At 48.6% G+C, this 72,089-nt stretch overlaps 1 non-coding gene across 1 annotated transcript; it reads right to left on the bottom strand.

Annotated features, from left to right (window-relative positions):
• Window positions 1–43,551: 43,551 nt before the first annotated feature.
• trnah-gug (transfer RNA histidin (anticodon GUG)) lies at window positions 43,552–43,623 on the bottom strand. The gene has a single exon. It is a non-coding gene; the product is annotated as a tRNA-His (tRNA).
• Window positions 43,624–72,089: the final 28,466 nt, after the last annotated feature.

Here is a 72,089-nt window from a genome sequence, read left to right as displayed (position 1 = left end):
CGAACCTGTTGTTATTATTCCCTCCTTCCAACCTGCTTCATTCGTTCTAACGTTCCTTCGCTAATAGCGCCCTTTTGGGGCAATTATCAATGGTTTCATGGTCATCATTAGACTTTTTACTCCAGATTTCTGTTTAATTCAAATTCCACCATCTGGCCTGGTGATTTACCCTACGTCTCTGGATCACTCGTCCAACGAATATCACAACGCCACTGCCAAAACAAACATGCATAGTTGGGAAGATTCGGAGCTACCTGTGGCGACACATTGGATTTATAGTCCATCGACATAACCACTCGGCTACGACTCCAGACAAACTCAAAAGCGCTCTTGTCTGTGGGAATTTCACAATAAAGGAATTGCACCCTTTCAGGTAAGTTGTGGATTGTTCGGTAAATAGTGAAAGCATATCTATAACAAGCAACCACCGGCAACACTCAGCAGGTCAGGCATCACAAGTTGTTTCACCTACCTGAAGGTATTATTTGTAACGGCCCCTTCGAATACCTTTAGTATTTTAAGACTTCCATTTCAAGCCAGTTCACCTGAAAACAGAATCAAATCTAAAAGAGAACCAAAGGCTTGTCATCACAATTCTCCCGTTCGACTGTGTGGATTTTCTGCTTCACATTTCTGGTAAATTAAATGAAGATCTTGGTGATCAATTCGATTAAGCCATGGCTTCCAGTTTGGGAACGTACGTACTGCTTTCTTTGGCGTGCAGTCGTCCACACATTTGCTGCTGTCGTCTGTGACAGTGGTGGCATACTCGTTTGGAGTGATCGCTGAGTTCTTAAATATGGACCTGTCCACTGTCCCCCAGCAGTGACGAAGTAGCTCTTCTGTTTCCTCGGACCAGCACTGCACGACCTTCTTACCCGGTTTCTCCCGCTTATCTTTCTCCTTGTCTGCTGGAAGAAGGAGCACCGTCTTGATCGGAAGGACAAAACACAGAAACACGAACCAAACATAGCATTGAGCCATTTTGGTTCATTGTTCTTTGAAACCATCGAAGGGCAAAGTTCACGAATGACCAGAGAAATGCGAGGCATGATTTCCGTCGTTGGGTAACTGCCCCAGAAGCCTTTGTTGTAATTAACTACCGGACAAGTTTTTCTCACCACATATAAGGAAGTCTTCTTGGCTTCCAGGAAATCCGAACATATGATGACATAAATTGAGATGAGATTGCGGAAGCCAGATGCCGGAGCTCGGGGATAGCTTATTTACTGAGGTGGGGCGCGTCTGCAGTGCGCAGAATCAGAGAGCTTCCACACTTATTGTTCCAATACTTTGCTTTGGGGTTCCTGTCCCCTCATTCCACAAGCCGGCCTTCAACTGCACCCCGTCCCTTCACCCCGCCAACGCGGCAAGGCGTCCCCACACCGCCCATCCCCAAGCTATTCGAGCTTTCGTTTGTTTCCCCAAAATGGTCATTCGAAGAAGGTATCCATTCTTTCCTTGGCTCCTTTTTCTGGGCGGCATTCGTTCGTGACAATCCTGCCCGGATGCAACATGAATATTAATTTGAATCAATGACAAAAATGTATTTCCCATATAACTGGAAATAATTTATTATAGATACGCAAGTTATTCGGTTCAAAGTAACTTGTTTTCCGTATCGGAAGAATGTAGTCACAGGAGTAAATCGGCGCATGCAATGAAGGGGGGGAGGGGGGAGGGGGGAGGGGGGAGGGAGGGGAGGGGGAGGGAGGGGGGAGGGGAGGGGGAGGGGGGAGGGAGGGGGAGGGAGGGAGGGGGAGGGAGGGAGGGGGGAGGGAGGGGGAGGGGGAGGGAGGGGGGAGAAGGAGGGGAGGAGGGGGAGGGGGAGGGGAGGGGGAGGGGAGGGAGGGGAGGGGGGAGAGGGGGAGGGGGAGGAGGGGAGGGGGGAGGGGGGAGAGGGGGGAGAGGGGAGGAGGGGGAGGGGAGGGGAGGGGGAGGGGCAGGGGAGGGAGGGAGGGAGGGAGGGGGAGGGGGAGGGAGGGGGGAGGGAGGGAGGGAGGGGGAGGGGGAGGGGGAGGGGGAGGGGGGAGGGGAGGGGGAGGGAGGGGGAGGGGGAGGGGGAGGGGAGGGGGAGGGGAGGGGGGAGGGGAGGGGGAGATGGATGGGGGGAGGGGAGATGTTTGTGGAGGGGGAGGGGGAAGGGGAGGGGGAGGGGGGAGTGGGGAGGGAGGGAGGGGGAGGGAAGGGGTGAGGGGGGAGGGGGGTGAGGGGGAGGGGGGAGGGAGGGGGGGAGGGGGAGGAGGGGGGAGGGGGAGAGGAGGGGAAGGGGGCGGGGGGAGGGGGAGGGGGAGGGGGGAGAGGGGAGGAGGGGAGGGGGAGAGGGGAGGGGAGGAGGGAGGGGCAGGGGAGGGAGGGAGGGAGGGGGAGAGGGAGGGGAGGGGAGGGGGCGGGGCAGGGGGAGGGAGGGAGGGGGGAGGGAGGGGGAGGGTGGAAGGGGAAGGGGGGAGGGGGAGGGGAGGGGGAGGGGAAGGGGAGGGGGGGAGGGGGAGGGGGAGGGGAGGGGGAGGGGAGGGGGAGGGGGAGGGGGAGGGGAGGGGAGGGGGAGATGGATGGGGGAGATGAATGGGGAGGGGGACGGGGAGGGAGAGGGGAGGTGGGAGTGGGGAGGGGAGGGGGGAGGGGGAGGGGAGGGGGAGGGGGGAGGGAGGGATGGGGGAGGGGGAGGGGGGAGGGGGAGGGGGAGGGGGGAGGTGGAGGGGGAGGGGAGGGTGGAGGGGGGAGGGGAGGGGGAGGGGGAAGGTGGAGGGGGAGATGGATGGAGGGAGGGGGAGGGGGGAGGGAGGGGAGAGGAGGGAGGGGGGAGAGGGGGAGGAGGGGGGAGGTGGGGGGAGGGGAGGGGGTGAAGGGGGGAGGGGAGGGGAGATGGATGGAGGAAGGGGGAGGGGGGAGGGAGGGGGAGCCAGGGGGGGAGGGGGGAGGGAGGGGGAGGGGAGGGGGGTGGGGGAGGGGAGGGGGGAGGGGAGGGGGAGATGGATGGAGGGAGAGGGGGAAGGGGGAGGGGGAGGTGGAGGGGGGAAGGGGGTGAGGGGGGAGGTGGGAAGGGGGAGAGTGGGAGGGCGGAGGACGTGTGAAGTTTGAAGAGTCTTCAGCTTCACGAGACTTGGAGCACATGGAAGCCACTCTTCGCCGCCGTTCAATGAGATCATGTCTGACTCCTCTCACGCATTTATAATAATCTTAATCGTCACAAGTAGGCTTATATTAACACTGCAATGAAGTTACTGTGACAATTCCCTCGTCACCATATTCCGGCGCCTGTTCGGCACAGAGGGAGAATGCCCAAATTACTGATCAGCATGTCTTTCGGGACTTCTGGGAGGAAACCACAGCACCCGCAGGAAACCCGCGCAGACACGTGGACAACATGGAAACTCGACACAGACAGTGACCCAAGCCAGGAATTGAACCAGGGACGCTGGAGCTGTGAAGTAAAGTGCTTCCCACTATGCTACTGTGCTGCCCTAAACCAATTACTGTTGAGGTCCCATCGAGATTTGAACTCGGATCGCTTGATTCAAAGCCCAGAGTGCTAATCATTACACCATATCACAACCCTTGTTTTCCTTACTAATTAAACATCTGTTTGTCTGAGCCCTGAACACACTTGAGGACTCAGCCTCCAAAACTCCCTGCGGTTCACTACCTTCTGACAGAATAAACTCCTCCTCATCTCGGTTTTAAAAGGGCGACTCCTTACTCTGATCCCAGACCATCCTACAACAGGAAATACCTTGTCAGCATCTAACCTGCCAAGCGTGGGAATCATATATATATGAAGAAGACCGCCTCTCATTCTTCGAAACTCCAGTGAGTACAGGCAACCTGTTCTTTTAAGAAAATCCCTCCATACCAGGTATCAACCTAGCGAACATTCTCTGGTCTGCCTCCAATGCCAGTATATTTCTACTTATATATGGTGACCATACCTGTTTACAGTGTTCCAGGTGTGGTCTAGCTTGTGTCTTGTATAGTTTTATTAAGACTTCATTGTCTTTATACTCCATTACCTTCGAAATAACGGTCAACGTTATATTTGCCTACATTGGTATGAAGAATTTTGAGAATCCTGTACACTAACATTAGCAGACCCAGAAAATGATTTGTGATGCCGTCAGCATCCTTTGAAAGGATAAAACAAGTCATTGCATTAGAGTTTTGAAGAGATGCATGATACCTCCTTCGATACATCCTCCAAATTTCATTACTCTGACAGCGGATACAAAACCGCCAGAAAGACATAAATAGCTAATTCAATGGCGTTAGGAGTCGGGTTGGTAGCCGATCCCAAGAAAATCAATTTGTGGAATGTCTAAGATATGTTTTTTTGGAGCAGCTCGTGTTAGAACCAATTAGGGAACAAGTAATTCTGGATTTGATGATGTGTAATGAGGCAGACCTAATTAGGGAACTGAAGGTGAACGGAACCCTTAGCGGACACTGACCACAACATGATAGATGTTACCCTGCAGGTTGGGCGGGTGAAGGTAGAATCAGATGTAACGGCATTACAATTGAATAAAGGCAATTACGAAGATTTGAGGGAGGAGCTGGCGATAGTTGATTGGAAAGGGAGCCTACCAGTGAACACAGTGAAACAGCAAAGGCAGGGTTTTATGGCAGTTTCCAGGAGGCACAACAGAAATTCATCCCATGTAGGAGGAAACATGCTAAGAGGAGGACAACGTATCCATGACTGACGAAAGAGGTTAAGGACAGCATAAAACCGAAAGATCAAAGACACAAGGTGACGAGGTTAGTGGAAAGCCAGAGGACTGCCAAGACCTTAAAAGCATTGAAACGACAACCTGAAAAACAATAAGGTGTCGGGGGGGGGGGGGGGGGGGGGGGGGCGGGAGGGGGGCGTGAGAAGCTGATATATGAGTGTAAGCTAGCTATTAATATAAAAGAAGATAGCACGACTTTATTTTCAATATATAAAGGGTAAAAGAGAAGCAAGAATAGACGTTGGACCAAAGGAAACAAAGAAATGGCAAGGGAACTGAATAGTTACTTTGTATCAGTCTTCACGGTGTAAGACACCAATGCAATATCAGAACTTCAGGAGAATCAGGGGGCAGAGTTGTGTGTAGTCACCATCACATAGAAGAAGGTTCTGGTGAAACGCAGAGGTCTGAAGGTGGATAAATCACCTGGACTGGATGCACTACACCCCATGGCTGTAAAGAGATGGCTGAGCAGATTGTGGAGGCATTGGTGCTAGTTTTGAGGAATCACTGGAGGCAGGGACGGTCCCACAGCATTGGAAAATGGCTAATGTAACAGTCCCATTTAAGAAGGGGGGGGTGTCAGAAGACGGGAAATTATTGCCCCGTTAGCCTGACCAAGGTCATTGATAAGATTTTAGAGTGTTGTTGAGGGTGAGATTACCGAGTACTTGGCAGCGCATGATAAAATAGGAATGTGTCATCACATCTTGATCAAGGGGAGGTCATGTCTGACTAGCCTGCTAGATTTCTTTGAGGAGATATCAAGGAAGCTAGACAACGGGGAACCAGTGGACGTGATCGATTTTGATTTCCAGAAAGCCTTTGACAAGGTGAGTTATAGGACGCTGTTAAATAAGCTAAACGCCCATGGTGTTAAAGGTAAGATACTGGCATTGATAGACGATTGGCTGACTGGCAGAAGGCAGAGAGAAGGGATAAAGGGGTATTTTTCAGAATGGCAGCAGGAGACTAGTGATGTACCTCAGGGTTCGGTGTTGGGACCACAACATTTCACAATATACATTAACGATCTGCAAGAAGGAACTGAGGGCAGTGTTGCAAAGTTTCAGATTGTACAAATATATGAAGAAAGACTGGTAGTATTGAGGAAACGGGGTGGGGGGGGGGGGGGTTGCGGAAAGACTTGGACAGGGTAGCAGAGTGGGCAAAGGCATCGCACGCGGAATACAATGTGGGAAAGTGCGAGCTTAAGCACTTTGGTGGGAAGATTGGGGCAATAGACTGTTGTCTAAATGGAAAAAACCTTACGAATTCCAAATATTACCGAATATGATGAAATATTATTGGACGGCGAATATTGCTTTGGTTAGGGAATGGGTTGTGGGGGATGGATAGAGATGACATCGTGTTTAAGGGCTTTGTTGTTGGTGCCCTTACTGTTCTGATCTGCTAAGTACTCCGTAGTGGTGCGAGCCCCAATGGTTTAGGGGCAGTAGTGGCAGCATCTGGGGCTGGAGGACGCCTCAGTGTGGGAACCAATCTGTAATAAACGTAGGTTTGCACCGGTGGGGCTGGGTGTAAGGTTTTGGGGTGTAAGGTTTTGCAGCAGGCGGGAACTTAGCGCTTTGGCAATTTGTTTATAGTGTTTAATTTGCAGAGTTGGAGGACTTGAAGGAAGAGTATTAGTTGCCCAGCGGGAATGGCTTTAGGTATGTGCAGGTTCGGGACTCTGGAAGGAGAGAGATTCTGTCCTTTCCTGGTGTTGCATGAACAGGAGGATGAAATAGGGGTGGGGAAAGTGTTAGATGTTGATAAGGAGTTGATGGCGTGGGAGAGAGCCCTGGTAGCGGATATTACGAGGAAATAGGCGGAGGAGTTGGGACGTGGGTAAAGGCTTCCTGGAGGATAAACGCATCCTCGTTCAAAGTGGTACATCAGGCTCATGTGAGGGCGGCGAGGAGGAATAGGTTATTTGTGTGGGTAGAGTACACATGTGGGAGGTATGTGGGTGGGCGCACGAATCGTGCCCACATGTTCTGGGTGTGTGCAAGACTGTGGGCGTTATGTCAGGGGTTATCGTACATGATGTCTGAGGTGCTGGGTGTGGAGGTGGTGATTTTTGGGATGTCGGAATACCCGGGGGGGCCAGGGGATGAGAGTGGCCGATGGATTTTGCTCGGGTGGCAGGACTCGGAGCCAACAAAAGCGGGCATGTGGGCGAGAGACCTGTAGAATTCATGAGGCTGGAGAAGGTGAAGTTCGACTTGGGTCGTTCGGCATATGGGTTCACCCGGAGTTGGAAGCCTTATATTGATTTATTTAAGGTTTGAGAGGTCACCAAAGGAGGGGGTTGAGGGTGCGGTTTTAAAATGCAGAAGGCGGGGTGTGAGGAGGGGCTGGCATCAGGGAAGCAGAGAAGGGTTGTTGTTGCTTGTTTACTTAATTGTTTCGTTGTTCTTCTGCTTCTGTTCGTATTTATGAAAATGCTTTGAATAAAAATATTTATTACAAAAAGGTTAACGTGCAGGTTCAGTCGGCAGTTAGGAAGGCAAATGCAATCTTAGCATTCATGTGGAGAGGGCTGGAGTACAAGACCAGGGATGTACTTCTGAGGCCAAATAAGGCTCTCGTCGGACCCCATTTGGAGTATTGTAAGCAGTTTTGGGCCCATTATCTAAGGAAGGATGTGCTGGCCTTGGAAAGGGTGCAGAGGAGGATCACAAGAATGATCCCTGGAATGAAGAGCTTGTCGTATGAGGAATGGTTTAGGGCTCTGGGTCTGTGTCGTTGGAGTTGAGAAGGATGAGGGAGAATCTTATTAAAACTTACAGGATAGAGTGGACGAGGAGAGGATGTTTCCACTTGTAGGAAAAGCCAAAAGCAGAGGACACAATCTCAGACTAAAAGGACGATCCTTTAAAACAGAGATGTGGAGGAATGTCTTCATCCAGAAAGTGGTGAATCTGTGGAACTCTTTGTCTCAGAAGACTGTGGAGGTCAAATTACTGAATGTCTTTAAGACAGAGATATATAGGTTCTTGAACAGGGGTAATGGGGAGAAGGCAGGAGATTGGGAAACATATCAGCCATGATTAAATGGCGGAGCAGGCTCGATGGGCCAAATGGCCTAAATTTGCTCCTATGTCTTATGGTTTTAAGGGACTGTTGGTTGAAACAAAGTATGCTGTACGAATGCAAATTAATGGGCAGTTAAAGGAATATACTGACGGTATTCAAGTAATGCTAAATATCATATTGCACGACTGGAAGAAATCAACCATGCAAGGAAAGCAAACAACTCAGGAGGCAAATTTTGTATAATCCTTTAATCCAGGGCTGATGGAATGTATGAATAACGAATTCCTGTTGGAATTTTATAGAAGTGCGATATGAACACAAATGATGTTGAACGTAGTCATGGAGTTACCTGGACAAATAAATACTCACTACAGGTCGGGTAACTAAAGCTCCCTGGATTCGTTACCGTGTGATACGGATAACCGACAATGGGAGATTCTGTAAAATCGATCATTTCACTCGATTATTTAGGATTAATATTACGATGTTTGCAAGCTGATTGTGGCTGTAAAGCTCCCAATAATTGTATCTCTCAAAAAATGTGTGTGCGTGTCTGTGTGTACGTGTGTCATTATTCAAAGTATTTGGGCGTATCTGTCTTGTGCACACCTATATTTGAAGAGAAAGAAGTAAGCAAATAGGCAGACATAAAAAAGTTCATCTATTATGTATACTCAGAGCGAATGTTCAGGTAGGGTTGAAATGCTGAGATCCCTGCACTCGTTCCTTTTAAGAAAGATTTCTCTGTTCCAAGCCAGCAAGACACCAAGGAAAAAGTATTATTTACTTTAAACTGCAGAAGGTACTCCCGAATTTCCTGCCCTAAATATAGTGTTTAGATCAATTTTGTCGGCTTTTAACCGGCTGCCTTCCGTCGTCGACAATCACTGGATGCTGCGTGTCCTGAGTTTTGTTTGAACTTTATTGTCACGTCATGTCAGGTGCCCAGGTTATTATCAGGTTCCCATAGCATATCGTTCGTGGCAAAATTCAACATTTTACATGTCATACCATAGAGTTCACAGAGGTTTCCAACATGGAAAGAACCCTCGGCCCAACTTGTCCATACCGCCCAGAATTTACCACTACGCTAGTCCCAATTTCCCGCATTTGGCCCTATCACTCTATCCTCATCTTAACCATATAACTGTCGAAATGCTTTTTAAAATACAAAATTGTACCCGCCTCTACTACTGCCCCTGGCAGCTCGTTCCAGACACTCATCACCCTCTGTGTGAAACAAATGCCCTTTTGGACCGTTTTGTATCTCTCCTCTCTCGCCTTAAACCTATACCCTCTAGTTTTACACTGCCCTGCCTTTGGGAAAAGACGTTGACGAGTGACCTTATCTATTCCCCTCTTTATTTTATAGAACACGATAAGATCACCCCTAAGCCTCCTATGCTCCAGGGACAAAAGTCCCAGTGTATCCAGCCTCTCCTTATAACTCAAACCATCAAGTCCCGTTAGCGTCTTCGTAAATATTTTCTGCGATCTTTCTAGTTTAATAATGTCGTTTTTGTAATACCGTGACCAGGGGTCTAAAAATATTTCCTTCATTTCCATCACCCCCCACTCCTCCCATACCCAAAACCTTGCGTCCATCCTCCCTGGCTCAAACCCATGGCTCTCTTGAATCAGCATCAACTTCGACCCCGCCCGCACCCTCAAGTGATGCCGAAATTGCCTCCATATTTTCAGCGAGGCCACTACCAGCCGATTCCATAAGTACTTCTCTGGAGCAAACGGGAGCAGTGCCGTTGGCAGCGCCCTCAACCCCCACCCCTCACAAGAGCCTACCTCCATCCTCCCTGCTCGAAACCGGCATCCTCTCAGCAATAATTGTACAACAGGTTCAGAAGGGCCAGGCCCCCTGACCATCTCCCCTGAAGCACAGCCCTCCTAATTCTTGCACCCTACCCTGTCTACACAAACAACGAAACCAACCTATCCACCACATAAAAAATATTTCGGTAAAAAGACTGCTAGGCACTGAAATAAAAATTAAAACCACGGCAAGATGTTCATCCTAACTTCCTGCCCCCGGCTTGCCAATGAGAGGGGAGGTCGATCCCACCTCAGCAAATCAACCTTGACTCGATCCATCAGAGTGGCGAAGTTCAAAGACGTCCAAAGCCATCTGCACTACCAGATACCTAAAGTGGGCTGCGGCCACCCGAAACGCCCCCCCCCCACTCCCCCCCCCCCACCCCCCTCCCCACGCCCCTCACCGCTAACAACCCGAGCAATGTGCGAATTGGCACAGTGTCAGTAAGATTGAGGTAAACCCGTGAAGTAAATGCATGGCTCAAAGGCTGGTGTGGGAGAAATGGATTTGATTTCATGGGACATTGGCAACAGTACTGGGGAAGGATGTAGCTGTTCAGATGTGACGTCTTCACCTGAATCAATCTGGGATCAGAGTCCTAGCGAATCGCGTAACTGGGGCTGTAGATAGGGTTTTAAACTGAATGGGTGTGGGGTGGGGTGGGGGGAGGCGGGTTCAGTTGTAGGGGTACCTAGAAAACCCAAATTAAAGGAGGAGATAAGAGTGCAGTTAGCGATGTGGTGGATGGTTGCCGCAAAATAAAGGTCTTGTGAGGGACAGAAGGAGTGAATGTCTTTATGCATCAAAGAATTATAGAAGAGAAGGGAAATTAAACAGTGGAAAAAAATAAAAAAAAGTTATGTTTCGAAATGCACGAAGCATTCGGAACAAACTTAATGACTTAACAGCGCAAATAGAAGCAAAAGGGTATGATTTGGTGGTAATTACTGAAACAGGGAGACCGAGTCTGGGAATTGGATCTGGGAATTTAATATCCAAGAGTACGCAGTATTTCGGGGAAATATTTCTGACAAAATGGAGCGGATCAGGCAAGCCCAGGAACGAGCAAGAGGGAAACCCAGGGAGAGTAAAGCTGAGCGTCAGTGGCCAGGGATAAGCTTAGAAAGAGAGGCTTCCTATCTTCAAAAATTGTGAATTTGGCCTGTAACTTCCCGGAGAATGCCCGACTGAAATCACTGGTGTGCTGCAAATGCGCGGCGCGACTTCCCGGAAATGAGTGCATTTACCGCCGACATTTGTTTGTCTGCTTGAAGCTCGACTCTGCTGAAGTAAAATTATATCTTCTCCAGTGGAGGAAGTCGTCCTCTTCGTATCCGATTTGTCACGTCTTTGTAGGATCCTGTATTTTTCAGTACGATCGCCATTCGTTCTTCCAAGCGCCGAGGGTTACAGGTCCATCTGCATCCTGATTATTCGCACAATCAGGATAGCCCTGCAATTGCTTTCCTTTCACCGAATCACATCTCATGTGAGACATTGCTTTCGTGTTTATTTCAAATACTGGCTCAACGTATTGTTCTCTGGTAAATTACCTGTTGTTCATGTAGTTGGAAGCATAGGCGTCGACCATCCCGCCCCTAAACGCAGTTGCGGGACTCAATAAAGTTGCATCATAATTTCGTTGAAAAGGCAGGCGCCCTCGCCATTTTTACTTAATTTCCTTGTTTTGTTAGAAGTACTGTATGCGTTTGATTGCAACAAATTCTGAACCGTTTTCTCAATTATTATGGAGAAAATATAATTGAACCATTTTCCGGTTGCATTCCAGTATCCTGGACGGTCGTTGAGTCCTAATTGGTCGTCGTTAAGGCATTGGTAGGAGAATGGGAGACGGGAAGTCGCTACCGGAGGACATGGAATAATCTTAAAGATGGGCTATAGAAAGAACAAGAAGGAGGCCACTTTGGTTAATCGTTTCCTGAAACCGTCGTCCAATAGATCACATTCTTCCACAACTTTCCACGCCACCAACATCCTGACCCCAAACAGACCCTACTGGCATTGCCTTCTCCGCGATGATGTTTTTAAAAAATTGATCAATGAAATCTCCGGGTAACATTCCTGGATCTAAAGAGGAAAGTCCAGGCTCCTGTAACATATCCGCATTATTAAATTTCCTGTTCTTTTGACAAAAGTTTGGAACACAGTTCTGTGAATTTCGAAAAACAGTCGAATAAATTGAATGAGATGAGAATGAAGGGCAAAGTTTACCATGACCAGAGGAACGTAAGGCAACGTTTCTTTCTTTCAGTCGCTGGATAACTCGCTCAAAAGCCATTGTTGAAATTAGCTGAGCCGCTCTTTGAAATTATTCTGTTTACCACACGTTCGGAAGTCTTCTTCGCTTCCGGGAAATCGAATATTTCGTGACATAAATTGCCTTGAGTTCCTGGAAGGCAGACAGCAGGTGTTGGGCGGAGCTTGTTGGCTGTGTGCTGAACCGTGTGTGCAGTGAGCGGAATAAGAGAGCTTCCCTCTTTCCACAATTGTTGTATCAAAACTTTGCTCCGGGGTTCCTGCCTCCTCATACCACAACCAGCCTTCAAACGCGCACCCCACACCCTCCCCCCCAGCACCGGTCCCATGACCACCGTAACTCGGTAAGGAGACTCCACACAGCCCCACCCCCATAGCAGTTGTTCTGGCGCAAACGATTAGAGCTTTCCATTGTTTCCCCAAATGGCCATTCAAACCATTCGAAGAAGTTATCCATTCTTTTCCTGGCTAGTTTTTCGGGGTTACGTTTCTTTGTGTCAGTCTTGCTTGGATGTAACTTGAATATTTATTTCAATCAAATGAGAGAGCAAGTCGCATACTCCTGGAACCGAATTATTATAGACATGCAAGTTTTGGGGTTCAAAGTAACTTGTTATTTCCCGTTAACGGAATACTGTACTTCACAAGAGAAAGTTCGCTCCTGCATTAGAGGTGCGGAGGCCATGTGGAAAGGCGTTGGTTTTGTAACCCAACAATCGCTGGTTCGATCCCCATCCGCACCTAGCGATGTTATTCGTTTATTATTGCGTAGTTGCATTTCAGAAACTGCTGGCTATGATTCCTTTTTCATGTTTGCGCTGCACAAAGTACTTTATTCGAAACTTTATACTTTATTCGGCTCTCCGCTTAATGTTCGCAAATCTTTCAATTTCACATGCTTCTATCTCGTTATAAATTAATTAAATGAAATGGGACATCCTCAGTTCCTGTTTCCAGCCTGGGCGCTCCACCACATGCTTCAGCCATGATTATCGAATGTCACACTCTGTCTCCCGTGTCAAAGTTAACAAGGTCAAAGAGCAGGTTGAGAACATACTGCGGGGAAAAGTTTGAACAGTCTGAGCTCATATCCTTCAGCGACACGAATGTTATTCGACCATAAGACGTATGAGCAGATTCAGGTCACAGGGCCTATCGAAGCCGCTCCGCCCTTCAATGAGATCATGGCTGAGCAGATATAATCCTCAACTCCGCTTTCCCGCATTAACCTCATAACCCTCGATTTCCTTACTAATTAAACATTTGCTTGTCTCAGCCTTGAACACACTTAACGACTCAGCCTTTACAACTCACTGCGGTAAAGAATTTAAAAGATTCATTACCTTATGACAGAATATATTCCTCCTCATCTAGGACTTAAAAGGGCGACTCCTTACTCTGATCATAGACTGTCCCATAAGAGGAAACCTCTTCTCAGGTTTTAAGAAAGTCCCTCCATACCGGGGATCAACATAGTGAACCTCTTTTAGGACTGCCTCTAATGTCAGTATATATTTACTTATGTGTGAGGAGCAAGTCTATTTACAGTATTTCAGGTGTGGTCTTCGTTATGCCTTGCATAGTTTCAGCAAGACGTCCTTATTGTTACACTCCATTCACTCTGACGTAACGGCCATAATTATATTTGCCTACATTGGCATGAAGCGTATTGAGGTCCTGAAGCATGACTTCAGCAAGACCGGAAAAATTATTTGGAATAACGTCAGCAACTCCAACAACCTTTGAATGGATAAAACAAATCGTTTGTTGAGAGGTTTTAAGGGATGTTTGATACCACCTTGGATACATCCTCCAAATGTCAGTAGTCGGAGAGCCGACAACAAACAGCCATAACAATATAATCAGATAAAGGCGGTGAGAGAGAAATCGAGACGAGTTGTTGAAAAAAACGAATTATGTAGAAAGGCAAATTAATGCGACGTTGAGAAAATATATTGATGGCATTCAAATAAAGATAAATATCATATTGCACGATTCAGAGAAACCCATCGTGTAAGGTAAGCAAACCACACATGCGGCAAATTTTGTGCCAGCCTTTAATCTAGGGTCGGTGGGGTGTATGAATAACGAATTCGTGCTCAAATTTTATAGAACTGTGATGTGAACAAAAATGATGTTAATCGTAATAATATAAATAACTGGACAAAGAAATATTAATCAGAGGACGTGTAACAAAGCTCACTGGGTTCATTACCAGATGACTAGAATATTTATGATTAATATTTTGATGTTTGTAGACGGATTGTGGGTGTATAAGTATGTTATCTCTTAATAAATAAGTGTGCGGTGTATTGTTATCAAGGTATTTGGGTGCACCTGTGTTGCGCATAAATATATGTAGATTAAATTGAAAACTAAGATGTCAATAAATAGGCAGACATAAAAAAACGTTCCAAGTGGAATATTCGGGCGAATAAATGAACAACATTGCAGCGCCGAGTAAATGAACATATAAACAGCAGAGCCACACAATACATCTAGGTCCTAGACAATATAATAAAACCACACCCGAATGAATTACTACTCCTGTTTTAACAACAATCGCGCACGTTCCCTGATGGTTAGGATTCCGCACGTTCGCCACCACGGACCATGGTCTTTTCCCGATCATGTAGTTAACATAATAAAACATAATCTTCCAAATGAATTAAAATAGCTTTTTTTTCCAATAATACGCTCGTAATTTAGTGCACGCAATTTTCTTTTGTTGAGTGACCGAGGGACATTAATTGTCATGTGTCAGGTGAAGGTTGCAGACATGACGCAAATATCGATCTTTGGTTTCTGGTCAGAGCAAGTGTTAAAGAAGAAGATGAAATGCCTTTAAGAAACGTCTCTTTGTTCCAAGAACCACAAGTCACCGAGGAAAAAGCATCTGTCGTGATGCCTTAATCTGCGGAATGGGCTCCCGAATATCCTGCCCTAAATATAGTGATTAGAGTAATAGCATCATAGAATCCGTATAGTGCAGAAAAAGGCCATTCATGACTTCGAGTCTTCCCAAGCCTCAGACAGAGAGGAAGTCTGATCTTTCAAACTTCTGGTCTGCAGGAATTGAGATAATAGATACATGAAGAAATTACTAAATTGCCGCAATTCTCAGGGTGGTTTTGCCTTCACGAGTATCATCTAGACAACAGCCACATATTATTTATCATTTCACAAGGTACAATTACGTGTTCGAATTCTGTATTGGTAGGTAATGAATTATTTTTAATTCGTTTCTTTCACTGAAGAGCTTATGTATTTACGAATATATAACATTTAATGAACATTTAATGAAACTCAGCGTTAGCACTTCATATTTTGACTCGGTCCATGGCAAAAAAAAATTCTCTCATTTTACTTCAAATGAAAATTCATAAATTACCTCGGCATGACCATGTTTCTTTGTTTACAAGAATAGAGCGAAAACGTTTGCACAGCTCAGTTCCAAACGGTAAATCGATTCCTGGGTTTGGGGCATAAATCTACAGCACAGAAGCCACGACATTAACGCATTGCCTTTGCCCATTTGGTGGATACGTGGATGTACAAAAACAATCACTCATTCTCCTCCTACTCCAGTTCCAGAACTTTAACTATCAAGGAAACAAAACAGTCTTTGGCATTTATGATGAGATGTATCATCAGATTTCCAACAAAATACTGTGAGCCATCTACTTTTAGGTTGAAGTCTGCTTTCAAAGTGCTCGTCAGGTGGTCTCACAGATAGCAAAATGTCGATTGGTTTCAAAGCATAGACGATAATTGATTGTCTAGTTCATCGAGGCAGTGACATCTAATAATGTGCGACATGGAAGGGCCACTGCAACAGTTGTCGCGTGGCGCCGTGATCGTATAGTGGCCTCAACAATCTCGGTTTGAATTCGAATCACTGCCGGGTCATATTCAGCATTTTGCTCCCAGTCAAACAGCGGGAAATATCAGGCACAAATATTTATATTTTCTTGTGACGGAAATCTATTTATTCTTTCAAAACTCATCTTTCTCAAGTGACTGTGCTTGATGATCCACACTTCACACACATCTCTTTTCAGAGATATTTCTTCTTTCTACAATATTTCTCTCCCCTTTTCTTCCTCCTTCAATGTCGTTGTCACTTCGCCAACATGCACGGTGAGTATACTGCAACGTCCATCAGTTATTCCTTTTGGCCTGCGTCCTAAAGCACAAAGTATTTCAAAAATTCAACAGCTCAGTCGGCATCTGCGGATGCTGAGGAAAAGAGCGTTTACCTTTCAGCTCCAACCTTTTTAAACAACTGGGAAAAGTTTTAAAAATGAATACATTTCAAACAATTAATAACAAACGGGAAAAGCTGTGTCCGGATAGATCCGATGTTAAAACAGATTTATTGCTGAAGTATGCTTTGACGGTTTTATCCTAAGACCAAAATAATACCAGCAACAATGGATCAAATAATCAATCACATGAAGAAAAGACAAGATATTTTTTGTTTTGACGAGATGTGTTAAATCCATTCATTGATGGCTAACCATTGTCATAAATTCACTAATCCGCCTTGGCTCTCTCATTATTGTACTTCATACTCCGTTTGTATACACGTTTGGAGTATGTTTGCTTGCTACAATTTCTGAAATAGTGCCACGATATTAAGGAGAACAATCCCACTCAACTATTCTATTAATTGCCCTCCAAGTATTTTGTGGAACATATATAACCAAGCAAATTAGATCAAATCAAAGGGACAGTTCCAAATGGAAAATGCCATAAGCAGAAACGAATTACAAAGGAAACTTAACACATTAAATCAAAATGCGATTAATGGCGTCGATAAGACAGGCCTACACCTGCGATCTCCAACGGGCAGGGTGCCCATGGAAGCCGCTGGCTCTCTCTCCAGAGACACCCGACCGTGAAGTTAGCCGTGGAAGAGGGGCAGGCAGTCACGTCGGACAACCCCCTTGATCGCCTGCTGCCTGGACTTGTCGATGGCAAGCTTTGCCAGGCCCAGGAGAAGTTACAAGCTCCTCCTCCCGACCTGCGCCTCTCCGCGCCAGGTGCCTGCAGATGAGTAGTGTGTGGGGCTGAAGTGCAAACAAAACATCAAATGAAGATTTGTTAAATAACAAAACAGGGACAGCAGCCTACGACAACCTATATAAACGCGGTCCACGGACTCCACAAGACCGGACAAAGGGCAGGTATCGTTGGTCTCTGAAGCGGTGCATCCCACGATTCTATGGGACTGTTGCGTGCAACCACCCTCCACCCCAGATGCCCGATGTTAAGGGGGAGAACTCCTCCGTAGAGGGACCTCCACCGGTGTCAGCAGCCGCTGGATCGCAACAAGGGTGTCCCCGTGATGGGCAAGGGCAAGGAAGTGAAGTGTGTGCAGTAGCAACTCATACAGGAAACGGTTCTGTGCAGCACGAAAGTTAACGGAGGACATTTCCGAGAGATGGCTCACGGTGTGGTGCTCCAGATCCCGAGAGGGTTGGCGGGTGGGAGGTCGGGGGCGGGCTTGCGGCCAATAATAATAGTATTCCTTATTATTGTCACAAGTAGGCTTACATTAACACTGGAAATGGGGAATTGGTTCCGAGCAGGGGCTCGCTCAGCGGTTTGTCCACTGCGTACCTGCGCCTCCTCACACCACTGGTGCTATCAGGTCCGAGAACGACCATTTTAAGGTGCTGGATGGCATCGGTCACAGAGTTTTTGCTGGTGAAGCGAAACTCGCGAAAAGACAATATATCCCGATGCCCTGCAGAAAATGTTATAATAAATTACATTTTGTGGTAAGTGACAGGACGAATTAAATCACATTGGATTTTCACCCGGGACATCTCACCAATTCAGTTAACACAATGCCCGAAATGAGGATCACGCCTTGAAAACAGTTGTCACATTTTCTCTGCTATAAAGTAACTGTTTAAAATCGATGAGTTTAACCGGAGCCGTTAATTCCTTCCTGAAATGTTTGGCTTGAACTTAACAGTTTATAGCATCGTTGTAGATCATCTGATTTAGCTGGTTTCATGATCACCGCGACGTTATTTTTTAATATCTGATCAAGTTGGAAGAAATCGTACAACATGAGACGAGCTGGTTAATCTTTGCAGACAATAAAAAACACGGTTCACTTCTATTCCTATGAGAATTGCCTTTCCACGGCAAATGCTTGATCTGCCGAGAGTGTGCAGCATGCATTTTGATACTTAATCGCTTCTGGACTGATCAGTTCTCAACCCGCAGAAACCCGTGCGTTTCGGATTCACGTTTGTTCTGCACGAGGTCGTTCCATGTGGGTTTCCATAACCAAAGAAAATTATAGGTATTCTCCCACGTGAAGAAAAGTAGCGACATGGGGGTCGAACTTGCAACTGCGGTATTATACACGCTTTCGGAGTACCTTGCAAGTACAACGCGTCAACCGTAGAGCAGATGACGCCCAGTGACAAATCGGTACAGTAAGCAGGAAGCAAATGACGGAAGAAAAATCAACAAGTCAGGCAGCAGGTTCTGAAATCAAAATCTGTGATTTCATTGCATGCGTTGGTGACAAGAAAATGTTCCCCAAACACCCTCAGCATCGCTGTTATCCGTTAAAGTTCTCCCACATTCTTCATGAATATTACTTACAAATAATACTACAAAGATATATGTATTCCTTAAAACTGCATCTATTATAAATATTCAAATTATAGACCTCAAATGAACTTTTTAATCTATTTCCATTTGAGCGATTATTACAATTTACAGGATTTATTTTCGAATCGCTGCCCTGTGAGCCGCGGTGACCAAGTGACACAGGCTTGGTCGCAGTCGCAGGCTTTGTTGTCTTCTGTGGTGACAAATGTCCCACGAGTCCCTGACACTCCATTGAAAGTTGCAGTCTGTCTTTTTCTTCTCAGTCTCAATCACAAAATCCCCCTTTGTCTTAAACTGTGTCGAAAACAATTCAGTAAAATCCAGTTGTTCTTTATTTTTTGCCCTTTTTCTCTCTTAGTTCGTTTTATTTTTCGCCATCACCCGTCACTTTTGCAAAGCTCTAAATCTGATTCCAGAATGGCATGGTCTCTTTCTCGTGTCCATGTCAACAATTCACAAGACAGCCGCAGCGCATCCTGAGGGGGAATGTTTTCCGGACAGGCAGATTTAAAATCGGGTGCGTAGAAGTATAGTGAGAGCTAATGTGCTTGAGAAGGGCTCAAAAAGGAAGTGAGCACTTTTGGTAAGTTTCCTCTTGCCAGAAAAACTGCTATGGTAAAATTAGAAATTGCTGAAGGAACCTAGCAGATTAGGCATGAGTTGTTGATTCACCGACCAGACCAAATCACTTGTATCGCCACCTGCTGGATTCCTTTAACATTCGAACACCCCTCTCCTGCCGCGCATCCGCAATTTTACCCTGCGCCCAGTCGAAATCGAATTTGAGATGAAAACACAGTTTTCAAAATACCAGTTCTACTTGGTAGTGCTGTCGATCACAAGGACAGAGGACGTCAGCGCTTGAACACATATCAAGGCTGGCCCTCGGCTGTGCTGAATACGTTCTATAATTTTAGAAGGCTGCATTTCAGGTGAAATATCTCATTGCAAGCTCGACTGGTACATATTGTAACCCGGCAATAATTTCAAAAAGAGCAGGAGAGTTTCCCCTTCTGGCTTCTGATGCCTCTACCAGTTTCACGGAAACATGTCATTAGGTCACGGAGAACGCATATAATTTATAAATAGTCATTTCAATGACATTGTGAAAATGTTGGTCCATCTGCAGTATTTCATTTTTCTCCTTATCCGCGTCGAACTGCTGGGTGCCATCTGCCCAGCTATTTTAATTAAGTATCTAGGCTCGGTGGTTGCTGTGTCTAATATTCCTGAATCTGGTTTCAATTTGTCGAAGACAGTGACATCCAGCTACGTTCTCGCTGAATAAATTTCTCTTCAACAGCCACTTCGCCAAATTAAATGCCACTTCGCAACTTGGTGTTCAGCAATTTATTTAGTTTTGTAAGACTTTCCTGGGCTTTACTCCCTCTGAATTGAATTGTTAAACAGAACAAGACCCACATTGTGCAAAGGAGACATAATCCTTGGTCAAGTCAAAATGGAAGTACGGGGCTCCCAGCTCTGTCAATTTGCATATTCTTTCTGCGAAAATCGCAACTGAATTCTGGAGCAAAAGCACTGTCAGTAATCACTCGCCTGAAGATTTCATCCTAATCTAGATTCAGTTGGAAATCTGGCGTTGCGATTTCAGCAGCCTGAGGACAAGAACAGATGCGTGTGCGTGTAGGAGAGAACACAACATTACTCTCGTTGATACTTGGACAAAGCCATGGACAGCTGGGCTCGACGCATCACCATCAATCGTCTCTAATACAATGATACCGGGGGGAAGGGCGGGGGGGGGGGGGGGGGGGGTTCTCGCTTGGTCCTCGTGCCACTGCTTTGAGCGAAGCAAGAGCATGAAAGAGGACAACGGATAAAGAGCTGGTTTATACGGGGCAGGCACCTCCCGATGCAGGACAAGACCGGAAAAGGAGGAGACAGGCGGAGAATATGAGTCGGTGAATCTCTTGCCGTTCTCTGTCGATTTCAGGTGAAATATCACATTGCCGGCTCGGCTGGTACATAATATACTGAACTCACTACGTGCCACCTTAACACAATCGTTCTTCATCTGCTGGATTTCAAGCAATCCGGCTGTGCTCGAGCAGAGAATCACACAAAATTATAGGATGCACACGGATGCATACTTGGCTATGAGGAGAGGTTGGAGAAACTCGGTTTGTTCTCACTAGATAGAAGTCTGATAGAAGTCTGCAAAACTATGAGGGGCATGGACAGAGTGGATAGTCGGAAGCTTTTTCCCAGGGTGGAAGAGTCAATTATTCGGGGACATAGGTTTAAGTGCGAGGGCTGTTGCTAACTTTAGTTGACTCTCAATTTGTTGCTCGTTGTATCTTTACTTAATTTGCTCTGTTTCTATAACCTTTGCTCTAGAGTCGCCAGGTATCTTTATGATACCGCCACGAAGTTCAAGTTCAAGTACTGATCAATAACTCAACACACCAATTAGCAAGATTCAAATCAAAACGCCTTTATTATACACAGGAAATCACTACTCAGGCATAAATCTCTACTTACTAGATTATCTCTATCACTAAAAGGACTATACTTAGCTTCGGAACTGGCCCACCAAGTCAGGGGAACAAATGGTCTTTCATTCGATTCTGAGTCTGCAGGATTCAAAAGCTGGTATGGACTGGTAGCTAGGAGCGCCTATCTCGTAGCGTGCATTGACTGGAGACTTTCTTGGTTGTTGCGGCAGCTAGGCAGTTCACTGTCAAGGGTTGGTTTGCGCTGTTGAGTGACCCTGCCAAGAAGACCGATTTGAACTTGGGGCTCTACTTTATAGTCCCCAGGGGCTTCGCGCCGTTCAGGGCGGACCCCGTATCTGGTTCCAAGTGATTGGACTACGTTCCGATCACTTGGATCGATTTCTCCAATGCTGTAGTTGTTCCGTGATCGCTGGGCGGTCCCTGAGTGTCCGTTGGCCTTCCTTTGTCTTGGCTCCTGCTGGCACCAAGGAGTCTGGCTTGACCATCGCTCATTAGCATGCAGATGGTAGGTAGTTTCAGTGCTGTCTGGGTTTCTGCAAGTTCTAATACACAGAAGATTTTGCACTTGCTAATTTTTACCTGGCTTGGCTGAATTTCCCTGCATTGTTTGCGGATCTCCATTTTAAATTGGGAAGTGGCCAACCCAGGTGGCTACAGGGCAAAGTGTAGAGATGTGCAAGGGAAGCTTTTTTACACAGAGGGTAGTGGGTGCCTGGAACTCGCTGCTGGGGGAGGTGAGGAAGCAGGTCCGACAGTGACATTTAAGGGTTATCTTGCCAAATACCTGATTAGGATGGCAATAGAGGGTAATGGACGCCGGAAGTGTAGAAGGTTTTAGTTTGGACGGGAAGCATGGTCGGCACAGGCTTGGATGGTCGAAGGGCCTGTTCCTTCACTGTTCGTTTCTTCGTATTTTGTTCTTTGAACGAAATACAGCACACACGAACGCCCACTGAGCCTTTCCCTCCACTCTAAAATGGTGATCTTAATTGGACCACTCTTGTGCTTAATTACACTGCAAACGTACACGCTCTACCACCTGGAAGGACAAAGGCAATGGACGGATGGGAACTCTACCACTAGGTTTCCTGCAAGTTAACTACCATCCTGCCTTGAAATTGTATCACCTTTCATTAACTGGCACAGCGGCGAAATGCAGCATCTGCCTTTTTAAAACCATTGTGGTGTGCGCACACCAAGTTGGCAGCAAATGCTGTAGCCTCAACTTAGCATAATCATTTTCTTCAGAGCAATCAATGATGCTGAATCCCAAAAACCAAATGTACACATACACAAGACTATGTATTTTAACTAAATTCAAACAAAGCAACTCTTCCCCTCTAACATTGTGGGGTGCCTTTAATGCAATACTGCTATCCCTCTTCCTTTTCCCCTTTCTCAATCTTTCCAGAACATCTTAATTCATATAATGTGCAATAGCAGGCCATGAGTTTTTATCATCCAGGTTTCTGGTAAGTTCAGTAAAACATACTTACCCCATTTTATACACCATTCTGATGTGTACTCCTGCTTCTTTCATTAGCGCTATCTTTCTGATCAAATCCTTTGTGTTCGGACATTGTACATTGTTTTAAAAAAAAATCTTTTTATTGGCTTTTCTCATATATATAAACAGTTGTTACTTATATACATTACATTTTTTTTGCCTGCATTAATTTGCATTATTTTACAGAGAGATTTGTTTTGTCCTTCATTTGACTAACTGTACGTACATTTTGCTGCCCTCTGTATCGGTCTATGATATCCCCCCTTCCTCCTCCACCCCCACCCCCATTGGTTTCAGTACCCTTCGCTTCTCTTTTGGCTCCCAATTTCCCCGCCCCCCCCCCCCCCCGCCCTCCCCGGGTTGCGCAGTCCTTTGGTTCTTCATCTTTTTTTTTTGCCTGGCTTACTCCTCGTTGCTGGCCTCGGACAGGTTTTGTAACAGGTCGCCGAACTGCCCCCAAGAATCCAGGAAGCCTTCCTCTGACACTCGGATGGCATACATAATCTTCTCCAGGTGGAGAAATTCCGAGAGATCAGCGAGCCAGTCTGCAGCTTTGGGTGGTGCTGCTGATCGCCAGCTGAGCAGGATTCTCCAGCGTGCGATTAGGGAAGCAAAAGCAAGGGCATTGGCCCCCTACCCCATGTGTAGTTCTGGCTGCTCTTATACCCCGAAGAGTGCCACTATTGGGCATGGCTTCACCCTCACCCCCACAACCTTGGACAGTGCCTCGGAGAAGGCTGTCCAGAACCCAGCAAGCTTGGGGCATGTCCAAAACATGTGGGTGTGGTTGACCATGCCCCTCTGGCACCATTAACATTTGTCCTCCACCTCCGGGAAGATCCTGCTCATTCGGGTTCTGGTCAGGTGTGCTCTGTGCACCACTTTGAGCTGCATTAGGCTCAGCCTTACGCAGGAGGAGGTGGAGCTCACCCTGCTCAGTGCTTCGCTCTAGAGTCACCATCCTACCTCTGTCCCCAGTTTATCCTCCCATTTTTGTCTGGTCCCATCCAGTGGTGTTCGGGCTCTGTCCAGTAGCTGTCTGTATATTTTCCCACATAGCCCCCCCCCCCCCCTCCACATCTCGCTACTTGTGCCTATCAGGTCCTCTAGTAGTGCACTTTCTGGGGCCCCGGGGTACCCGACTGTCTGTTTGCGGACGGAGTGCTTTATTTAAAGGTGTCTCAATTTCTGTCCTCTTGCCACATTCTACTTCCTCGTCAGTTCGTCCTCGGTCGCCAGTGTGCGTCCCACGTAGAAGTCCCCGACCGTCAGTGTGACCCTGTCGCACTTCCATCTTTTGAAGGTGGTATCTAGCATGGCTGGGGGGAATCTGTGATTGCCACAGAATGGGGCCATAAGGGACATTTTGGTTATCCCGAAGTGCTGTCTCAACTGGGCCCACGTTCGCAGCGTGGCACTGGGATCAGTGTGTACCTTGTTGAGGAGGATAGGAGTGCTGCTTTGGCCAGGGCTCGGAGTGTTTTTCCTTTACAGGATGCTCCTCCATTTGTACCCAATCTGTGTCGGGTTCTTGTACCCATCCCCTCACTTTTTCTGCCGTTGCTGTCCAGTGGTAGTTTGTAGGCTCGGTAGACTTTCCCTCTTTGCAGTGTCAGTTTGGGAATTCCCGGGTTCTTGCCCTCCCCACACAACTCTGACTTTCCTTCTTTGCAGTGTCAGTTTGGGAATTCTCGGGTTCTTGCCCTGCCCACACAAACGCCATGATTAGCCTGTCCGTGTTTTGGAAAAAGGCCTTGGGGATGAAGATCGGGATGGATCTAAACAGGAAGAGGAACCTTGGCAGTGCGTTCATCTTGATCGTCTGCACTCTTCACACCAGGGAGAGTGGGAGTGAGCCACACCATTGAATGTCCTTTCTTACTTCCTGCTGATCATATTCTACTTGTGGATCTGTGTCCAGGTTCTGGCTATTTGGATCCCCAGGTAACGGAATCTGTTCTGGGCCGTTTTGAATGGGAGCCCCTTCAGCTCTGCCCCTCCCCCTTTTGGTTCACTGGGAATGCCTCACTTTTTCCCAGGTTAAGTTTGAAGGCCGAGAACGTTCCAAACGCTTTCAGTATTTGCAGTATTACCTTCAGTCCCTCCTGTGGCTTCGAGACACAGAGGAGCAGGTCACCTGCATAGAGTGAGACTCTGCTCTCTCTCCTCTCCGGATTCCCTTCCAGCTTTTTGCATCCCACAAGGCTATCGCCATGGGGTCGATCACTAGCGCGAACAGGAGTGGGGACAGGGGGAAGCCCTGTCTTGTTCCTCTCTAGCTGGAAGTATTCAGAACTGGTGGTGTTTGTTCAGACACTCACTTTGGGAGCTTTGTACAGGAGCCTCAGCCAGGCGGTGAATCCCGCTCCTCGCCCAAACCGTTCCATCACCTCGAGGAGGTAGCTCCATTCGACTGTGTCAAAGGCCTTTTCTGCGTCCAGGGAGACAATCACCTCTGGTGTTCTCTCCCCAGGGGGGTCATAATCACATTCAGCAGCGGCCTGATGTTCGCTGTGAGCTGCCTACCCTTGACAAAGCCCGTTCCGCCTTCTGCCACCACCTCTGGTACACAGCCCTCCAGCCTTTTGGCCAGAACCTTTGCGAGTATTTTTGCATCCATGTTCAGCAGTGAAATAGGTCTGTATGATTCCACATTCCATCAGGTCTTTATCTTTTTGGGGATTTGTGAGAATGTGGCCTGCACTAGCGTTGGGGGTAGGGTTCCCCCTGCCAGTGAGTCCGCGAACATGTCCCTTAGGTGTGGGGCCAGGACTGGTGCGAAGTTTTTGTGAAAGTCCGCCAGGAACTCGTCGGGTCCTGGTACCTTCCCCGCCTGCACGGAGCTGATGCTCTCCATGATTTCTTCCAGGTCTATTGGTGCTTCCAGCTCCCTCCGTCTGTCTTCCCCCACCACTGGTAATTCCAGTCTGTCCAGGAACTGTTTCATTCCCGCATCCCCGCAGGGGGGCTCCGAGGTGTACAGACTCCGTTGTACGTCGCGAATGCCTAATTGACCTCCTTTGGCTCTGTTACTAGTCTGCCTTTGCTATCCTTAAACTGCACTATTTCCCTTGTGGCTGCCTGCTTTCTCAGCTGGTGAGCCAATAGGCGCCCAGCCTTGCCTCCGTGTTCATAGACGGTCCCCCGTGTCTGGCGGAGCTGGCACACTGTTTTCCAAGGGGATAGCAGGTTAAAGTCGATTTGCACCTTTTCCCTCTCCGCCAGCAGCTCTACGGTCAGGGCCTCAGAGTATTTTCTATCGACTTCCAGCATGGAATCCACGAGCTGTTGCCTGGCCACCCTCTCTTCCCTGTCTCTACTTGCTTTGTTGGCTATGATCTCTCCTCTGATCACAGCCTTCAGTGCCTCGCAAAAGGTGGAGGGTGAGACCTCCCCATTTTGGTTCTTACTAACATAATCGCCTACGGCCTGCGATATTTTTTGGCAGAAGGCCTTGTCGGCCAGGAGGTCCGTGACCAGCCTCCATATGGGGCACTGGGCCCGGTCTGTCTCCAATCTCACATCCATCTAATGTGGAGCATGATCTGAGATAATGATCGCGGAGTAATCCGCTCCCCAGATCACTGGAAGCACCGATTTCCCCACTGGAAAGAAGTCGATACGGGTGTATACATTGTGCACCTGTGAAAATAACGAAAACTCCTTTTCTCCCAGATGCAGGAACCTCCATGTGTCCACCGTCCCCATCTGTTCCATGAAGGCCCCTAACTCCCTAGCCATGCCAGACGTTTTCCTCGTTCTGGTGTTTGATCGGTCGGACAGTGGGTCCAGCACGCCGTTAAAGTCGCCCCCCCATAATCAGTCAGTGTTTGTAAAAGTCGGGGATTTCCGTCATAGTCTTCTTTATGAACTCTGAGTCATCCCAGTGGGGAGCATACACATTTACGAGTAAGACAAGTGCCCCTTCCAGGACACCACAGATCATGACGTACCTTCCCCCTGGGTCTATATTTATAACCTTGTCCTTCTGCCAATTAATATTGCTACCCCGTAGCCCTCGTCCCATTGCATGACTGGTACATCTGTCCCACCCAGCCTTTCCTTCCAGCAGACCGTCCTTCTCCCTCAGGTGCATCTCTTGTAGGTAGATTATGTCTGCTTTTAGGCTTCTTAGGTGGGCGAACTCTCTGGATATTTTCACTGGGCAGTTGAGTCCCCTTACATTCCAGGTAACAATCCTGGTGGGATGTTTCTGACACCCCCCTCCCCCGGTCCTGTGGGATCACCCTTGCTTACCTGGTGGACGTGCCCCTGCACTCCGGGCTTTCACTTTGCTAGGGAGCCGTTCATAATGGGAAGGGTCACCACTTTCACCATGGGGTCGGGCCCCAGCGCTCAGGGATTCCCCTTTTCCCACACGGGTGCGCCCCTGCGCTCCCGGGTCTCCCTGATGCCCTCTCGAGTGGCTGTTTGCTGCGCCCTCTTGGTTCCTCTCCCTGCTCCATGCCCACCGAGGCCTATGTCTGTACTGGTTCACTGTCTCACCCTTCTCTTTGATTCTCTTGTTCTGCGTCCTCCCACAGACACCTCTCCCCCCCTAACCCCTGTCCCTTTGTCCTCCCCCTGTGTTCTCCCCCCTTTTACCACCCTCCCCTCCTGTGCCAGGTTGTCCCCCTTCACTGAGAGGGGCGCCACAGCCCTCCTTCCTTCCTGCCCGCCCGTGCTGGCCCTCCTCGCTAGTCTGGTGCCCCTCCCCCCCAGTATTCGCCCAAGTCTGGCCCTGTTTAACCTTTCTCCTACTGGCCCTTGTCTCGCCCTCCTGTTTGCTTTCCTCACCCTCATTTCCCTCGTTCCACTCCCCCCCGCCCCCCATTGCATTGAGAGAGGAGACAAGCTCTGAACCAAGACAGCACAGTCCCGCGCAAGGCATAACACACATGTGCACAGTTCATGAGTCCATTGTCCTTGTTTGCGGTCTGCCCTCCACTCTTTGCTCTGGTTTTCCCTTCCTTTTCCGTCCCCATGTCTTTCATTGCCGTTGCGTGTGCTCCTTCCCCAGCTTGTTCGCTCTAACGAGCTCATCAGTCGCCGGTGGAGTGTTAAAATACACCTCTTTCCCCTCAAATGTTACCCAGAGATTGGCCGGGAATAGCATCGCAAATTTTACCTTGCTTTTTTGCAGGCTGATTTCGCCTTGTTGACCTCAGCCCTTTTTTTGGCTATGTCCGCCCCAATGTCCTGATACACCCTTCTGGTCTTCCCTTCCCACATGCTCTGTTTCGTTTGCGGGGCCCCCTTTAGGATTCTCTCCCAGTCTTGGAACCGGTGCAGCTTCGCAATAATTGCTCTGAGATGGTCCCCGGCTTTGGACTTGGATAGAAACGACCTGTGCGCGCTGTCTATATCCGGTGGGTTTGGAAATACCTCCTTTCCCACTAGCTTGCCCATCATTTGGGTGATGTAGCCTGTTGGGTGGACATTATACATTGTTGTTACATGGGTTGAGAAATGGTCAGCCAGGGCACCAAAACTCTTTTTCTATTCTTGTGCATTCTTGCCAAAGTTTCTGCAGTTCGGAAGCGATTCAACGCTGATGCGTTATTTCGTTGCTGTCTGAGTTAACATAATTACAGAGCTGCTGCAAGGCATGCTGAAGGGGCCGCTGCGGGAAAGGAGGGCTGCGGTGTGCATATGTGGCCGTAGGGTGGGCGGCAGCGGGGGGGGGGGGGGGGGTAGGGGGGCTGCTTGTGGGGGGTTTGAAGTAACTAAAGGTGTTTTCCAAATATTATGTCCTCGATTTAACAATATGGGGGCGGCGGGGAGATTGATCGTGAACACAGCGACGCTCACCTCCTTTCAAAGGAGAAACATAATCATTATGACGGGGTGTGATGCCTGTACAGGTCAGATGACATGCACGTCAAAAGTGTTTCGAACATTAAGTTAGCTGGGCAGTTTCTGAATTACTATTCATAACATTTCTTCGGGGCCACAGAAATGTCACATTGGAAATGGAGAACAGAATAATTAGGCGGAAAAGAACGGTATATTATTCGTTGGCCGTCTCAAATGTGTGCATGCAAGTGACAGACAGGGAAGTAGGACCCCACATCCTTCATAGATGGCACACGAGGAAAAACAGCAAGTTGAAACATCACAACTGCATTCAGGCAGAGGCGGAGATTCAAACCCGCGATCTTTGGTTTACGAAACCAACGGCTTCCCACTTGGCCACTGCGCCTCCGTCACCCTTTGGATAGGATTAGAGATAAACGCAACAACTAATTGACATAGATTATTTTGGAAAACAAAATGAGAGGAAATCGCAAGGAAGGAGAATAGCACATAGCGGGCCTCAGACTCACATGACTGTCAATGCATATTAGTCAGAGAAACTAAACACTCAAAGGACAGCTGTCATACTGGAAGACAAATATTGTGTCACCCAGTATTGTAAGCAGGTTGCAATTTATCAATAGTACTCTTTGTGCGATTATATAGGGGTTTGTTGATAGCACAAATGAAGAAGAGCGTAGCCATTGAAACCTTACCTGGAGAAAGAAATACATACGTGAGTGGAGGTGAGGGCTCACTGGCTTCATTCGAAGGAAACAGGGCTCTCCGACAGGGCGAGATTGAGAAAAATGGTTTAAGAAATGGGACGTGTGGAGAAATGTCTTTATTGAGCCGTTTGTATATTTTAGGAAGAGTATGTTAGGAGCCTGTAAGCTCTCAAGGCGTGAGTATCTTTATAGCTAGATGACATCCCGGACAAAAGAACTATCCTTGAGTGGCAACCCAGTTAACACATTCGACATTCATTCCCTCGACCACCAACGGAAAGTGGCAGCAGTATTTACCATTTGCTGGCATACTTCAACATGGGTCATTCGACAACAATTTGCAAACCCGGCGACCGAAAATATCAAGGGCAGCCGATGCATGGGACATCATCATATGCTCGATCCCTTCTACGCCACACATTCTATCCCCGCTCCCACAAACCAACCTGACTTGGAAATCACTTGCCATTCCTTCAACGTCGCGGTGTTAAACCCCTGCAAATCCCATCCTAAAATCACGATGCCTGCTCCTGCACCACAGGCTACACCACTGCAGGCATTCAAAAGTACTTGAAAAATACATCCTCAACTTCACCTTCTCAAGGGGAACATCGTGGCCTAACCAGCGATGCCACCTCCCACGATAGAACAAATAAATGTGCACAGGGAGCGCCCAAAAACAACAGCGGATCATGACGTGGTATCCTGTTTTTTGTGATTCAGATTGCGGAATAGCAGGAAAGGAGGGAAAGCTTTAGTGCTCATCTTGACAATAGTGCAGCGAAGTACTTTCGATCCAGCCTAGCGGGGAGTTAACATCCCATCTAACAGACGGCACCTCCAAGGGTACAGCATGTTGCTATGAAACCTCCCCTCACTCTTTTGAACTCCAGCAATTACAATCCTAACACATCACTATACTGCGGCCAAGCCTTGAATTTTGTGTTCAAGCGCTGCATTGACACTTGGACCCTTGTCAACCGTGGCACCCTCTAAATTATAAGCCCTGCACAATGCTCGCGAATTTTACAATGAAAGGACGTACTTCCCACATATCAATTCACTGCGTCACCCCAAATTTGGAGAGAAAATTTGGAGATGAACTGATCGAAGTTTTCAAAATGTTCAACTAATTCCACAAGGTAAACGCACATAAGTTATTTTAATGGGTGAGCCACAAGTGCTGCCTGATTTGCTGAATGTTACAAATTACAACGTGTTAATGTCAGGCAATCACTATAGCGGCTTTAAATCAAGGCGACGTGTCTGTTTTTCACCACTGAGAGCTTTTCACATTTCCGCTTTAAAATCATAGAAACATCGGAAATAGGAGCAGGACGAGGCCATTAAGCTTTTCGAATCTGCTCCGTCATCCACTATGATCATAGCTGATCATCCAACTCAATAGTCTAATCCCGCTCCACCCCCCCCCCCCCCCTCCTACCATATCCTTGGCTCACTACTCCCAAAGTGCTATATCTAACTGCCTCTTGACAGCATAAAATTTTTCGGTCTCAACTGGCTCACCACTGTGGATGAATTTATTTCTCCTCATCTCCCTCTCCTAAACGGTCTAACCCATATCCTCAAACTGTAACCCCTGGTTCTGGACAAACCCCACTCTCCGGAGCATCCTTCCTCCAACTACCATGTCTAGCCCTGATAGAATTTTATATGTTGCTATGAGATCTCCTCTCACTCTTTTGAACTCCAGCAATTACTATTCTAACCGATTCAATCTCTCCTCATATGGCAGTCCTGCCGTCCCAGGAGTAAGCCTGGTAAACATTTGCTGCACTCCCTCTAGAGCAAGAAAATGCTTCCTGAAATAAGAAGACTAAAACTGCACACACTATTCCAGGTGTGCCCTCACCAAGGCCCTGTTTAATTGCAGCAAGACAACCCTGCTCCTGTACTTGAATCCTCTTGCAATGAAGCCCAGCATACTATTTGCCTTCTTTACCACCTGTTGCACCTGCATGCTTAACTTCAGTGACTGGTGTACGAAGACACCCATGTGTCGTTGCACATTCCCGTCTCCTAATTTATAGCCATCCAGATAATAGTCTGCCTTCTTGTTTTTGCTACCAAAGTGGATAATCGCATTTATCCAAATTATACTGCATCTGTCATTCATTTGCCCACTCAATCAACTTGTCAAATCACACTGAAGGATCTCTTCTTCCTCCACACTGCTCACCATCCCACCGAATTTGGTGTAATCTGCAAAATTGGAGATATTACATTTTGTTCCCTCAACTAAATCATTAATATATATTGTGAACAGCTGGGGCCCTAACCTACGGTGCCCCACTAGTCACTGCATGACAATTTGAAAAAGATCATTAATTTCTACTATGATTCTGTCTTCCAACCAGTTTTCTATCCGTCTCAATCCAATACCCATAATGCCATGCAGTTTAATTTCCCATACACCCATAGATGTCCCCAAACTTGCCTTTCTCCCACAAGTCAGGCGCTAACAGCTTATCCAATAACGTATACTGTGGTATTTGGGGGAAAGTGGCAAGCTCCTTCGTCCGCGTCGAACATGGAAGTATCGGGACTTGCTCCCTTTAGGGAGCTCAAACTTCTCTGGAGCTCTGCCAAACCTGCAAACCGTTCCCAGAACAATAGGGTAGGAAGTAAGAGGGTAAGCTGTGACAGATGTAGATGTGGGGAGAGGAGGGGGTAGGAGGGCCATGGGTGGGAGTGAGGTAAAATGTGAAAAAGGGGGGAAAGGGGTAAACAAAAGGGAGAAAAGGTAAGGAAAGGAGGTATAAGATAGGGGAAAGAATGGGGGCAAAGACAAGAAAAAAATAAACGGTAAATGGCAGCTAAAATTAAATGAAATTAAAACAAAGGGGTCCCCTTCTCCCCACATCTACATCTGTCACAGTTTATCCTCTTATTTTAGTTTCTCCGCTGTTTGGCATTTCACACCTTTTATTCTCTCTGGGGACTGTTAAAAGCGCTCTTATCCCTTGGTTTGTGTGGCTGTGATTCATCTTTCATTCCCTCGCCCTGCAGTATCAATGTCTCCCCCTTGCTATGCCTTTTAGCTTTGACAAATGGTCATCGGGACCCGCAACGTATGCTGTTTTCTCTCCTTACAGATGATGCCACACTTGCTGCGATTTTCCAGCATTTTCTCTTTTGCTTTCTGATTCCAGCTTCCGCAGTAATTTGCTTTGGCCCATAAAAACAGATCTTTCACCCACCATGCCGTTGCCTCTCATAGTTTCCTTCCGTCCGGGCGCAACCCTATGATTTCCGCACAATGGGGTCAGTGTCGACCCCCGTCCCAATTTAAAGTGCTTCTGTAACCCATTCGAAACCTTTATTAATGACACTATCGGGCTATTAGTGTATTTTACCCCGTCGAACGGGAGCGGGCCGTGACCATTGCAGTTAAACTCGACCCTCTCGATGAGTCCTTCACCCGCACACAATCCGACACAGCATCTGCCCACCTCTACCTCACGTTTTCCACATTAGCTGTCCAGTAGCAATGCAGCTGATTTTAAAGAGTTAACACCCCCCCCCCCCCCCCCCCCCGCCCATCCCAGCCAACCCGCCGCACTCTCCTGTGTCTCTGCAAAAGAACCCCGCTGACCCTCGGTGCTTGCACAAATGAATTCGGAAATCAATCCATCTACGCTTCGAAAAAAGGCCTGAGGGAGAAAGGAGGAAGGGACTGGAAGATAAGTAGTAACCGAGGCGAAATGTTACTTTTAACGGCCTGCACCCTGCCTGCCAACGACAATGCAAGGCGCCCCATCTCATCAGACCACCCTTAACTCCCCCCGCCAATCCAATTAGGTTGCAAGTGTGCATCGTTACGCAGTCATGTGCAACCTAAATCCCCAAATATCGGAACCTAACCTTAGCAACCCTAAATGGCAAAGTCCCACTAATTGTCTTCCTCCACAATTCATTCGCCGGGAAGACCATAACCTTTCACACATTTCATTTATACCCAGAGAAGGCCCCGAATTTCTAGAACAAGTTTCTTATTCTCCCCATACTCTCTAACCGGTCCGTCACATATAGCAGTATGGCACTGGATGCTTCTGCCCCCCCCCCCCCCCCCACTCCTCCAGAACACACACACACAATACCCACCACTCCCCAGATGTCTGGAGCATAATCGCCAAAGACTCCATCACCTTTGCACACAATAGAGATGACAAAAGGCACCCCTGCCTCATTTCCCTAAGCAGCCGAGAGTACTTCGCATCCATCATGTTCGGTCGCACACTTTCCTTGGGAGATGCGTGGAGCAATCATACACATGCCACACATGTCGGGCCAAACACAAACTTCTGCTGGGCTTCAAATAAATACCACCTCTCAACCTGGTCAAAGGCCATCTTTACGCCCATTGGCACTTTCACCCTCGCCGCCGACGGGGTCATGATCACGTTCAATGCCTCCGAATGTTGCTTCAAAGCTTGCCCCCCTTACAACCACGATCTGATCTTTTGATACCAGCTCAAGCTTTACCAGCAACTTGGCAAATAGCTTGAAAGAATAACAGAATCACAGTATAATACAATGCAGGAGGCCCTTCGGCCCATCAAGTCTGCATCAATGAATGAAAGACACGTGACCTGCCTACTTAATCCCATTTCCCACCATTTGGCCATAGCCTTCAATGTTATGAAATGCCGTGCTCATCCGGGTACTTTCCAAAGGATGTGAAGAAACCCACCTTACCACCCTCCCAGGCAATTCATTCGACCGGGCACCACCCCTGGAAACAATGCGTTTTTCCTCAAATCCGTACAAATCTCCTGCCTCTCATCTTCAACTTGTGTCTCTCCTAATTGACCCTTCAACTAGCTTCAGCTTCTCTCCATCCACCCGATTCGCGTCTGTATTTAGCAAGGAAATGGCCCCGTATGATCGACAATCCAACAGATGCAAATTCATTTGGAATCAAGGAAATAGAGCCCAGTGATCATGGGACCTGTAACTTTCCCCTGCCAGGAGATGCGGGGCCAATCCCCCCAAAACATTTGATAAAAATCAACCAGATAACTACCTGGTCCCAGCGCCTTCCCCAACTGTATCGATTCCACCCTCTCCAGTATTTCCTCCGATGCTTGCATTTTTTTCCTGCCCCACAGCAGGGAACTCCAAGCCGTCCAAGAGCATCCCATATCCGCCTCCCAGCCTCCCCTCTCCATCCCTAGTCCCCCAGGCTCTGTCCTGTACACTCCCCAATAAAATACCTCAAACACATCATTAATTCTGTCCGGTGGCATCAACCTCAACCCCCACCTCCCCCCGCCCTCTGCAACACCCTCGCCTACACAATTTCCTGCGCCATCAAATGACATCTCAACTGTTGGGCTACCGGGTGACGAGCCTCTTCGCCGTACTCATACTGTTTAACGCTACGAAGCTGAACCACCGCCTTCCCGTTGTCAGTCTGTCAAACTGCCCCTGAATCTCTTCCTCTTTGCCAGAAGCTCCCTGGTCGGGGCCAGTGAATAACTGGGGTCCACCTCCACGGTACACTGCAACAACCCGCGCCTCTTCTCCATATCCACGTTATCCCTGTGGGCCTAAAATAAATACCTTCCCCCAAACCACAGCCTTCAATCCCTCCCAAAGCGTGGCCACAGAGACCTCCCTGTTCTGATTAATATCCACAGAATGCTTTATGGCCAATCGTACTTTACGATAAACACTTTATCCACGAGCAAACCCGAATCAAATTTCCACCCGGTCTTTCTGCCCACCCTGTCCCAAGCCTCAAATCTACAAAGTGCGGTGCATGTCCAAAATGACTATGCCTGCATACTCTGCCCCCGCCACCCCTGGCAGAATCACCTTCCCCGCCCCCAAAAAAGTCAATTCGGGGGTACAACTGATGAACATGGGACTAAAATGAATATTCCCTCTCTCCCGTGTGCCTAAACGTCCACTGATCAATCCCGTCATCTGCTCCATATGCACCTTAACTCCCTTGCCATCCCTGCTCTAACCATCGACTTGGGCCTCAAGCTGTCCACTCTCGAATTCAGCACACAATTAAAATCTCGCCTCACGATCAGTTTCTGAGAGTCCAAATCCGGATTTAACGCCAACATGTTCTTAATAAAATCCACATTGTCCCAGTTCGGTGTATACACATTGACCAGAATCACCAGCATCCCCACCAATACCCCCAGTTACCTTTACAAACCTACTCCCAGGTCGTGCACCGCCCTTGACACCACAGAGATCACCTTGTTACTAAACACAGTTGCAACCCCCTTGATTTGGAGTCAAACCCTGAATGGAACGTTTTCCCAACCCACCCTCTCCTCATTCACATCCTGTCCTTTACCTATAAATGTGTTTCCTGCAGGAATGGCACATCTGTCTTGAAACTTTTAAAATGCGTGAATGCCCTTGACATTTAAACCGGCCAATTTAGCACTCAGTCATTTCAGATTACCACCCTCGCCTTGGGTTCCCGCCCCCACACCTTTGCTGAGGTCCACCATTATCCCCTAATGTGCAGTCCGCCTCTGAATGGCATTGCTGTGCAATAGTTAGCACTGCTGCCTCACAGCATCGAGGACCCGGATTCTATCAGGGCCCTGGGTCACTGTCCATGTGGAGTTTGCCCATTCTCCCCGTGTCTGCGTGGGCCTCACCCCCACAACCTACAGATGTGCAGGGTAGGTGGATAGGCCACGCTTAAGTGCCGTTTGAAAAATAATCTGAAGTCCACCAAACTATGCACTCTCCAAACCACTTGTGCCCACACAAAATTGCCGCCACTCCATCTTTCCCTAGGTATACCTCGAAAAACAACCCAACGCCCCCATTCCCCCTCGCACAACCGCTCCCTTTCCCCTCCCACTCGCCCCTCGCCCGCCGTTCCGGCTGCCAGCTCAGCCTACCCCACATTGCTTGCTTCCATTTACTAACTTGTCTAGCTGGCAAGGCGGTCTCTGTCGGGAGGCCCAAATAAAGGACCTCGCCTCCATCGCCCATCTCACCCATCCCCCCACTCTACTTACTCCGTCCACTTTGCTCTTTGACCCAACTCTCCCCCCCCCCCCCCCCCCACCCTATGCATAACCGAAATATCCCTGGTAGGCCAGACCGAGAGGCCCTTAGCAGGAGCAGTGACCTCGAAGAAGACATCACACTTAAAATATAAAAATCAACAACATATTACAGATGCAATAAACTATGCCCCCGACAAAACATGAACAGGACAAAGCGTCCCAATCCTATCCCTCACCAGCCCATGATCTCAAACAATGTCCTTCACCCCTTCTAACTTCTGAAAATAATGTTCCTTGCTCTTGAATGTTACTCACAACTTGGCCGAGTACGACACCCCAAACCGCATCTTGCACCAGTAGTGCGCCACTTTTGAACCCCGTCCGCCTCTTGGCCAGGACAGACACAATGTCTTGCTAATTCGGACCCAATTCTCCTCCCAGCAACAGTCCCGAAATGTTTTGGCCCACCTCAATATCTTCTCTTTATCTTGAACCCTATGCATATGCACAGTCGCAGCCCTCGCTTTCTGTCTCAGGGAACAGTGGGCTCGATCCACTTCGTGGGTCCTCTCAAAAACTTCTAATCCACCAACTTCTGAAACATCTTCATCACAGTCGTTACTTCCACTCCATCCGGCAGACCCACAATGCATAGATTCTGCCACCTGGGCGGGTCTCTTAATTATTGCGTGGACGATGCTCACAATACCTTGAACATTTCCCCTCACATCGACATCTCCTCTTCCAGTGATAAGATTCGGCCACTCATGTCTGAAATCGCCATCTCCACTTCTTTCATCGCCGCACCATGTGCCCCTAGGCCCCTTCACACTCACTCCAGAGACCCGCGACGTGACTCGACCAGTCTCCCCGCATTTCCTTGCGCTGTTGCCGAAATTAATCTATAATGAAGCTAATAAGGTACTCCGTCTGCACCGCCATCTTTCCCACGAGTGCTGATCCACGACGCTCCTCCACCCCATGGGCTAGCGCTCTCACCGACCTCTGCCGGGTCTGGTAACCCGTCGCCACCCCATACTGAGGGAGAATCCACAACCAACCTCTCTTCTCACAATTTATCACCAGAAATCACCAATGAAATGGCCAGAAAGTTCCACACAGGAGCCACTCTTTGTGCGACCACGGCCGCCACCGGAAGTCCAATATGTAAAATCTTGCAAAACAAGAGTATCAGTTTCTAAAAGCAAAACATAAAAAGAAGATACGCACTGGAAGTTGGTGAGGCGAGTACAGTGGATAAGCTCAAACTTGAGTATAGAATTAATAAACTGATATTGTTGTACGCCAGACTAAGTTCTGCAGGCTGTAAAATCATACATTAGAAGACGGGTTGTTGCTTGTTCACTTTGTGTTGGGCTTCAATGGACAAAGGCAACAGACGGAGGACAGAAATGTAAGCACGAGATCTAGACGGTAAATTGAAATGACACGCGGTGTGAGGTTGGCTCACCATTATCTTTATTGTTGTCACAAGTAGGCTTAAATTAACACTGCAATGAATTTACTGTGAAATTCCCTTTGCATGTTTGCAGACTGACGCCAGGTTTTCCATAAAGCAGTCACGCAGTATGCGTTCAATCTCCCCATTGTGGAGGAGGATGCATTGTGACCATCGAATGCAGTAGGTGAAATTGAACGAAGTTCCAGTGAATCGCTGCTTAACCTGACAGTAGTGGCCAGGGCCCCTTTTTGTGTGTATTGATGAAGTGAAGTGCAAGATGTTGCTGCAGCGACTTGGATGAAGACGACCATCCCTTTACTTTTTCAATATTTTTATTCAAGTCATTTTCACATATGTACACGAACTATCAGAAGAACACATCAACTATCAACTCAATTAACACCCAGAACGCTTTTGCCCCCCCCCCCCCCCCCCCATTACCAACACCCCGCCACATCCCGTCTTCCTAATTTTAAATTCCTTACCCTATCCTCCCCCAACTCTCCCGACTCCTTGCTGACCCTTCAGACCTCTTTAAATAAATCAATGAACCGTTTCCACCTTCGGGTGAACCCCTCTAACAACGCTCGCAAAGAGAACTTTACCTTCTCCAGCCTCAGGACTTCTGCAAGGTCGCTCACCCACAGGCCGACTTTCAGCGGCTATGAGTCGCGCCACCCGAGCAAAATCAGTCTCTGGGCTATCAGGGAGGCAAAGGCCATGACGTTGGCCTCTCTCAGCCCTGGACTCCCAGGTTTTCCGACACCCAAATATCACCACCTCTGGACTCGGAATCATCCCTCATCCTGAAAACCCCTGCCAGAACCCCCAGTTTTGGACGTGCCCAGAACATTTGGACGTGATTATCCCCCCCACCCCCCCGCCCCCTCCCACGCACCACTCACAACTATCCTCTACCCACGCAAAGAACCTACTCATCGTTGCCACCAACATATGAGCCCTGTGCACACCTTAAAATGGATGAGACTTAACCTCGCACAAGACGAAGATATGCTCGCCCTCCACAAGGCCTCCACCCATGTCTTGGCCCCCACCCAGCCCCTATTCCCATTTGCGCTTAATATCTCCGAACAGGGCTCCCTCCAACGCTATTAATCCCTAATAGATATCCAACACCTTCCCCACCACTATCTCGTCCTACTACAGCAATGTGTCCTGCAATCTCGCGGGTGGCAGCCCAGGAAAGGATGGCACGTCACTCCTTGCGAAATCCCGAATCTGCAGGGTCCTAAAGCCATTTCATCCAAGCAATTCATACACTCCCTGAAAGTCCTGCAGCCCCACAGATTTGCCTCCATAAAAAGTCCCCAAAGTGCTGAATGGTGCCCGCCTGCCACCAACTCCTGAACTTCACATCCCGTCCCACTGGCGTAAATCTATGGTTGTCGCAAATTGGCGCCCACACTGACGCATACACCAGCCCCACATGCCCCACCCCCTTAAGGCCAATATCGCCATTGGATTCGGCGTATACTTAGCAGCGAGAACGGTAAAGGTGCAAACACAAAGCCGTCAAACTCGTTCCCCTCCACGACTCTGTCTCCATTGGCCCCGAACCAACCCCTCCTCCACAGCCCACGTACGCACCATTGCAATATTCTCCTCCCAATAATAATTTATTATATTCGGAAATGCAAGCTGCACCCCTCACCCCCTTCCAAACAATGCTGCACCACCCATCCACACAAACACTGAGATCAAAATATTAATTTTCCTAAAGAACGATTTAGGGACAAAGATAGGGAGGTCCTGAAACACAAACAGGAATCTAGGCAGCACCTTCATTTTCACAGTCTGCCCCGCCCAGCCAGTTAGAGTGGTAACACATCCCACCTCTTAAAATCTGCCCTCATCCCCTCCACCAATTGAGCCAAGTTAAGCCGACGCAGCTGGGCCCAGCTCTGCATCACCTGGATACCCAGATACCTGAAGCTTGTATCCTATCTAAATTCTTCAATTCCTGTCTAAGGTTATCATAATTTGTCTTTCCCCAGTTTAGCACCTTAATCCGAGGGTTACCCGCATCTCTATCCAAAAGTACCTTAAAACTCTTGGAATTGTGGTCGCTACTCCAGAAATTTTCCCCGACTGAAACCTCAACCACCTGTCCCGACTCATTCCTCAATATTAGGCCCAGTATTGCCCCTGCCCTATTCGACTATCTATACATTGCATCAAGAAGCATTCCTGGATACACATTACAAACTCTGGCCCATCCAAGCCCCTAGTAGTAAGTGAGTACCAATTAATATAGGAGAAGTTAAAATCCCCTACCACAACAACACATGAAACATTTGCACCTATCGAAAATCTCTCTATCCATCTGCTCCTCAATCTCTCGCTGGCAGTCGGTTACTGGCCCAACAGTTGAGGAAGAGGGGAGTGGCGAGGGAGATAGGTGGGGTGAGGGATGAGGAGGGAGAGCTGGAACGGGAAGCGGAGAGAGGGAATGGGGTGTTTAAGACATTCTATGAGAGGTTGTATAAGGCTCAGCCCCCGGAAGGGAAGGAGGGAATGATGCATTTCCTCGATCAGCTGGAATTCCCGAAGGTGGAGGAGCAGGAGAGGGCGGGACTGGGAGCACAGATTGATGTGGAGGAAGTGGTAAAGGGGATTGGGAGCATGCAGGCGGGGAAGGCCCCGGGACTGAATGGGTTCCCGGTGGAATTTTATAGGAAATATATAGACCTACTGGCCCCGCTTTTGATGAGAACTTTTAATGAGGCCAGGGAAAGGGGGCAGTTGCCCCCGACTATGTCGGAGGCGATAATATTGTTACTTTTGAAGAAGGATAAAGACCCGCTGCAGTGTGGGTCCTACAAGCCCATTTCCCTTTTGAATGTAGATACTAAGCTCCTGGCCAAGGTAATGGCGATGAGGATAGAGGATTGTGTCCCGGGGGTGGTCCATGAGGATCAAACTGGGTTCGTTAAGGGGAGACAGCTGAACACGAACATACTCCACCTTAAACAGCAACTCCCCTAATCTTCTTTCCTGCCCTCTGGCATTAATCAGGAACACCTCACACTTTCCCACGTTCAGCTCATATCCCCAAAACAGGCCAAATCCCCCCAAAATCTCCATATGCTGCCCATTGACTGCGAAATATACACTAACAGGTCATTTGCATACAGCGAGACCCTATGTTTGACACCTTCCCCCACTCAATTCCTCTCCAATCGTTTGATCCCCTAACTGCCATTGCCAACAGCTCTATCGTCATGGTGAACAGCAATGGTAGAGTGGGCAGCCTTGCCTTGTCCAATGGCGCAGCCCAAAGTACCCCAAACTTACTCAGTTAATCCGTAAGCATGCCACCGGCCCTGTGTAGAGCATTGGGCCAATCCACAAACCCATGCCCAAACGGGAACACTCAGCACCTCCAAAAAATATTCCCACTCCACCTAATCAAAAGCCTTCTCCCCGTTCATTGCCACCACCACATCAACCACCTGCCCTTCTGAAGGCATCATAGTTACATAATAATAATCTTTATTATTGTCGCAAGCAGGCTTACTATGAAGTTACTATGAAAAAACCCCAGTCGCCACACCAGCGCCTGTTCGGGTACACATAGGGAGAATTCAGAATGTCCAATTCACCGAACAGCATGTCTTTGAAGACTTCTGGGAAGAAACCGGAGCTCCCGGATGAAACCCAGGCAGACACAGGGAGAATATGCAGACTCTGCACAGACAGTTACCCAAGGCCGGAATCGAACCTGGGAGCCAGGCGCTGTGAAGCAACTGATTGAATAGCCTCAGCATATTTCACAACAGCTGCCTTGCCTTGACAAACGCCTATCACCCCTGGTACACAGTCCAAAATTCACAATGCAAACGCCTTGACCAGGAACTTGGCATGTACATTCAACAACGATATTGGGGGGTACGACTCACACTGCTCCGAATACTTATCCTTCTTTAGAAGAGAGGAATATGGAAGCTGGTGACAGTGTAGGGGGGAGTTCCCCCCTCTCCCTCACCTCATTTTGCACCCTCGCCATCCGTGGCCCGAGGTCCGCCCCAGAGGTTTTATCAAACTCTACCGGGAACCCATCCAGCCCCGGAACCTGTTCCGCTTGCATCACCACACATCATCCACCACCTCCTGCAGCCCAATTGGTGCAACCATGCCCTGAAGAAGCCCCTCCTCCAGCTTGGGAAACTCCAACCTATCCAGCAACCGCTGCACCCAAAGATGTGTAAGTTATGTGGATTCGCCATGCTAAATTGCCCTTCGTGTCCAAAATGGTTAGATGGGATTACAGGTTTACGGGGATAGGGTGAAGGTGTAGGCTTTGATAGGGTGATCTTTCCAAGGGCCTGTGCAGACTCGATGGGCCGAATGGCCTCCTTCTGCACTGTAAATTCTATGATCTATGATCCCCTCCTCCTCAGACAAGGGCTCCGATTGGTACAGCCTCCCATAACTGGCCTCAAAAGTCCCATTCACTCCCTCCAGGTCAATCATTCCTCACTCTACCAATCTACCACTGCCTGTTTCCGCAACTGTTTGGCAACCATCTTGCTTGCCTTGTCTCCAATCTCATACACTACCCCTCTGGCCCTCCGCAACTGTCCTACTGCCTTCCCTACAGAGACTAGCCCAAATTCCATCTGGACTCTCTGCCTCTCCTTCAACAACCCAGCCTCCGGCGCCTCCGAATACCTGCCTCGCCCATTGTAGGATGTTTTGCTTATCCAAAAAATGATGCAGCCGCACCACATCTCATTCAGCGGCTGCCTCACCTGTCGCCTCCTCCTCAGCACCTTGTGCACTTGGTCCACCTTGAGGGGCTGAGCAAAGGCGCTCTCCCCATCAACTTCTTCAGTATACTCTCCAAATACTCACTGGCATCCGCAACTTCAATGCCTTCAGGCATCCCAACAATCCTCATGTTGTCCCTCCTGGAACAGTTCTCCATGTACTCCACCTTTTCTTTCAGGCCCTTCCGGCATTCCTTCATCACTCCCAACTCCGCCAATGAGGCCATCTGCTCCTCCTGCTCCCCCACCGCCTCCTCCACTTTCTAAACTTTCGCGCAGCATTGTAGCATTGTGGATAGCACAATTGCTTTACAGCTCTCGGGTCCCAGGTTCGATTCTGGCTTGGGCCACTGTCTGTGCGGAGTCTGCACGTCCTCCCCCTGTGTGCGTGGGTTTCCTCCGGGCGCTCCGGTTTCCTCCCACAGTCCAAAGATGTGCAGGTTAGGTGAATTGGCCATGATAAATTACCCTTAGTGTCCAAAATTGCCCTTAGTGCTGGGTGTGGTTACTGGGTTATGGGGTTATGGGGATAGGGTGGAGGTGTTGACCGTGGATAGGGTGCTCTTTCAAAGAGCAGGTGCAGACTCTATGGGCCGAATGGCCTCCTTCTGCAATGTAAATTCTATGATAAATCATCCCACCTTGGGTCTCCAGCATCTGCTCGACTCGCTCAATCCCAGTTCTCAACGGCTCCACCACCTTGGCCAGGTCTAGGTCTTCCATAGCTTCTTTCTCTGATGCTGGAACTAGTTGTTCAATAGTTCCCTCAGATGCTCTGTCGACCACTGGGTGGGCTGCGCGCCCCCTTACCCTGCACCATATTTACTTTTGGTGCATTTTCCTGCTCCAACTGCTCTTAGTTTCGCGGCAAGGCCTTCCAGAATGTGTGATCTGTTGAGTTACAAAGACTAGATGTTTATTTTCCAATAGTTTCAAAGCACATACCTACATTAGCGCGAAAGGAGCGTGTAACCCCAGAAACAGGGATGGTAATAAAACAAACTCAACGGTGTTAGCGAAAGTGTGAGATGATACCATAGCATAATAAGGATGGAATGGAAGGAAAATAAGATTAGTGATTGAGAACGGGCAAAAATCTGGGAGAAAAGTTGAGTTTGAGTCCGGAGCTTCAGAGCCATGTAAGGGCGCTAAATAAGAAAGGATTGTATGAGGATTACATGACTGAATGAGCGTTTTTGCCGTCAAAATTTAATTTTTTCGGTGTTTGAGCATGAGCCACAGGCGAAATATTTAAAAGCACTCATTGCCGTGACTCGGATTCGAACCGAGGTTGCTGCGGCCACAACGCAGAGTACTAACCACTATACGATCACGGCGCCACATGCCACTGCGTGCGAATTTGTGCGCCCGTAGGCAGGTCATATGCTCACCCAGCCCGGCAGCGATAGATCTGCGTTTTCGGCAGCTCGGCTGCGCTGTTATCGCAGATGAATCATTTGAGCTTTAAACGGTGACTGCTGACTCCACATGAGTCTCACTGCTGAATCTTTCGTATGGGAGGTATTTTAATTTACTGTGCACACATCCTTCCAGAATTGTTCAGGAGTTTCAGCATATCATGCTTTTAATGTAAATTACACATTGGCGGGATTCCTGTTCATTGCCCGTCGAATTCTCGGCATAGCCTTGAGTGGACGGAATAACTGCAATTTCCGAGCCTTTTTCTCAATCGCGCAAATCATCGTGCCTTTGATTTGTCCTTAAGTTATTATTATGGCTGTCCAAAGGCCTTTGATTTGAGTCCAAAAAAAGCATCGCCAGATATTCAACAACCTCATTTTCACAAACTAAACAACAACGCAGGCACTCGAAATTAGAAATCAAAACATCATCTGTTGAGGTACACAGAAGGTCAAGAAGCAGTTTTCGAAAGTGGTACAAATGCCATGCTTCAGGAGTATGACATTCTCTGAGAGCAAAGGTATCTGCAGCCACAACTATGAAGCATTGTTATACAAGGAATTATGTTAGGACTGGATATGATCGGAACAGAAAAAAACGATCCCCGATTGCCACATTATCCATGCCACACCGCGTTCGGATCCAAGACTGGTTTCAAAAGGGTGGAGACAGAAAGCAAGGAACTACCGGTCAGTTTGCCAAACGTTTGCCATCGGGAAAATGTCAGAATCCATTATTAAAAATGTTACAGTAGGGCACATGAAAAAACTTCAAGACAATCAGGCAGAGACAGCATGGTTTTGTGGAAGGGAAATTATGTTTTACCATTTTATTGGAGTTCATTGGAGGAGTCACATGTGCTGTACGCAAGGGAAACTGATGGGTGTACTGTATGGCGACTTCCAGAAGCCATTTGATAACGTGCCATATCGAAGGTAACTGTGGAAAATAAGAGCTTGTGGTATAGGGTGTAACATATTTGCACGGGTTGAACAGTGGCTTGCTAACAGGAAACAGTGATGTGGAGATGCCGGCGTTGGACTTGGGTGAGCACAGTAAAAGTCTTACAAAACACCAGGTTAAAGTCGAACAGGTTTGTTTCAAATCACTAGCTTTCAGAGCACCTCTTCATTCAGCAGAGGAAGGAGCAGTGCTCCGAAAGCTAGTGATTCGAAACAAACATGTTGGACTTTCACCTGGTGTTGTAAGATTTCTTAATGAACAAAAGCAGAGTTGGCATAAACATAAGCGTTAGCATTGATGCTTTACTGTCCGTGTGGAGTTTGCACATTCTCCCCGTGTCTGCGTGGGGTCTCACCCCCACAACCCAAAACGATGTGCAGGGTAGGTGGATTGGCTATGCTAAATTGTCCCTTAATAGGAAAAAACAATTGGGTACTCTAAATTTATGTATAAAAAAAGAATATGCCGAGTGGTGTGCCACTAGAATCAATGCTGGAACCTCATTTTTTTTTTTACAGTTTGTACAAATTACGCGACTAAAGTTAAGCTTTGCGAAATTTTCATGACTACACAAAGATAGCAAGGAAGCTATATTGTGAAGAGGAGATAACTACTTTAAAAAGAGTAGCTTAGTGGGAATTTGGAGATGGTGGGAAGTTCTGGTAAGTAATGGTAAGTGGAATCTGCAAAACCTGAAGCCCAGTTCAGCAGCTTGACTTAAAATTAGGCCGAAAGACATTCAACTGGCAATCAGTTGTCAGTGTTTGTTTCTGAATAGGTGCTGATCATCAGTGATAGGGCCGTTGGGAACTTGGGAATCGAATCAATCAAATGGTTCTCAGCAGAGCAGTCAGTAGAGCAGTCAGCAGAGCGGTCAGCAGAGCGGTCAGCAGAGTGGTCAGCAGAGCGGTTCTGAAATGGAGTGGAATTTGAACAGAGTGACTTAATTGGGAATTTGGAGACTGAACATTTCAAGAAGAGGGGAAAGTAGAAAATGTGCCATCTTATCTGATCCGGCCTGCATGTAACTCCAGGCCCACAGCAATGTTGTTGACCCGCTGATGGCGAGCAAATCACTTATTTGTATTAAACCATTATGAAAACAGCAAAAAAGTATGAAACTGGACAGACCACCTGGCATCGAGCAAGGGGCCGAAAACGTCAATTGCAGCACGGCAGCACAGTGGTTAGCACTGTTGCTTTACAGCTCCAGGGTCCCAGGTTTCATCCCCGGATTCGGTCACTGTCTGTGGAGAATCTGGATGTCCTTCCCGTGTCTGCGTGGGCTTTCTCCGGGTGCTCCGGTTTCCTCCCACAGTCCAAAGATGTGCAGGTTAGTTGGATGGGCCATGCTAAATTGCCCTTGGTGTCCAAAACAGAGGTCACTGGGTTATGGGGATAGGGTGGAGGCGTGGGCTTAAGACTCGATGGGCCGAATGGCCTCCACCTGCACATTAAGTTCTATGTCTAAACCCAGCATTATCGACTCCGCAATGTCCTCCTTACCAACACCTGGGGCTTGTGCAAAATTTGGGAGAGTTGTCTCACAAACTAGTCAAGCAACAGCCTGACATAGTCATACTTACAGAGAATCATACCTTACAGGTAATGTGCCAGATCCAACTATCACCATTCGTATTATGTACTGTCTCACTGGTGACATATCAGCAGAAATGGCGGCACAGTGGTACACAGTCAGGAGGGAGTTGCCCTGGGAGTCCCCGATATTGATTCTGGACACCATGAAGTCGCATGGGCAAGGAAGCTTCCTGCCCGTTACCATGTACCGGCCACCATCAGCTGATTAAACAGTATCCCTCAATGTTGAACACCACTTGGAGGAAGCACTGAGGGTGGCAAGGGCACAGAATATGCTCTGGGTGGGGGGCTTCAATGTTGGGGTACCACAAAGATTAAGCTCACTGTGTCCTAAAGCAATATCAGTCAAGGAATGTATAAATGGTTCTTCGGGCTGCAGCTAGAGTACTGTATACACTTCTGAAATCCACATTATAGGAGGGTTTTGATGACACTTGAAAGGCTGCAAAGGAGATTTACCAGAATGTTGCCTGGGCTGCAGAGAATTTTATTCATGAAGAGAGATTGGATAGACTGGGGTTGTTTTCCTTGACACAGAGGAGGCTGGGATGGGGACATGATTGAGATGTATAAAATTACGAGGGGTACAGGTAGAGTAGACAACATAATCCTTTCGCCTTCGTTAAGAGATCAATGACCAGGCGGTATAGATTTAAGGTAAGGGACAGGAGGTTTAGATGGGTGCTGAGGGAAAACATCTTCACCCAGAGTGTGGTGGGAGTCTGAAATTCGCTGCCTGAAAGAGAGGTGGAGACAAAGACCCTCATAACATTTAAGACGTATTTAGATGTGCACTTGCGATCCCAAGGCATACAAGACTATGGGCAAAGTGCTAGAAAATGAGGTTAGAATTGTTGGGTGGTTGTTTTTGATGGACTTAGATGTGATGGGCCAAATGGCCTTTCCTGTGCTAGAGACCTGTATGCGTCTATGACTAGGGAGTCAAATACTGCACTAAGAAGGGATGATATCTGAGAAGGTTCCTCCAATGACTCCACATGAGTAGATCTTGGAAAGAAACAGCGGGGAAACGGAATTTCTGGGTGCTTAGAAAAGCCCCCTGAAAAGTCAGAGAGAGATAACAATAATCTTTATTGTCACAAGTAAGCTTGCATTAACACTGTAATGAAGGTACCGTGAAAAGGGGCAGTTTTGTAGACAAATCTCAGAGAAATGTAAAATAATAGGGTAATATTAGTTGGGGATTTACATTTTCACAATAGTAACAGGGATAGTCAAAGTGTGAAATACTTGATGGCAAATACTTAAAATGCATCCAGGAGAGATTTTTATGCCAATATGTAGAATATCCTACAAAAGAAGGGGTGGTGCTGGACCTAGTTTAACGGCATGAAGCTGAGCAACTGATGGATGTTTCGGGTGGAGGGGAGGATGGTGCGGTGGGGGGGGGGGGGGGCATTTTGGTGACAGCAACCATAACTCAAGAGGATTTAAGTCGGTATGGAAAGGCACAAAGATGGGCCACATATAAAGTTTCTCAATTGAGGGAGGCCATTTTAATAGGATGACACAAGATCTGGCCAAAGCCGACTTGGCAGCTGGTATGAAAATTTACATTAGCGCAGTGGGATTCATTCAGAAAGGAAATAGAGAGAGAACAGGGCCATATGTTCCCATAAAGATCAAGGGTGGGAGCAACAAGTCCAGAGAACACTGGATGTTAAAGTATATTCAGATTGGATAAGAAAAATACGATAGGCTTGTGGCAGATGCACATGGATCAAAACACTTGAAGCCCTAGCATAGAAAGTGCAGGGATTACTTCAAAAATTAATTAAGTGAGCGAAGATGGGGCACGAAAATAATACTGCCGCGTGAAATAAAGGGAAATTCAATATTTTTTTAATAAGTATATTAAGGGGAAGAGGATGACATTAGAAAGAGTAGGGCCCAATAGGGACCAACGTGGTAATCTGTTTCTGGAACCAGTAGATGCACCTGAGCTTTTATTTTTAATTTTTTTTTTTAATTCTCCTCCTTTGTCACATTTTCTCCCAAATTTACACACAACAATAAACAACAATCAGTAACGAATGTAATGTCAATCCCCATATCAATAACAACGATCCCATCCTCCCACTAAACCCCAGACATTGGCCCGCATGTTAACATAAACAAATGACAAAAAGGAATCAGGAATCACCCATAGTCACCATTAACACATGCAGTCCCCCTCCCCCCAACCCTCCCAGCCCCAACCCCCCTAATGTTCAATGTGATCTAATTCTCGAAAGTACATAATGAATAACGCCCATAAATTGTAAAACCACTCCATTCTTCCCCTCAGTTCAAATTTGACCTTTTCAAGCGTTAATCTCCACCATAACAGGATCCGCCTTCGGGCGATCAACGAGGCGAAGGCTACAACATCTGCCTCCGTACTCGTTTCCAACCCCGGCTGGTCCCACACCCCGAATATGGCCCGTCAAGGGCCCGGGTCCAGTTTCACATGAACCACTTTAGAGATTACCCTAAACATGTCTTCCAGTAATCCTCCAGCTTTGGACAGGACCAAAACATATGAAAGTGGTTTGCGGGGTCTCCCCCGCAACGTTCACACACATCTTCAACCCCCTCAAAGAGCCGGACTAACCTCGCCCTTGTTTTTTTTAAAATATTTTATTGAAAATTTTTGGTCAACCATCACAGTACATTGTGTATCCTTTACACAATAACATAACAGTATAGATAACAGTGACCTGTTTTATAAACAAAGAATAAAAAATATATAACAAAAACGAAAACTAAAACTAAATGGCAACTGCCTTGTCTCAGATAAACAATCTCCAAAAATATGATTTAACAGTCCAATATACAATTATTTATAGCAACGACCTATACATATTATACATATATATTAATAAGCTTGAGACTCCTTCTGGTTCTTCCCCTCCCCTCTCCCCCCCCCCCCCCCCCCCCTGGGCTGCTGCTGCTGCCTTCTTCTTTTCCATTCCCTCTATATTTCTGTGAGGTATTCGACGAACGGTTGCCACCGCCTGGTGAACCCTTGAGCCGATCCCCTTAGGACGAACTTAATCCGTTCCAGCTTTATAAACCCTGCCATGTCATTTATCCAGGTCTCCACCCCCGGGGGCTTGGCTTCCTTCCACATCAACAGTATCCTGCGCCGGGCTACTAGGGACGCAAAGGCCAAAACATCGGCCTCTCTCACCTCCTGCACTCCCGGCTCTTGTGCAACCCCAAATATAGCCAACCCCCAGCTTGGTTCGACCTGGACCCCCACTACTTTCGAAAGCACCTTTGTCACTCCCACCCAGAACCCCTGTAGTGCCGGGCATGACCAGAACATGTGGGTGTGATTCGCTGGGCTTCTCGAGCATCTCGCACACCTATCCTCTACCCCAAAAAATTTACTGAGCCGTGCTCCAGTCATATGCGCCCTGTGTAACACCTTAAATTGAATCAGGCTTAGCCTGGCACACGAGGACGATGAGTTTACCCTACTTAGGGCATCCGCCCACAGCCCCTCCTCAATCTCCTCCCCCAGCTCTTCTTCCCATTTCCCTTTCAGCTCATCTGCCATAATATCCCTCTCGTCCCTCATTTCCCTATATATATCTGACACCTTACCGCCCCCCACCCATGCCTTTGAGATTACTCTGTCCTGCACCTCATGCTTTGGGAGCTGCGGGAATTCCCTCACCTGCTGCCTCGCAAAAGCCCTCAGTTGCATATACCAGAATGCATTCCCTTGGGGCAACCCATATTTCTCGGTCAGCGCTCCCAGACTTGCGAACTTCGCTTTCCACAAACAGATCTTTCAGTTGCGTTACTCCTGCTCTTTGCCATATTCCAAATCCCCCATCCATTCTCCCCGGGGCAAACCTTTGGTTATTCCTTATCGGGGACCCCACCAAGGCTCCAGTCTTTCCCCTATGCCGTCTCCACTGTCCCCAAATTTTCAAAGTCGCCACCACCACCGGGCTTGTGGTGTATTTCTTCGGTGAGAACGGCAGTGGGGCCGTCACCATAGCTTGTAGGCTAGTCCCCCTACAGGACGCCCTCTCCAATCTCTTCAACGCCGCTCCCTCCTCTTCTCCCATCCACTTACTCACCATTGAGATATTGGCTGCCCCGTAGTACTCACTTAGGCTCGGTAGTGCTAGCCCCCCCTATCCCTACTACGCTGTAAGAATCCCTTCCTCACTCTCGGGGTCTTCCCGACCCACACAAAACTCATGATACTCTTTTCGATCCTTTTGAAAAAAGCCTTCGTGATCACCACAGGGAGGCACTGAAACACAAAGAGGAATCTCGGGAGGACTACCATTTTAACCGCCTGCACCCTCCCTGCCAGTGACAGGGATACCATGTCCCATCTCTTGAAGTCATCCTCCATTTGTTCCACCAATCGCGTTAAATTTAACCTATGCAATGTACCCCAATTCTTGGCTATCTGGATCCCCAAGTAACGAAAGTCCCTTGTTACCTTCCTCAGCGGAAAGTCCTCTAGTTCTCTGCTCTGCTCCCCTGGATGCACCACAAACAACTCACTTTTACCCATGTTCAGTTTATATCCTGAGAATTCTCCAAACTCCCGAAGTGTCCGCATTATCTCTGGCATCCCCTTTGCCGGGTCCGCTACATATAACAACAAATCATCCGCATACAGAGATACCCGGTGTTCTTCTCCTTCTCTAAGTACTCCCCTCCACTTCTTGGAACCCCTCAATGCTATTGCCAGGGGCTCAATCGCCAGTGCAAACAGTAACGGGGACAGAGGGCATCCCTGCCTTGTCCCTCTATGGAGCCGAAAGTATGCAGATCCCCGTCCATTCGTGACCACACTCGCCACTGGGGCCCTATACAACAGCTGCACCCATCCAACATACTCATCTCCAAAACCAAATCTCCTCAGCACCTCCCACAAATAATCCCACTCCACTCTATCAAATGCTTTCTCGGCATCCATCGCCACCACTATCTCCGTTTCCCCTCTGGTGGGGGCATCATCATTACCCCTAGCAGCCTCCGTATATTCGTATTCAGCTGTCTCCCCTTCACAAACCCAGTTTGGTCCTCATGGACCACCCTCGGGACACAATCCTCTATCCTCATTGCCATTACCTTGGCCAGAATCTTATCGTCTACATTTAGGAGGGAAATAGGTCTATAGGACCAGCATTGCAGCGGGTCCTTTTCCTTCTTTATGAGAAGCGATATCATTGCCTCGGACATAGTCGGGGGCAGCTGTCCCCTTTCCTTTGCCTCATTAAAGGTCCTCATCAGTAGCTGGGCAAGCAAGTCCACATATTTCCTGTAAAACTCAACTGGGAATCCATCCGGTCCCGGAGCCTTCCCCGCCTGCATGCTCCTAATTCCTTTCACTACTTCCTCTATTTCAATCTGTGCTCCCAGTCCCACCCTTTCCTGCTCCTCCACCTTGGGAAATTCCAGCCGGTCCAGAAAGCCCATCATTCTCTCCCTCCCATCCGGGGGTTGAGCTTCGTATAATTTTTTATAAAATGCCTTGAACACTCCATTCACTCTCTCCGCTCCCCGCTCCATCTCTCCTTCCTCATCCCTCACTCCCCCTATTTCCCTCGCTGCTCCCCTTTTCCTCAATTGGTGGGCCAGCAACTTGCTCGCCTTCTCCCCATATTCGTACTGTACACCCTTTGCCTTCCTCCACTGTGCCTCTGCAGTACCCGTTGTCAGCAAGTCAAATTCTACGTGTAGCCTTTGCCTTTCCCTGTACAGTCCCTCCTCCGGTGCCTCCGCATATTGCCTGTCCACCCTCAGAAGTTCTTGCAGCAACCGCTCCCGTTCCCTACTCTCCTGCTTTCCTTTATGTGCCCTTATTGATATCAGCTCCCCTCTAACCACTGCCTTCAGCGCCTCCCAGACCACTCCCACCTGGACCTCCCCATTATCATTGAGTTCCAAGTACTTTTCATTGCACCCCCTCACCCTTAGACACACCCCCTCATCTGCCATTAGTCCCATGTCCATTCTCCAGGGTGGGCGCCCTTCTGTTTCCTCCCCTATCTCCAAGTCCACCCAATGTGGAGCGTGATCCGAAATGGCTATAGCCGTATACTCCGTTCCCCTCACCTTCGGGAACAACGCCCTTCCCAAAACAAAAAAGTCTATTCGCGAATAGACTTTGTGGACATAGGAGAAAAACGAAAACTCCTTACTCCTAGGTCTGCTAAATCTCCACGGGTCTACTCCTCCCATCTGCTCCATAAAATCTTTAAGCACCTTGGCTGCTGCCGGCCTCCTTCCAGTCCTGGACCTCGACCTGTCCAGCCCTGGTTCCAACACCGTATTGAAATCTCCCCCCATTACCAACTTTCCCACCTCTAGGTCCGGGATGCGTCCTAGCATACGCCTCATAAAATTGGCATCATCCCAGTTCGGGGCATCTTCGTTTACCAAAACCACCGTCTCCCCCTGTAGTTTGCCACTCACCATCACGTATCTGCCCCCGCTATCCGCCACTATAGTCTTTGCCTCAAACATTACCCGCTTCCCCACTAATATAGCCACCCCCCTGTTTTTCGCATCTAGCCCCGAATGGAACACCTGCCCCACCCAACCTTTGCGTAGTCTCACCAGGTCTATCAGTTTCAAGTGTGTTTCCTGTAACATAACCACGTCTGCCATAAGTTTCTTAAGGTGTGCGAGTACCTGTGCCCTCTTTATCGGCCCGTTCAGCCCTCTCACGTTCCACGTGATCAGCCGGGTTGGGGGGCTTTTTACCTCCCCCTTGTCGATTAGCCATCCCTTTTTTCCAGCTCCTCACCCGGTTCCCACGCAGCTGTGTCCCCCCCAGGCGGTGCCCCCCCGCCCATCCCACCCCATACCAGCTCCCCCCTCTCCCCAGCAGCAGCAGCCCAATAATTCCCCCCTCCCACCCCCCCCGCTAGATCCCCCACTAGCGTAGTTACACCCCCCATGTTGCTCCCAGAAGTCAGCAAACTCTGGCCGACCTCGGCTTCCCCCCGTGACCTCGGCTCGCACCGTGCAATGCCCCCTCCTTCCTGCTTCCCTGTTCCCGCCATAATTATCATAGCGCGGGAACCGAGCCCGCGCTTCCCCCTTGGCCCCGGCCCCAATGGCCAATGCCCCATCTCTTCCACCTCCTTTCCTCCCCCCACCACCTCCTGTGGAAGAGAGAAAAGTTACCACATCGCAGGATTAATAACATAAAACTCCTCTTTCCCCCCTTTTTCATAGGCTTTACAGTGCAGAAGGAGGCCATTCGGCCCATCGAGTCTGCACCGGCTCTTGGAAAGAGCACCCCACCCAAGGCCAACACCTCCACCCTATCCTCATAACCCAGTAACCCCACCCAACACTAAGGGCAATTTTGGACACCAAGGGCAATTTAGCATGGCCAATCCACCTAACCTGCACATCTTTGGACTGCGGGAGGAAACCGGAGCACCCGGAGGAAACCCACGCACACACGGGGAGGATGTGCAGACTCCGCATAGACAGTGACCCAAGCCGGAATTGAATCTGGGACCCTGGAGCTGTGAAGCAATTGTGCTATCCACAAGGCTACCGTGCTGCCCTTTTTACCCCCCTCTTCGCCCCAATACTCGCCCCACCACTTTGTTTCAAACGTTTTTTTTTTAATAACCCGCTCATTCCAATTTTTCTTCCACGATAAAAGTCCACGCCTCATCCGCCGTCTCAAAGTAGTGGTGCCTCCCTTGATATGTGACCCACAGTCTTGCCGGTTGCAGCATTCCGAATTTTATCTTCTTTTTGTGAAGCACCGCCTTGGCCCGGTTAAAGCTCGCCCTCCTTCTCGCCACCTCAGCACTCCAGTCTTGGTATACGCGGATCACCGCGTTCTCCCACTTACTGCTCCGAGTTTTCTTTGCCCATCTCAGGACCATCTCTCTGTCCTTAAAACGGAGGAATCTCACCACTATGGCTCTAGGAATTTCTCCTGCTCTCGGTCCTCGCGCCATCACTCGGTATGCTCCCTCCACCTCCAGCGGACCTGCCGGGATTCCGCTCCCATTAACGAGTGCAGCATCGTGCTCACATATGCCCCGACGTCCGTTCCCTCCGCACCTTCAGGAAGACCAAGAATCCTTAGGTTGTTCCTCCTCGCGTTGTTCTCCAGCGCCTCCAGCCTTTCCACACATCGTTTATGGTGTGCCTCGTGCATCTCCGTCTTCACCACCAGGCCCTGTATGTCGTCCTCATTCTCGGCAGCCTTTGCCTTCATGACCCGAAGCTCCCGCTCAGGGGTCTTTTGCTCCTCCTTTAGCCCTTCGATCGCCTGTAATATCGGGGTCAACAGCACCTTCTTCATTTCCTTTATGAGTTCTTCCACGCAGCGTTTCAAAAACTCGTGTTGTTCAGGGCCCCATATTTAACTGCCACCTTCCGACACCATCTTGGTTTTTGCTTGCCTTCCTTGCCGCTGCTCTAAAGGATCCACCGCAATCCGGCCACCTTCCTCTCCTTTTTTCATCCGTATCCAGGGGGGATTCCCTTCTGGTTCACCGCACAGTACTTTTAGCCGTTAAAATTGCCGTTGGGGCTCTTATTAAGAGCCCAAAAGTCCATTCCACCGGGAGCTGCCGAAACGTGCGACTCAGCTGGTCATCGCCGCACCCGGAAGTCCACCTCGCCCTTGTAAGGTGTGCTCTATACACCACCTTCAGCTGTATCAGCCCCATTCTTGAACACGAGGTGGAGGGGATCACCCTCCAGAGCACCTCACAGCAGAGCCACTCCTCCATACCCTCACCCCACTCTTTCTCCCACTTTGCCTTGATCCCTTCTCGTGGCACCTTCTCCTCCTCCAAAATAGCCCCATAAACCGCCGATACTACCCACTTCGCCAGTCCCCCTGTCATCAGCACGTCTTCCAGCAATGTGGAAGCTGGCTCCACTGGGAAGCTCTGTATTGCCTTTCTGGCAAAGTCTCGGCCTGCATGTATCTAAATATTTCCCCCTGTTCCAGCCCATACATAACTCCCAGCTCCTTCAATCCTGCAAAATGACCCACAAGAAATAAATTGTTTAGTGGTCTAATTCCTTTCTCCTCGCATCTCCGAAAATTTTCATCCCACTTCCCTGGCTCAAATCTATGGTTCCCCCGAATTGGCATTTCCCTTGTCCCTGCCCCCAACCCGAAGTGCTGTCAAAAGTGCCTCCAAATTCTCAATGAAGATATTACTACTGGACTCACTGAATATCTCCCCAGGGCCGTCGGGATCAGCACTGTCACTAGCACCTTCAATCCCCATCCTCTACACAAACTCTCCTCCATTCTGACCCATTGGGAGTCAACCCCTCTGACCTAGCTCTGTACCTTCTCCACATGTACCTGAGCTTTTAAATGAGCCATTGCATACTTGTTCTCTATTAAGAAGGATGATGTTGGTACAGAAATCAGGGAAGGCGACTGCGTTGCGCTTGAACTAATTAACATTGAGAGGGAGGCGTTATTAACAATTTTATTAGACTTAAGAGTGAATAAATCTCCAGGCGAAGATAAAATGTATCCTAAGCTGCTGTCGAAGGCAAGCGGGCAGATTTCAGAGGTTCTGACAATAATTTTCAAGTTCCATGGTCACAGAAAAGGACTGCTCATGTGGAACAATGATTCAAGCAGTATGGCAGGAGCAACCCAGGAAATGACTGGCCAGTAAGACAAACTATATAGAGGAAAACAATTGCAAAACAAAATCTGAGGGACAGAATTAATCTCCATGTGGAGGGGCATGGATTAATCAAGGATAGCTGGTATGGCTTTGTCAAAAGGAGATCATGTCTTATAAATTTGATTGAATTTTTCGAGGGCGGGGCTAGTTCAGCTGATGTAATCTACATGGACTTCACTAAGTCTTTTGACAAGGTTGCGCATGGGAGACTGGTCAAGGAAGTAAGAGCTTATGGGTTCTCGGACAATTTGGCCAATTGGAACCAAAATTTGCTTTGTGGCAGAATGCCAAGGGTGATAGCCAAATGTTGGTTCTGTGACTGCGTGTATTCCACAGGACTCGTGCAGTGTCCCTTGCTGTTTGTAGTGTACATGAATGCTCTGGACATGGATGTAGGAGGTATAATCAGGAAGTTCACAGATGACTCAAAAATTGGTGGTGTGGTAAATAGTGAATAGAACGCCTTTGATTTACAGGACAATATATATGGACTGGTTAGATCTACAGAACAGTGGGGCTGGAATTTAACTCTGAAAAGTGTGAAGTAATGCATTTTGGACGGACCAACAAGTCAAGGAAATGGACAACGAATAAGAGGAGCATTGGAAGTATAGTGTATTCGAGAGATTTTAGTATGAATGTTTATATAATGTGAAGACAGCAGGGCAGGGGCAGCACAGTGTCATAATGTATGCAGTTCTGGTCACTACAATATAGGAAAGAAAGTATTGCACTAGAGAATGTGCAGAGGAGATGCACCAGGATGTTACCTGGGTTGGAGCGTTTCAGCCAGCAACTGGATAGGCTGGGATTGTTTTCCTTGGAGCAAAGAAGGCTGAGGAGTAGACAATTATGAGGGGAATGGATAGGGTAGGTAGGAAGGAATCTTTCCGCACAGTGGAGGGGTCAAAAACTATGGTGCATGGATTTAAGGGAACAGGCAGAAGGTTCAGATGGGATGTGAGGAATAACATTTTCAGAATGTAGTAGGAATCGGGAACTTGCTACTTGAAAGGATGGTAAAGGTCCTAACCCTCATAACAATTAAAAAGTATTTAGATGTACACTTAAAGTGCCATAGCATACAAGGCTACGGGCCATGTGCTGGAACATGTGATTAGAATAGTGATGTGTTTTACGGTCAGCACAGACATGATGGGCCGAAGAGCCTCTTTCCGTGCTGTAAAAAAGCTCTACGGGTCTAATGGTACCAAGATAGATTGGGTGAGTGGGCTGAAATCTGGCAAATGTTGTATAATGTAGGAAAATGTGAAATTATACATTATGGTAGGAAGAATAAAAAGGAAGTTTCTTATCTAAATGGTGAGAGATCACAGAGGTCTGAGCTGCAGAATGATCTGATTGACTTCGTGCATAAATCACAGTAGGTTGGTATACAGGCATAGGAAGTGATTAGGGAAGAAAATCGAATGTTTTATTTCCTTATGAAGAAAATTTATCTGAAAAGTAAGGAGGTTATGCTTATATTGTGCAGGTCAGACTTAAAAAGGGCTGGGTTAGCCAAGTGTTTCACTCTGGATTTGATGGATGGACTCAAGGAGTGGCGGTGTTAGTCAGCAAAAGGGTACGCTTCCAGATGGAGAAGGTGGTGGCAGATCAGGGGGGTAGATATGTGATTGTGGCAGGGGCGCTGGAGGGGAGATTAGTGGTGCTGTTAAGTGTATACGGTTCTAATTGGGACGATGTGGGATTCGCGAGGAAGGTGTTCGGGGCCATTCCCGAGCTGATTGTGGGGGTGGGGGTGGGGGGGAAGGGAACTTGATGCAGCAGCCAAGGTTGGACAGATCACGGCCGCGCTCGCTTGTCCCATCAGGGGCGGCGAAGACGCTGGCTGGGCTAATGGTGGAATTGGGAGAGGTGGACCCTTGGAGGTTCCTGCACCCAAGGGAATTGGAGTACTCGTTTTTCTCAGCAGTCTATAAGGTATACTCGTGATCGACTTTTTTGTGGTGGGAAAGGCTTTGCTGGCTTGGCAAGGGGTCGGAACACTCTGCAATTGCAGTGTCAGATCACGCTTCACATTGGGTGGGTATGGTGCTGGAGAAGGGGGTAGCGCAGAGGCCGGGGTGGAAACTGATTGTGGGGCTTTTGGGGAACCAGGTATTCTGTGAGAAAATGGAAAAGGTAATTAAGGAATATGTAGGTTTCACCTTTACGGGTGAGGTGTCGAAGGTAGCTGTCTGGGAGGCCCTAAAGGCGGTGGTGAGGGGTGAGGTAATTTTGTTTGAGGTCAGGGTGGACAATGAGGAGAGGTTGGAGTGGCAGAGCGTAATAGGTGAGATGTTGGAGGTGGATAGGAGGTATGCAGAAGATGGGGACCCAGCGAAGCTGGAAAAGAGGAAGGAGCTACAGGTGAACTTCGACCGACTATCCACCAGGAAGGCGGTGCACCAACTGAGATGAGCAAGGGATGCAGTTTATGAACATGGAGATAAGGCATATGTTAGCAGGTCAGCTCCGGAGGGAGGCAGCGGCAAGGGAAATTCTTCAGGTGAGGGATAGGGCAGAGAAGTTGGTGGTGGCTCCGGAGCTGAATAACAAGTTTTTTGAGGAGTTTTATGAGAGGTTGTACAGGTCAGATCCACCCGGGGAAGACCGTAAGATGCAGGAATTTCTAGATGGGTTGGAGTATCCGAGGCTAGGGGAGAGGGACAGGGCTACATTTGAAGGAGCATTAGTGGAGCAGGAGATAAAGGATGCAATTGGGAGGATACAGTCGGGGAAGGTGGCAGGGCCGGATGGGTTTCCGGTGGAATTTTATAAAAAATTCAAGGATAAGTTGGCACCCCTGATGGTGGGGATGTTTGACGAGGCGATAGGGAAGGCAGTGCTGCCACAAGCCTTGAGGCAGGCATCGACTTCACTGTTGCTAAAAAAAGATAAAGGATCCAGCGGAGTGTGGGTCGCATCGGCCCATATCACTTCTGAATGTGGACGCAAAAGTATTGGCGAAGGTACTGGCAGGTAGGCTGGAGGAGTGCCTCCCGAAGGTGATAGGGGAGGATCAGATGGGGTTCGTGAAAGGGAGGCAGCTGTTTTCGAACATTAGGAGGGATTTGAACGTCGTTATGGCACCGGCGGAAGGGAAGGAAACAGAGGTGGTTGTGGCGTTGGAAGCCCAGAAGGTGTTTGATTGGGTAGAATTCGGGTACCTGATGGCAGTGCTGGAGCCGTTTGGGATTGGACCAAGATTTGTGAACTGGGTAAAGCTATTATATAAGGAGTCAAAGGCGAGTGTCCAGACAAACAATATCAGTTTGAGATACTTTTCTCTCCTCCGTGGGATGAGACAGGGATGTCCTATGTCCCCATGCTGTTTGCACTTGCGATTGAGCCGTTGGCCATCGCATTAAGAAGTTCGGGAGCATGGAAAGGAATAGTGCAGGGCCGGGGGGGGGGGGGGGGGAGATAGAGCAATGGGTGTCCTTATATGCCGACGACTTGCTGCTGTTGGTGTCAGAACCGAGTGCGTCCATAGGAGGAATATTGGAGCTACTGCGAGTATTTGGGTCTTTCTCAGGGAACAAGCTGAACCTGGACAAAAGTGAATATTTTGTGGTGTCTCGGCCGGGGGTGGTGGCAGGGGTGTGGGGGCTGCCATTCCGTAGACATCACTAGTTTGGTGGGGAGAGTGAAAGGCGATCTGCCAAGGTGGGATGGTCCTTCTCTGTCACTGGCGGGTCGGGTACAGGCGGTTAAAATGAATGTGTTGCCGCGATTTCTGTTGAGTTTTCAATGCCTACTGATTTTCCTGCCAAAGTCTTTTTTCAGGGAGATTGAGGGAAGGATCATCTCGTACATATGTGTAGGGAAGGTGGCCAAAGTGAGAAAGGTGCTGCTACAGAGGGGAAGGCAGGCAGGGGGTTTGGGTCTCCCGAAACTGATGTGCTACTACTGGGCGGCGAATGTGGAGAAGGTGGGAAGCTGGGTCAGAGGGGTGGATTCTCCGTGGGTCAGAATGGAGGAGAGTTTGTGCGGGGGGTCAGGACTGAAAGCATTAGCAACAGCGCCATGCCCGATAGCTCTGGGGAAATAATCAGGGAGTCCGGTAATAATAGCTTCATTGAAAATCTGGAGGAAGTTTCGCAAACATTTCGGGATGGGGGCAGGGTCAAGGGAAATGCCGATCCGCGGGAACCACAGATTTGAGCCAGGGAGGTGGGATGGAAGATTTCGGAAATGGGAAGAGAAGGGGATTGAGACGCGAAAAGATTTGTTTCTTCAGGGGTTTGCGATTGAGGGAGCTGGAAACGTAGTATGGGCTGGAGCAGGGAGAAGTGTTTCGATACATGCAGGTTCAGGATTTTGCCAGGAACGAGATACAGAGCTTCCCGGAGGAACCAGCCTCCACATTGCTGGAGGAGGTGCTGACGACAAGGGGGCCGGAGAATGGGGCAGTGTCAGAGGTGTATGGAGCTATTTTGGAGGCGGATAAGGCACCACTGGAAGGGATCAAAGCAAAGTGAGAGGAAGAGCTGGGGGGGGGGGGGGAGGGAGGGGGGGGGAGGGAGGGAGGGGGGGGGGGTTATGGAGGAGGGGTCTGGTGTGAGGTGCTCTGGAGAGTGAATGCCTCCACCTCATGGATTTTAGCTTTAGCTTTGGATTTCGGCGGCAGCGGTGCGCAGGGGCCTTCTGGGAGGTGAGTAGTTAGTTTAAAAGCTCTTACCTTTACAGGAGCAGCCCTTTGGATTTCGGCGGCAGCGGTGCGCAGGGGCCTTCTGGGAGGTGAGTAGTTAGTTTAAAAGCTCTTACCTTTACAGGAGCAGCCCTTTGGATTTCGGCGGCAGCAGTGCGCAGGGGCCTTCTGGGAGGTGAGTAGTTAGTTTAAAAGCTCTTACCTTTACAGGAGCAGCCCTTTGGATTTCGGCGGCAGCGGTGCGCAGGGGCCTTCTGGGAGGTGAGTAGTGAGTTTAAAAACCTTACCTTTACAGGAGCAGCCCTTTGGATTTCGGCGGCAGCGGTGCGCAGGGGCCTTCTGGGAGGTGAGTAGTGAGTTTAAAAACCTTACCTTTACAGGAGCAGCCCTTTGGATTTCGGCGGCAGCGGTGCGCAGGGGCCTTCTGGGAGGTGAGTAGTTAGTTTAAAAGCTCTTACCTTTACAGGAGCAGCCCTTTGGATTTCGGCGGCAGCGGTGCGCAGGGGCCTTCTGGGAGGTGAGTAGTTAGTTTAAAAGCTCTTACCTTTACAGGAGCAGCCCTTTGGATTTCGGCGGCAGCAGTGCGCAGGGGCCTTCTGGGAGGTGAGTAGTTAGTTTAAAAGCTCTTACCTTTACAGGAGCAGCCCTTTGGATTTCGGCGGCAGCGGTGCGCAGGGGCCTTCTGGGAGGTGAGTAGTGAGTTTAAAAACCTTACCTTTACAGGAGCAGCCCTTTGGATTTCGGCGGCAGCGGTGCGCAGGGGCCTTCTGGGAGGTGAGTAGTGAGTTTAAAAACCTTACCTTTACAGGAGCAGCCCTTTGGATTTCGGCGGCAGCGGTGCGCAGGGGCCTTCTGGGAGGTGAGTAGTTAGTTTAAAAGCTCTTACCTTTACAGGAGCAGCCCTTTGGATTTCGGCGGCAGCGGTGCGCAGGGGCCTTCTGGGAGGTGAGTAGTTAGTTTAAAAGCTCTTACCTTTACAGGAGCAGCCCTTTGGATTTCGGCGGCAGCGGTGCGCAGGGGCCTTCTGGGAGGTGAGTAGTTAGTTTAAAAGCTCTTACCTTTACAGGAGCAGCCCTTTGGATTTCGGCGGCAGCGGTGCGCAGGGGCCTTCTGGGAGGTGAGTAGTTAGTTTAAAAGCTCTTACCTTTACAGGAGCAGCCCTTTGGATTTCGGCGGCAGCGGTGCGCAGGGGCCTTCTGGGAGGTGAGTAGTTAGTTTAAAAGCTCTTACCTTTACAGGAGCAGCCCTTTGGATTTCGGCGGCAGCGGTGCGCAGGGGCCTTCTGGGAGGTGAGTAGTGAGTTTAAAAACCTTACCTTTACAGGAGCAGCCCTTTGGATTTCGGCGGCAGCGGTGCGCAGGGGCCTTCTGGGAGGTGAGTAGTTAGTTTAAAAGCTCTTACCTTTACAGGAGCAGCCCTTTGGATTTCGGCGGCAGCGGTGCGCAGGGGCCTTCTGGGAGGTGAGTAGTTAGTTTAAAAGCTCTTACCTTTACAGGAGCAGCTCTTTGGATTTCGGCGGCAGCGGTGCGCAGGGGCCTTCTGGGAGGTGAGTAGTTAGTTTAAAAGCTCTTACCTTTACAGGAGCAGCCCTTTGGATTTCGGCGGCAGCCGTGCGCAGGGGCCTTCTGGGAGGTGAGTAGTGAGTTTAAAAACCTTACCTTTACAGGAGCAGCCCTTTGGATTTCGGCGGCAGCGGTGCGCAGGGGCCTTCTGGGAGGTGAGTAGTTAGTTTAAAAGCTCTTACCTTTACAGGAGCAGCCCTTTGGATTTCGGCGGCAGCGGTGCGCAGGGGCCTTCTGGGAGGTGAGTAGTGAGTTTAAAAACCTTACCTTTACAGGAGCAGCCCTTTGGATTTCGGCGGCAGCGGTGCGCAGGGGCCTTCTGGGAGGTGAGTAGTTAGTTTAAAAGCTCTTACCTTTACAGGAGCAGCCCTTTGGATTTCGGCGGCAGCGGTGCGCAGGGGCCTTCTGGGAGGTGAGTAGTTAGTTTAAAAGCTCTTACCTTTACAGGAGCAGCCCTTTGGATTTCGGCGGCAGCCGTGCGCAGGGGCCTTCTGGGAGGTGAGTAGTTCGTTTAAAAGCTCTTACCTTTACAGGAGCAGCCCTTTGGATTTCGGCGGCAGCGGTGCGCAGGGGCCTTCTGGGAGGTGAGTAGTTAGTTTAAAAGCTCTTACCTTTACAGGAGCAGCCCTTTGGATTTCGGCGGCAGCGGTGCGCAGGGGCCTTCTGGGAGGTGAGTAGTTAGTTTAAAAGCTCTTACCTTTACAGGAGCAGCCCTTTGGATTTCGGCGGCAGCGGTGCGCAGGGGCCTTCTGGGAGGTGAGTAGTTAGTTTAAAAGCTCTTACCTTTACAGGAGCAGCCCTTTGGATTTCGGCGGCAGCGGTGCGCAGGGGCCTTCTGGGAGGTGAGTAGTTAGTTTAAAAGCTCTTACCTTTACAGGAGCAGCCCTTTGGATTTCGGCGGCAGCGGTGCGCAGGGGCCTTCTGGGAGGTGAGTAGTGAGTTTAAAAACCTTACCTTTACAGGAGCAGCCCTTTGGATTTCGGCGGCAGCGGTGCGCAGGGGCCTTCTGGGAGGTGAGTAGTTAGTTTAAAAGCTCTTACCTTTACAGGAGCAGCCCTTTGGATTTCGGCGGCAGCCGTGCGCAGGGGCCTTCTGGGAGGTGAGTAGTGAGTTTAAAAACCTTACCTTTACAGGAGCAGCCCTTTGGATTTCGGCGGCAGCGGTGCGCAGGGGCCTTCTGGGAGGTGAGTAGTTAGTTTAAAAGCTCTTACCTTTACAGGAGCAGCCCTTTGGATTTCGGCGGCAGCCGTGCGCAGGGGCCTTCTGGGAGGTGAGTAGTTAGTTTAAAAGCTCTTACCTTTACAGGAGCATCCCTTTGGATTTCGGCGGCAGCCGTGCGCAGGGGCCTTCTGGGAGGTGAGTAGTTAGTTTAAAAGCTCTTACCTTTACAGGAGCAGCCCTTTGGATTTCGGCGGGAACCGGAAGTTCGACCTCTGGCAAGTCCCCCCCCCCCCCAATAAATTCTGGTGGAGAGGAAACCCGAGACACTACACGTGTAGTGTCTCCCACCCACCCTCCTCCTCTAACCTAATAATAAGACCCATTGGTGTAAGGTAAGTGCCATATTATATTATTATATTATTAGCATTGTGCAGGCCAAGGATTGGAGGTGGAGGAGCAGTCTCTGTCAGCGAGAGAACCTGAGAACATCTCAGAAGGTAAGCAAGTGATTTTTACTTTTATACCTTTTTTTCAAATTGTGTGTGTCGGGGGGAAACTGAAGTGACATCACAGAAAAGCTGTGACCTGAGTGGCTGGTTGGGATTCTAACCTAAATTTTTTTGAGTATTTGGGAACTAATTAAACATAATAACTTAATTATAATTTAGAGGATATCTAAGCCAGAGATCGGAGGATATTATAGTTAGCTATCGCATTTCTATTAGAAATCTAGTGCTAGGAAACAGATAGTTGACAGTAACTTTGTAATTTAAAAAAAAAGTATTTATAAAAAAAAAAGACAAATTTTAATTTTAATTAATTGACGCAATGTCAGTTAGAGGGGTGCTGTGCTCTGACTGTGAGATGTGGCAGGTCCGGGAGGCTTCCAGCGTCCGGAATGGCTTCATCTGCAGAAAGTGCACCCAACTGCAGCTCCTCACAGACCGCATGGTTCGGTTGGAGCAGCAATTGGATGCACTTAGGAGCATGCAGGTGGCGGAAAGCGTCATAGATCGCAGTTATGTAAGTGTGGTCACACCCAAGGTGCAGGCAGAGAAATGGGTGACCACCAGAAAGGGCAGGCAGTCAGTGCAGGAATCCCCTGTGGTTGTCCCCCTCTCGAACAGATATACCCCTTTGGATACTGTCGGGGGGGATAGCCTATCAGGGGAAAACAGCAGCAGCCAGAGCAGTGGCACCACGGCTGGCTCTGATGTTCAGAAGGGAGGGTCAAAGCGCAGAAGAGTAATAGTTATAGGGGACTCTATAGTCAGGGGAACAGATAGGCGCTTCTGTGGACGTGAAAGAGACTCCAGGATGGTATGTTGCCTCCCTGGTGCCAGGGTCCAGGATGTCTCCGAACGGGTAGAGGGAATCCTGAAGGGGGAGGGCAAACAGGTAGAGGTCGTTGTACATATTGGTACTAACGACATAGGCAGGAAGGGGCATGAGGTCCTGCAGCAGGAGTTCAGGGAGCTAGGCAGAAAGTTAAAAGACAGGACCTCGAGGGTTGTAATCTCGGGATTACTCCCTGTGCCACGTGCCAGTGAGGCTAGAAATAGGAAGATAGAGCAGACAAACACGTGGCTAAACAGCTGGTGTAGGAGGGAGGGTTTCTGTTATCTGGACCACTGGGAGCTCTTCCGGGGCAGGTGTGACCTGTATAAGATGGACGGGTTGCATCTAAACCGGAGAGGCATAAATATCCTGGCCGCGAGATTTGCTAGTGTCACACGGGAGGGTTTAAACTAGTATGGCAGGGGGGTGGGCACGGGAGCAATAGGTCAGAAGGTGAGAGCGTTGAGGGAGAACTAGGGAATAGGGACAGTGTGGCTCTGAGGCAGAGCAGACGGGGAGAAGTTGCTGAACACAGCGGGTCTGGTGGCCTGAAGTGCATATGTTTTAATGCAAGGAGCATTACGGGTAAGGCAGATGAACTTAGAGCTTGGATTACTACTTGGAACTATGATGTTATTGCCATTACAGAGACCTGGTTGAGGGAAGGGCAGGATTGGCAGCTAAACGTTCCAGGATTTAGATGTTTCAGGCGGGATAGAGGGGGATGTAAAAGGGGAGGCGGAGTTGCGCTACTTGTTCAGGAGAGTATCACAGCTATACAGCGAGAGGACACCTCAGAGGGCAGTGAGGCTATATGGGTAGAGATCAGGAATAAGAAGGGTGCAGTCACAATGTTGGGGGTATACTACAGGCCTCCCAACAGCCAGCGGGAGATAGAGGAGCAGATAGGTAGACAGATTTTGGAAAAGAGTAAAAACAACAGGGTTGTGGTGATGGGAGACTTCAACTTCCCCAATATTGACTGGGACTCACTTAGTGCCAGGGGCTTAGACGGGGCAGAGTTTGTAAGGAGCATCCAGGAGGGCTTCTTAAAACAATATGTAAACAGTCCAACTAGGGAAGAGGCGGTACTGGACCTGGTATTGGGGAATGAGCCCGGCCAGGTGGTAGATGTTTCAGTAGGGGAGCATTTCGGTAACAGTGACCACAATTCAGTAAGTTTTAAAGTACTGGTGGACAAGGATAAGAGTGGTCCGAGGATGAATGTGCTAAATTGGGGGAAGGCTAATTATAACAATATTAGGCGGGAACTGAAGAACATAGATTGGGGGCGGATGTTTGAGGGCAAATCAACATCTGACATGTGGGAGGCTTTCAAGTGTCAGTTGATAGGAATACAGGACAGGCATGTTCCTGTGAGGAAGAAAGATAAATACGGCAATTTTCGGGAACCTTGGATGACGAATGATATTGTAGGCCTCGTCAAAAAGAAAAAGGAGGCATTTGTCAGGGCTAAAAGGCTGGGAACAGACGAAGCCTGTGTGGCATATAAGGAAAGTAGGAAGGAACTTAAGCAGGGAGTCAGGAGGGCTAGAAGGGGTCATGAAAAGTCATTGGCAAATAGGGTTAAGGAAAATCCCAATGCTTTTTACACTTACATAAAAAGCAAGAGGGTAGCCAGGGAAAGGGTTGGCCCACTGAAGGATAGGCAAGGGAATCTATGTGTGGAGCCAGAGGAAATGGGCGAGGTACTAAATGAATACTTTACATCAGTATTCACCAAAGAGAAGGAATTGGTAGATGTTGAGTCTGGAGAAGGGGGTGTAGATAGCCTGGGTCACACTGTGATCCAAAAAGACGAGGTGTTGGGTGTCTTAAAAAATATTAAGGTAGATAAGTCCCCAGGGCTGGATGGGATCTACCCCAGAATACTGAAGGAGGCTGGAGAGGAAATTGCTGAGGCCTTGACAGAAATCTTTGGATCCTCGCTGTCTTCAGGGGATGTCCCGGAGGACTGGAGAATAGCCAATGTTGTTCCTCTGTTTAAGAAGGGTGGCAGGGATAATCCCGGGAACTACAGGCCGGTGAGCCTTACTTCAGTGGTAGGGAAATTACTGGAGAGAATTCTTCGAGACAGGATCTACTCCCATTTGGAAGCAAATGGACGTATTAGTGAGAGGCAGCACGGTTTTGTGAAGGGGAGGTCGTGTCTCACTAACTTGATAGAGTTTTTCGAGGAGGTCACTAAGATGATTGATGCAGGTAGGGCAGTAGATGTTGTCTATATGGACTTCAGTAAGGCCTTTGACAAGGTCCCTCATGGTAGACTAGTACAAAAGGTGAAGTCACACGGGATCAGGGGTGAACTGGCAAGGTGGATACAGAACTGGCTAGGCCATAGAAGGCAGAGGGTAGCAATGGAGGGATGCTTTTCTAATTGGAGGGCTGTGACCAGTGGTGTTCCACAGGGATCAGTGCTGGGACCTTTGCTCTTTGTAGTATATATAAATGATTTGGAGGAAAATGTAACTGGTCTGATTAGTAAGTTTGCAGACGACACAAAGGTTGGTGGAATTGCGGATAGCGATGAGGACTGTCTGAGGATACAGCAGGATTTAGATTGTCTGGAGACTTGGGCGGAGAGATGGCAGATGGAGTTTAACCTGGACAACGGTAGCACAAGTGATTAGCACTGTGGCTTCACAGTGCCAGGGTCCCAGGTTCGATTCCCCGTTGGGTCACTGTCTGTGCGGAGTTTGCACGTTCTCCCCGTGTCCGCGTGGGTTTCCTCCGGGTGCTCCGGTTTCCTCCCACAGTCCAAAGACGTGCAGGTTAGGTGGATTGGCCATGCTAAATTACCCGTAGTGTCCATAAGGGTTGGGAGGGGTTATTGGGTTGCGGGGATAAGGTGGAAGTGAGGGATTAATGTGGGTCGGTGCAGACTCGATGGGCCGAATGGCCTCCTTCTGCACTGTATGTTCTATGTAATCTATGTAAAAATGTGAGGTAATGCATTTTGGAAGGGCTAATGCAGGTAGGGAATATACAGTGAATGGTAGAACCCTCAAGAGTATTGAAAGTCAAAGAGATCTAGGAGTACAGGTCCACAGATCACTGAAAGGGGCTACACAGGTGGAGAAGGTAGTCAAGAAGGCATACGGCATGCTTGCCTTCATTGGCCGGGGCATTGAGTATAAGAATTGGCAAGTCATGTTGCAGCTGTATAGAACCTTAGTTAGGCCACACTTGGAGTATAGTGTTCAATTCTGGTCGCCACACTACCAGAAGGATGTGGAGGCTTTAGAGAGGGTGCAGAAGAGATTTACCAGAATGTTGCCTGGTATGGAGGGCATAAGCTATGAGGAGCGATTGAATAAACTCGGTTTGTTCTCACTGGAACGAAGGAGGTTGAGGGGCGACCTGATAGAGGTATACAAAATTATGAGGGGCATAGACAGAGTGGATAGTCAGAGGCTTTTCCCCAGGGTAGAGGGGTCAATTACTAGGGGGCATAGGTTTAAGGTGAGAGGGGCAAAGTTTAGAGTAGATGTACGAGGCAAGTTTTTTACGCAGAGGGTAGTGGGTGCCTGGAACTCACTACCGGAGGAGGTAGTGGAGGCAGGGACGATAGGGACATTTAAGGGGCATCTTGACAAATATATGAATAGGATGGGAATAGAAGGATACGGACCCAGGAAGTGTAGAAGATTGTAGTTTAGTCGGGCAGTATGGTCGGCACGGGCTTGGAGGGCCGAAGGGCCTGTTCCTGTGCTGTACATTTCTTTGTTCTTTGTTCTCATGTGCGAGGTTGGGGCTGATACAGCTGAAGGTCGTATATAGAGCGCACCTCACAAGGGCGAAGATGAGCTGATTTTTTGAAGGAGTAGAAGATGCGTGTGAGCGTTGCGGGGAGGAGGGGGGGGGGGCACTAATCACGTTCGTATGTTTTGGTCCTGTCCAAAGCTGAAGGATTACTGGAAGGAGGTCTTTAGGGTAACTTCCAAGGTGGTGCGCATGAAATTGGACCCGAGTCCCCGGAAGGCCATATTTGGGGTGTCGGACTAGCCAGGATTGGAAACGGGTATGAAGGCGGATATCATAGCCTTCGACTCGTTGATCGCCCGAAGAAGGATCCTGCTGGGGTGGAGAGCAGCCTCTCCACCCTGCGCCCTGGCATGGCGGGGGGACCTGTTGGAATACGTGACCTTTGAGAAGGTTAAGTTCGAACTGAGGGGTAGCTCGGAGGGGTTCTACAAGTCATGGGCACTATTTATTATGCACTTTCAAGAACTGGATAACATCGAACATTAGTTGGAGGGGGGGGGGGGAGGGGGCTGTGAATATTAAGGACGACTATGGGTAATCCCTGAATCCTTTTTGTCATTTGTTTACGTAAACATTCGGGCTGATGTTTGGGGTTGGTGGGAGGATGGAATCATTGTTATTGTTATGGGGATTGACATATCTGTTGCTGATTATTGTTTATTGTTGGTGCGTGTAAATTCGGGAGAAAATGTGAAAAAGGAGGAGAATAAAAATATATCTTAAAAAAATATTATGCAGGTCATTGAAGAGACCAAATTTGCAGTATTTTGTACAGTATTTATCTCCATATTTAAGGAAATATGTAAATGAGTTGGAAGAAATTCAAATAAGCCTTGCTAGACTAACATCAGAATGGTTGGGTTGTATTGTGAGGAAAGGCTGAAGTGGCTTGTTTGTGGACTCTGGATGTTCGACAAGTAAGAAGCGACTTGATCAAAACATTTAAGATCCTGAGGGTATTGACAAGGTGGATGTGGAGCAGAATTGATTCAGCAACTTAAAGTGAAGGATCCCTTCGGACGCAGTGACCACATATGATAGAATTCACCCTGCAGTTTGAGATGGAGAGGTTGGATGTAACGGCATTACAACTGAATAAATGTAATGACAAAGACGTGAGGGGGGAGCTGGCCAGGGTAGATTGGAAGGGCAGCGTGGTAAGGAAGACAGTGGAACAGCAATACCAGGGGTTTTGGGGGGTAATTCTGGAGGCACAAAGAAATTAATCTCAACATGCTAAGGGGAGGACAAGGCATCCATGGCTGGCGAAGGAACTCAAGGACAGCATAAAAGGAAAAGAAAGAGCATACAAGGTGGCGAGGATTAGTGGGAAGTCAATGCATTTGGAAGCCGTTAAAATCAAGCAGAGGACAACTAACAAAGCAATAAAGGGAGAGAAGATGAAATATTTTTTTTTAATTAAACATTTTATTGAAAATTTTTGGTCAACCAACACAGTACATTGTGCATCCTTTACACAATATTATAACAACACAAATAACAATGACCTATTTTATAAACAAAAAAAAAAGAATAAATAATAAATAACAAAAATGAAAACTAGCCCTAATTGGCAACTGCCTTGTCACAAGTAACACTCTCCAAAAATATAATTTCACAGTCCAATATATAATTATCTGTAGCAACGACCTATACATACTACACAGTATATATTAACAACCCTGAGAGTTCTTCTGGTTCCTCCTCTCCCCCCCCCCCCCCCCCCCACCCCTCCCCGATCCTGGGCTGCTGCTGCTGCCCTCTTTTTCCCGTTCCGTCTATCTTTCTGCGAGGTATTCGACGAACGGTTGCCACCGCCTGGTGAACCCTTGAGCCTTAGGACGAATCAACCCTTAGGACGAACTTAATCCGCTCTAGCTTTATAAACCCCGCCATGTCATTTATCCAGGTCTCCACCCCCGGGGGCTTGGCTTATTTCCACATTAGCAATATCCTGCGCCGGGCTACTAGGGACGCAAAGGCCAAAACATCGGCCTCTCTCGCCTCCTGCACTCCCGGCTCTTGTGCAACCCCAAATATAGCCAACCCCCAGCTTGGTTCGACCCGGACTCCTACTACTTTTGAAAGCACCTTTGTCACCCCCATCCAAAACCTCTGTAGTGCCGGGCATGACCAAAACATATGGGTATGATTCGCTGGGCTTCTTGAGCACCTCGCACACCTATCCTCCACCCCAAAAAATTTACTGAGCCGTGCTCCAGTCATATGTTCCCTGTGTAATACCTTAAACTGAATCAAGCTTCGCCTGGCACACGAGGACGACGAGTTTACGTTGCTTAGGGCATCTGCCCACAGCCCCTCCTCGATCTCCTCCCCCAGCTCTTCTTCCCATTTCCCTTTTAGTTCATCTACCATAGTCTCCCCTTCGTCCCTCATTTCCCTATATATATCTGACACCTTACCATCCCCCACCCATGTCTTTGAGATCACTCTGTCCTGCACCTCTTGTGTCGGGAGCTGCGGGAATTCCCTCACCTGTTGCCTCGCAAAAGCCCTCAGTTGCATATACCTGAATGCATTCCCTTGGGGCAACCCATATTTCTCGGTCAGCGCTCCCAGACTCGCGAACTTCCCATCCACAAACAGATCTTTCAGTTGCGTTATTCCTGCTCTTTGCCACATTCCATATCCCCCATCCATTCCCCCCGGGGCAAACCTATGGTTGTTTCTTATCGGGGACCCCCCCCCCCAAGGCTCCAGTCTTTCCCCTATGCCTTCTCCACTGTCCCCAAATCTTCAGTGTAGCCACCACCACCGGGCTTGTGGTGTAGTTCCTCGGTGAGAACGGCAATGGGGCTGTTACCATAGCCTGTAGGCTAGTCCCCCTACAGGACGCCCTCTCTAATCTCTTCCACGCCGCTCCCTCCTCCTCTCCCATCCACTTACTCACCATTGGAATATTAGCGGCCCAATAATACTCACTTAGGCTCGGTAGTGCCAGCCCCCCCTATCCCTGCTACGCTGTAAGAATCCCTTCCTCACTCTCGGGGTCTTCCCAGCCCACACAAAACCCATGATGCTCTTTTCAATCCTTTTAAAAAAAGCCTTCGTGATCACCACCGGGAGGCACTGAAACACAAAGAGGAATCTCGGGAGGACCACCATCTTAACCGCCTGCACCCTCCCTGCCATTGACAGGGATACCATATCCCATCTCTTGAAATCCTCCTCCATCTGTTCCACCAACCGCGTTAAATTTAACCTATGCAATGTGCCCCAATTCTTAGCTATCTGGATCCCCAGGTAACGAAAGTCCCATTTACCTTCCTCAACGGTAGGTCCTCTATTTCTCTACTCTGCTCCCCTGGATGCACCACAAACAACTTACTATTCCCCATGTTCAATTTATACCCTGAAAAATCCCCAAACTCCCCAAGTATCCGCATTATTTCTGGCATCCCCTCCGCCGGGTCCGCCACGTCTCGTAGCAAATCGTCCGCATACAAAGATACCCGGTGCTCTTCTCCTCCCCTAAGCACTCCCCTCCACTTCTTGGAACCCCTCAACGCTATCGCCAGGGGCTCAATCGCCAGTGCAAACAATAATGGGGACAGAGGGCATCCCTGCCTTGTCTCTCTATGGAGCCGAAAATATGCAGATCCCCGTCCATTCGT

This window comes from Scyliorhinus torazame, chromosome 14 (assembly GCF_047496885.1).
Source record: "Scyliorhinus torazame isolate Kashiwa2021f chromosome 14, sScyTor2.1, whole genome shotgun sequence".
In the NCBI taxonomy this organism is placed as follows: Eukaryota; Metazoa; Chordata; class Chondrichthyes; order Carcharhiniformes; family Scyliorhinidae; genus Scyliorhinus; species Scyliorhinus torazame.
This window is presented reverse-complemented; position numbering and strand designations above follow the sequence as displayed.